At 37.4% G+C, this 53,194-nt stretch overlaps 2 protein-coding genes and 1 long non-coding RNA gene across 3 annotated transcripts; 2 read left to right on the forward strand and 1 right to left on the reverse strand.

Annotated features, from left to right (window-relative positions):
* Nucleotides 1–651: 651 nt before the first annotated feature.
* On the forward strand, nt 652–16,769 carry LOC116320073 (integrin alpha-M-like). Its single transcript, XM_031739584.2, has 30 exons — nt 652–688; nt 1,566–1,668; nt 1,818–1,921; nt 2,258–2,328; nt 2,789–2,903; nt 4,498–4,625; nt 4,738–4,883; nt 5,268–5,418; nt 5,920–6,070; nt 7,401–7,474; nt 7,606–7,726; nt 7,838–7,977; nt 8,123–8,269; nt 8,362–8,574; nt 8,656–8,789; nt 11,543–11,685; nt 11,781–11,935; nt 12,044–12,169; nt 12,380–12,453; nt 13,632–13,773; nt 13,863–13,961; nt 14,069–14,148; nt 14,233–14,319; nt 14,403–14,472; nt 14,566–14,664; nt 14,765–14,845; nt 14,966–15,076; nt 15,224–15,337; nt 15,416–15,526; nt 15,698–16,769. Exons 1-30 carry the CDS (start codon nt 652–654, stop codon nt 15,788–15,790), a joined length of 3,420 nt encoding a protein of 1,139 aa, XP_031595444.2. The 3' UTR covers nt 15,791–16,769.
* On the reverse strand, nt 12,128–13,429 carry LOC120441456. Its single transcript, XR_005614111.1, has 3 exons — nt 13,221–13,429; nt 12,361–12,444; nt 12,128–12,268 (listed from the first exon to the last, which is right to left on the reverse strand). It is a non-coding gene; the product is annotated as an uncharacterized LOC120441456 (long non-coding RNA).
* Nucleotides 16,770–25,574: 8,805 nt separating the features above from the next.
* LOC116320069 (integrin alpha-M-like) lies at nt 25,575–44,059 on the forward strand. The gene is made up of 30 exons (XM_039616595.1): nt 25,575–25,644; nt 26,858–26,960; nt 27,146–27,249; nt 27,681–27,751; nt 28,302–28,416; nt 30,102–30,229; nt 30,352–30,497; nt 30,777–30,927; nt 31,377–31,527; nt 31,748–31,821; nt 31,985–32,105; nt 32,234–32,373; nt 32,551–32,697; nt 32,787–32,999; nt 33,098–33,231; nt 33,854–33,996; nt 34,109–34,272; nt 34,383–34,508; nt 35,250–35,323; nt 40,497–40,638; nt 40,726–40,824; nt 40,949–41,028; nt 41,119–41,205; nt 41,430–41,499; nt 41,599–41,697; nt 41,817–41,897; nt 42,008–42,118; nt 42,282–42,395; nt 42,471–42,581; nt 42,723–44,059. The coding sequence occupies exons 1-30, from the start codon at nt 25,608–25,610 to the stop codon at nt 42,819–42,821; spliced, it is 3,435 nt and encodes a 1,144-aa protein (XP_039472529.1). The 5' UTR covers nt 25,575–25,607; the 3' UTR covers nt 42,822–44,059.
* Nucleotides 44,060–53,194: the final 9,135 nt, after the last annotated feature.

Here is a 53,194-nt window from a genome sequence, read left to right on the forward strand (position 1 = left end):
GTCCTGATTTCTCCCAGCTGTGCTCTCCTTCTGTGTCTCATTCCCCTCGTTACTTCCCAGTGTATTTAAACTCTGTGTTTCTCTGAGTCAGTGTCGCGTCGTCCCTCAAGCTGTGTGTTTCCTCGTGTGCCTCTCCGTCAAGTGTAAATTTATATTTCCCAGTTTTAGTTTGTATGCCTTTTTCCCTGCCAGCCAATAAAGCTGACTTTGAGTTTACACCTTGAGTCTGAGCGCCTGCATTTTGGGTCCTACTCCTGCCTGCCACACAGCGTTTCATGACATTTAGTTTCACATCTGCAAACAAAAACTCAATTTAGAAGTTTCTATTTGGCTATTTATTATTTTAAGTATTATTTATGATTACAGTGGTTTGATCTTGTTGCCCAGAATGAACTATCATCTGTTTATCAGTCTTTTTACTGTTCAGTTAAAAAATAAGTGGTTAAATGATAACATTTAAACAATACTACCGAGTGTTGTGCCAGTGTTATAACTCCTCCTACAAGTTCCTCTGAATGACTGTCTTAGTAATCACCTCATGACTTTCTGCATAATTTTTTTTTTTTTTTTTTTGGTTTCAATTCCTTCTCTGACTATTAACAGAAGTAATTTCACACTCATCTGTCATTTATTTTCTATGGGAGCAGTACAATGGGCTGGACAATTAGTGCTGCACTATTCTTGTCAGGTAAGAAAAGGTTTGTCCTTCTTATTTTTTCTTCTGTTCTCGAATTATCATTGTGTAGAAATAGTGGATATATGACAAGCATTTTAATACAAGCTGTGTTTGTAGTAAATATACACAGCACAGCAAAATTTTTCAATCAAAAAATATTTCTTTGTATTATTAATATCCAGCAGGGATTATAGATTAGTAAATGAAACCATATCATATAGAAAAAATAGACAAGTAGATGCTTTGGACAAAGTGATTATTAAAGTTAAATCTGAGCAAAAGAGTCTACATAAAGCTGTAGGTAATGACAAATTTGCTTTCTTTCTTCAATGGCTAAAAATGTATTTGTGAAGAAACCAAGTCTAAAACTAAATAAATCTAAATAAATTTAGATCATTAAGATGACATTGTTGAACACTGTAAACTGCAGTAAAATACAATAAACAAGCTCAACACTATGAGATCATATTAACTGTATTCCTCCAAAAAGAAGTCTTTGTTTAATAAAAATAAAAACATAATAGGACAGCAGGTAAAGCCTTGTATTGAACAAAGACTTTGCTATGTATGGTTGCAATGGTACAAGATTTTCACTGTACAGATCATCATTAATTCATCATCATTAATTAATGACATTTTCATATGAGAAAACATTTAAATTTTCACAGTGAAATCTAAACTATGAATTTTGAGAGAAAAATTGTTCTGAGCCACAGTGTTTAGAACTTTGAAATATCTGATTTTGGCGCTCTCTAGTGGTAATAAAAGTAAAATGGTAAAAAAAATGAAGGAAAGTAACTCATAGACTTTATGCATTTTTCTATATGTATATAATTAGATGTGATTTAAATGGCAATAGTGATGTTCTTCTTTCTTCTGTAATTCTCAGTGTTAAATGTTGCCCTTTGTTTCAATATTGATCCTGTGGCTTGGAAGACCCTGAGGAGCTCTGCTGCTGGTTTTGGCTACCAAGTGGTTCAAAGACAATCAGAGTAAGTCAGAATATGCATTGCTATCTCTGTTATGCCCCACAGCTGTAAGTTAACAAGTATACCATAGTTCTTAACAGAAATGATATGGACTTTGTTTCATTACAATTTGCTCTCTAGACTTACATCATTGTCTGGATTTATTTTCCTAGTTTGCTTGTCAGTGCACCACTTGAACAGTATTCAGAAAATGGAAGAGGAAGAATTTATAGGTGCACTACCACTTCTCAAAACTGTCAAAATATCCAACTTCAAGGTAAGAAACCATCCATTTTAAAATGGCACAATGTCCTAAAACTTTTTCAGGAAGAGTCCAATAACCAGGGACATGGTTATATAAAATCATCATTGTAATTATTCAAATATTCCAAACTTTTTAAAGATTTTAAATTATGTAAGAGTGAAATTAAATTCTGTTTTATAATCCTTACTGTGGAACCAGTAACATACAGGTTCAACAGTAAGGACAAATGAGGTTAAAATTGCCTGTTTTAATGTGTTGCTCTGCAGTTGTGAGTTTCACTCTTTTTTTCTTTCATTCACAAAGTGTTTTTCAGAAATGTTTAACAAATGCTGAATGCTTTCAATCCAGTGCCAGGCTCTGCAGTCAACATGTCTCTTGGTTTGACAATGAAAAGTGATCCCACAGCACAAAAGACTGTGGTGAGTTGGTAAACTCAAAGCTGTCTCTCCCTCCCTTTGTGTCAAATATATTCTTACAGTTAGAAGTGCATGAAGGTCATTCCATGAAAAATTAGTGTGCCTTCCACCTTTCCCCTACAGAATCAGCTGATAGTTTAGGTACAATATCTTCACCATATTTAATAAAGTAATGCAAATTTTAAATTTTATGTTTTAAGTTTTAATTTTTTTTCAATTAAAATAATTTAGTACGTAAAAATGGTTTTTAAAAAGAATTAAAAATAAACATTTTGAAAAACCCCTAATCCCAACTTTCTTCATACAAATTTGTTTAAAACCTGTATGGCTTCTTTAAATGGACTAAGTAAAAAACAAACAAACAAACAAGATTTGCTTGACCTTGTATGGAATTAACCATTATTTAAGGTGCAGGGAAATAATTATAATGTATGAATGACAGCTTGAGTTTGTCCCCCCTCAGGTGTGTGGTCCATCCATTCCAAAGGACTGCAGAAGTATCACCATGTACAATGGTGTGTGCTTTCAGTTGGACCATTCTAATAGATTTGGATCACCAATACCTTCTTCTCTTCAAGGTATTAGTAAATGGAGTTTGTGAAACCAAAATAATGGCAAAATTTGATAAATTCATCACACACTCTTTTTCACACACACACGCAAATGCACGCACACACACACACACACACACACACACACACACACACACACACACAAAATGAAATGGTACATTTTCAGCACAATTTACAGTTTTTTCTCAATCGAAATGGCACAATTCTCACAGAAGAAAAGTATTTCTCGCCACTCTTCATGCAGTTATCAAAACAGTTAGGGCATTTTTCATAAAACAGACTCACCTCAAACAATCAAGACCTTATTCTTACATTTTTCAGAACATGAATAGTCAGTCAATCCCTTCAACTCTACAATGAAAGGATAAAAACCTTTTACCACCCTTTAAAGACTGGGTTGTCAAAATACTGAGTTTTTTTTTTTCAAAACCTGACTTTGGAAAGAGTTCTGCAACAATGTAAGCCTTATGTAAAGAATTTTCAGAAAGAATAAAATAAATATACAGGATTTTTTAAACTTTACAACTAATGAAACGAAGAAAAGACAAAGAACAAAGTCATGCTACACATACTCAGCAACTAGTTTCTTTGGTACACTTGTTCCACTGCTCATTATAGTAGTCCAGTTATCTAACCAGCCTTTCTATGGGCAGAACTTTGTGCCATCAGAAACTGAATTTCAGCAGCAACTCAAAGCATTTTGGCATGTTAGTCAGCCTGCTATCTAGTGAGAAGCACTTTTCTTGGTGAAACTACCATGTTGATGTCAGAGAAGAATGGCCAGACTACTTCCAGCTGATAGGAAGGTAACATTAACTCAAATAGCCTGTTATTACAAACTTGATGTAATTACAAACTAACAACGCAGAAGACCATCTCTGAAAACAAAATATCTCAACTTGAAGCCATACTGGGACCCACACCTGTCAGCTAAGAACAGGAAACCGAGGCTACATTTTTCATGGGCTCAACAAAATTAGACAACAGAAGATTGAAAAACTGATTTAAAAATTGCATTAGGAGTAGTGAGAAAGACTTTTCTGCTGTGAGAATTAACCCAAAGCAATTGAGAAGAACTGTAGGGGTTAGTCAAAAACAGAAATGGAGTAAATAAAAATGAGGAAGCGCAGTCTGACAACAGGCTACATGTATGACTTGGATGAATTGATGACAGTAACTGCCATACCCTTAAATAACCAGATTGCTTACATCAAGTCTGGACATTGCATTTAAATAACTTCCACATAATAGAGTTTTGATGTAATTAAATTTAATTCAATTCAGTTCAGTGTGTTAGCACTGTTGCCTCACAGCAAATAGATCCTGGGTTTGAATTCACTGAGTGACTGGGGCACAAGTGCGCAGATATAAGCAAAAAAGATGAAGTAAAAAAGACTTTTTATATTTAACTTCAGTTATGATTACATTTAGTACTCACTAATGAAATGCACTTGGAAATCTTTCAAGAGGACATAAAAGTGAAGTTGGTCTAAACATGAGGTATTTAAAGTCCATTTACCAAAGCTCAAATGAGTGCAAGGAAAAATGTTAAAATTAACCCTTTAAAATTAATTTCAGTCTGAAATTAATCTCTTTCTAGAGTGTCCGTCACAAGTAGACATTGCCTTTCTGTTGGATGGTTCAGGCAGCGTATCTACTTTTGATTTTCAAACAATGAAGAAGTTTGTGAAAAATCTAATCCAGTCATTTTTTACAGTTGAAGCACAGGTGAGACACTCTACTACCTCTGTCAGTTAAATCAGAACACAAACATAAATTATTCTTAATTCAATTTAGCTTAATGAAGCCAGTGTTTTAAATATTTTTCTCTCTTTTGCAGTTTTCTGTTTCCCAGTTCTCTACATCACCCCAGGTTCATTTTTATTTTAAGGAATTTTCCTCATCCGGATCAGTGAAGGTTGACATTGATGGAATCAGACAGCTGGGAGGTTCTACTTACACGGCTAAGGCCATCAGACATGTTGTGTAAGAAATGTGACGATATTACTGAAAAAATAGGGTTATTTCATTGGAAAGACTTGACCTGTTATGATGAATTCTTTATCTGCAATGGGTCACACTAAATGCTGCGTAGACTTTGACCAATAGTGAGAATGTGTGAGGATTTCAAAGGAGAAATCTACAAACTTGTGTTTTGAAGGCTAAATTCATACTGACATTAGCTGAATTTAAGTATAAAATTCAAAATAAAGTATAAAAATCTCTGTAATGCTGAAAGATAAATCAAAATATGAATGCTTAAATACTAATGAAACATGCAACTATTACCACAAGATGCACTAATGGTTGATGGTTGAACGATGGTTTGTTAAAATTAGATTTTTTCATTTCTTATTTGGTTGTTGACAGAAACATTGTTTTCACACCACAAAGACGGTCGAGACAAAATGTAAAGAAGGTCTTGATAGTAATTACTGATGGAGAATCTAATGACCGGCATGATCTGGGAAATGCAGCACAGCTAGCAGAGAATAAAAACATTGTTCGATTTGTTATTGGGGTAAGTACCTCCAACATACTTGCAGAATGTTGAATTTTACACTGATAGTGTGCTTTGATCAGTTGCCATATTACAGTTACATGATGCTACAATATATCGAGACAAGTAATCCAGAAGATGCTTATCCATGGAAACCCATGCCATGAACTCATACCAGCTCAGCACTCAGTGACCCTACTCTGTAACTTTCTGTGGTCTCCCACATCAGGGCTCAGTTTGTGAGCATCCTAAATGCTCCTTTTTGGAATAATTTAGTTAATCATGTAATATTCACCAGGAATGAAATTTTATTTTAAACTGACTTGCAACAGTTGTATTCGATTACCGTGTCATGCCCACATTATCATGGATTTGTGTTATAATTAATGTTAGAATGTAAAATAACCATCTGTGAATGTTAGTATAAATGGGGATTTAAAAAGTTTATTGACTGTATTTTAATAAAGTCACCAAATTTTGCACTATGAAAACTGAAACATAAATTTTTTTAAACAATTGTAGGTGGGGAATGCATTTACTAAACCTGAAGCAAAAAAAGAACTGCACACCATTGCATCATCTCCCTCATCCAAACACGTGTTTCAAGTGGAGAATTTCAACGCACTTGAAATAATAAGACAGACTTTACAGGAAAAAATTTTCTCCATTGAAGGTACAAACACAAATTTATTGTTACAACTTTGTTAAAATTCCTGTAAATCTTTCAAGAATTAAAAATTGTATTAAATACTACTTTCTCACTTATTCACAAGATTATTATACACCAGACACCATTTCCCATGCAACAACAAAAAAAAGAAAAGATTGTTGTCTCTCTTCATCTATAACTGAGGTCATGATCTTGTTAGGCAACTTTGCAAAACAATACACTATGGAGACACTGAAACTATGAGACTGTATTAACAACTGCCAGATTTATCTGCCTCTGAAGCAGAAAGATGCTTTCTCTATTGAACTGCTTCTGGCATGTCAAGAAGATATAGAAACTTGGATGGCCTTAAACTTTTTAAAATGTAATGCAAGGCAAACTGAGGTGATTGTGTTTGGTGTTAGTGGACCTTGTGATTCTTCCTCTATTGATTTGGGAACATTGGCAGAGTATTTTAAACTTGTGATTACTAACTTTGGTTTTAAGATGGACAGTGATTTTAAATTGGACATTCAAGGCACATTCAACATGTCATTTAAGGTGCTTGGCAAAGGTAAGACCTATTTTATCCAGGCTGAAACAGTAGTCCATGCTTTCATTTAATCTTGTTTGGATTACTGTAATGCGCTGTATTTTGGAGTTAGTGTCTTCTCTCTCATCTGCAACTGGTTCAAAATGCCGCTGCATGACTTTTAACCAGAACTCACAACAGCACATAACTCCCATCCCGGCTTCACTCCATTGGCTGCCTGTATATCGTAGAGTTCATTTTAAAATTCTAATATTTGTCTTTAAACGCTTAAATTGCCCCACTTTACATCTCTGAGCTTCTTCATCCTTACTCAACCCCCAGGTTTCTCAGGTCAGCTGACAAGCTGCTCCTGGAGGCACCCAGGACCGAGAGGAAGCTCAGAGGGGACAGGGCCTTCTCTATTGCTTCTTGTAATCTCTGGAATAAACAGAAATGGAATAATCCTTTTTCCATTTTTAAAACTGTCTTAAAACCCATTTTTATTCCTTGGCTTTTGACACAGTTTGACGGTGATATTACTCCTTTCATTTATTCTAATGTGCGGATTCTATTGTTTTAATTTAATTTAATATGCGTATCATTTTTTGTTTGTCATGCTTGCTTATTGCATTTTCCTTCACGCTAAACATTACTTTACTATACATTAGTAAAATGAAGAATAAATTGAGAGGTACTTTCATTATAAATGGCGAAAAATCTTTTAAAATAATTACTTAAAACATAATGAAAGGATGAAATTTCAAAGTGGAATTTGTTGTATTTTGTCTGTCTTTTACACTCTTATTTATTTTTATGTTACAGGATCTCAAACCAGTGGGGCCACATTGAAAATGGAAATGTCTCAAGAGGGATTCAGTGCAGTTTATGTGCCTGAGGTAATTAAAACTACCTGAAATTCAACAGACAGTCTAGTTATAGAAAGAAAGATTCACATGTCCCTGTGTGGCAGGTCTTAAGGCCTTATGACTAAATTGTGTATAAAATGGATTTTCTGTCTGCACTGTAGGGAATTCAGATGTCTATTGTTGGTGCAAACCAGTGGAAGGGAGGCTACGTGCAATACACAACAGGAGGGGAAAAGCTGAAAACATATGAGGATGTGTCTTTGGAGCCTGACAGTTATCTTGGTAAGAATATTACAGTTTTAAATTTTGTTTATTTTGGCAAAATGAACAACATTTAAAAGCAGGAATAAGGAGTCTTGATTTATATTCCTCTTCTGAATACCTAAATTCTAGGTTACTCCATGGCAGTTGCAAAAGCCCAAAGTGGTTCACTGACAATTGTTGGTGCTCCAAGATATAAACACAGAGGAGCTGTGGTCGCTGTTAACAGACAAAACTTTAAAAACCAAAGGATTGAGCCCTTTTCATCACAGGTATGTATTTAGAACAAGGCAGATCAGAATATTCTCTGAACATTGTAAACTATTTATTCATAATTTATTTAAAATTGATCTAATTTTTTTTATTATTATATTCTTTTTTGTGATTATTTTCATCAATAATGTGTTCCTTACACAGTATCAGACTGGTGAATATTTCGGGGCAGAGGTGTGTGCCATGGACATAAATAATGATGACATCACTGATCTAATCTTCATATCAGCCCCAATGTACATGGAGCCTGATAGAGAGGGAAGAGTTTATGTTTGCAGATTAACTGGTTTGGTAAATTGCATTTTAAGTACTGCCACGGAATTAATCAGTTTATTTGTCGACTTTTTAATGCCCATAAAAAACACTCTGTTTCCTCCTTTCAGTTTGTGGAGTGTAATTTTGATGATCCATTAGTACTAAGAGGACATGCAGGTGTCAAAGGAAGGTTCGGCTCTTCTCTTGCTGTACTGCCTGATCTAAACTCAGATGGATTCAGGGATTTGGCAGTTGGAGCACCTTTGGAGAATGATGGTGAAGGCAGCATCTACATATTCCACAGTGAAGGAGGAGGAAGAATCAGTCCTACTTACTCACAGGTACACAACATGTCTAAACTCATCTATCATGTAACTATACAATCTGCAGCTTGATTAATTGAAACATTTCCATATGTACAGAGAATAACTGGCTCTGAGGTCCAATCAGGACTGAAGTTCTTTGGTTTATCAATCAGTGAGGCATCTTTTGACCAGAGTGGTGATGAACTGCCTGACTTAGTGGTGGGTTCAAAGGGCACAGTTGTCTTACTGAGGTAAGTCAAAGGTTGTCTAGTAATGTGTTGTTATTACTGTCTATGGCAATTCTACCATTTTTGTTAATGTGTAGCTTTAATGAAAGCTTTGGTCATCATTATAAGAACAGCACACATATTTTTATGTATTATAACATCAAGTTGATTATAAATGAGTCATAATTCATGATAAGAGATTTAAGATTTTTTAATGACATATGCAGAGTAAAACAGGTATTTATCAAATTATTTTTTGAAATTATGTTAAAACCTCGCTGATCATTAGAAGAATATTTTTTTCAGTTTACTTATGACTTGATTTAAAATGCCCTGGCAGGGCTCTAGACTAACTTTTTGCCACGGTTGCACTAGTGCGCCTAAATTTGTTTCTTAGGCGCACCAGCACAAAAGTTAGGAGCACCCAAATTTTCCAACCGCATTACTTAACACCTCAGTTTTACATGTGCAGTTTTTTGGGGGGAAAATTGCTGTCCATACAGACAATATTGATTTTTAAATGATTAACTAACAATCTCGTGCTTTGGCACTCTTTTGGCAATATTGTAGACAATGTTAAACTTAATCATCATCTCGGCCTCCTCTGACGACCTGTTTGCTGCTGCCTGCCGCTGAAAGGCAGTGGGGAGAGGGGACACTTGGGCAGTGCATTTATCACGACATATAATATGTTTTCTGGATACACTGTGCTTTTTCAGCATTCAAAGATTGATGGCTCCGTGTCAGAGCACTGGCTATGAATTTCAGACGGATCAGGCCTTAACTTAACAAAAAAGTTATCAATCGTTCATTTCATCTTTTCTTATTACCCACAGCTACATCCACTTCTGTTGGGCCTAGGCTACTCACTAGGGCTGGGTATCATCACTGATTTCTATAACCCATTCGATTCCGATTCACAAGGTCCCGATTCGATTCAATTCAATTTTGCCTCAGACAGTCAGAAATATTAGCGCTGTAAACAACAGTAGACTGGTGGGTAATAAGCGGATGAATAATGCAGAAAACAGAGATTTGAGATGGAAAACTGTTCTTGAAGTACACAGAGAGAGAGAGAGAGAGCTGTGCATGAAGTGTGATTTTTATTGTGGTGGAAGCAAAACAGCAAAAGTAAGAGTGAATTCATGACGATGTTTATCAAATGTGAAGCGTAGTTTGCTGCTTCTTTTGCTGCTGGTTCAGTGAATTTTGGTTGGAGAGAGACAAAACCTGCAGCTCAGAATCTAGCACAAAAAAAGACGTAAATGCAGCGTCCGTAAACGTTCTGATGCGTCGGGTACGCATCAGAATCAGTGAGCTGTCGGCTTTCAGCCCCGATGGTGTGTCCGTCTACGTGCCGTCGGGTGAGAAAGCCGAGAAAGAGAAAGTTGATTCTGATGCGTCGGGTCCGCGCTCTGTGTTTACGTCTTTGTGTGGAATCTGTTCACCTGCTCCCGTTTACTGTTTTGGTGGTTGTTGAAATAGTTTTGTGAGCTTTAACCTGAGATTCTGGCATTTCTGACAAAATACGTTTATATTTAAAAGTTGATTCAGGATTTAATGAATCGAAAATGCTTTATTCAAGCTACTCACCTCTATCTGCCTGCACTTTCAAACGTACCCACGCACTACATGAATATCTGGACCACGCCCAATCAGAGGCCCTGCCCCTGACTATCTCTGATTGGTTTAGACCACGACAGGGGCATAATGTTTGTCTGTTGTTGACCACACAGAGACTTTCAGAGTTGCAGAGACTTTTTTTTTTTGTTACTCGAACAGTTGGTCACACCGGTGCGACCTAAGATTTTTGTTTGTCGCACCATTGGAAAATTTGGTTGCACTCTAGAGCCCTGCCTGCTGATTAGAGAAGCAATAAATGTGGTTGGTTAAACACCTCGGATAACAGCCTGTGTGAGTTTGATTCAAATCTCAAAATGAAATGTGAAATGCATGCAATACCCAAAATGCTGAAGATTTCATAAAACATTATGTAATTCAACACTGCTAACATGATGAAATAGTTATCATTTAGTCCAACCTGCAAGCCGGTCTGTGAGTCATTGGGTACCGGGCCCCGAGAGTTGAGGCTCAGGTGTGAAATTTATGGTTTTCAAGGTTTTTATCATTAACTCGGTTTCTCTGGGTCTTTTCCTATGTTGTAGTTGTGTGTCTTATTTTGAAAGAAATGTTTACGCGTTACAATAGCGACTAAGGAGGATTAAGGGGCAGAAAGAAGAGGATGTTACTCTCAATGTTGTTGGCGCATTTCAGGAGGATGCTGCTAATAAGGTTACACAGTGAATTTGCGTTTATTATTATATTTACAAAATACCACAGTTTTTTTCTTGGTCATTTCATTTTATTTTGTTGTATTTATCCACAACACCTTAAAAGCCAGTTCATGAATATATTGTCTGACAGTAAAACGGTCCGTGGTGCAAAAAAGGTTGGGGACTGCTGATTTAGTCAACTCATGTATACTCTGAAGTTGCACCTTTGGCACACTGATGGGGCAAGAAAATCTGTACACCTACACCTAGACATTTCATTAAGTGATTTATGAGGAATGATTCCATAAAGCATTTCTGATCAAGTTAAAAAGCATATTCATATATAACTCAAAGCTTTTGAGGTTTGTAAACTGTGACATGTTTGTAGAACAAAGGAAAGTCTTGTTTTTAACTCAGGTCAGCACATACAATTTAAGGGCAGCTTTTAGTTTGGTACTATTTAAAGAGCCAAATCTTGTTTACTCGTGTTTTCCTACTTTCCAGATCAAGACCCATAGTGATGGTTGAACCGGAAGTGTCATTCAGCCCAAACCAAATCCCTACTCAGAATGTAGACTGCTCAAAACCACTGGAGAACACAGCTACAGTCTGCTTTACCATGAGCAGACTGTCTACAGTCAACACAGGTTCATCAGCTTTTTCTGTAACACAAAGTCACTGCCCGTTTATTTTTAGTGTTTGCACATTTGTAGAGTTTAAACCAAACTCTGATCTATTCCAGCTGAAGCGAGGATTAATTATACTTTAACACTGGATGCCATTCGCAAGCCTCCAAACAACCGAGCTTATGTCAGCAGGAAACAACAAGAACAGTCTGGATCAGTCATTGTTGACTTAAGAAAGAAAAAGTGTTCAACTGTAAAATTCCTTATTGAGGTAAAACCCAATAACAGCAACAGAAAAAATAATACAACCAGTAAAGTTCAATTTCCATTTAGTTTTTAAGAGTCCTACTACAAACCTAACATTGCTTTCTTCTTGCAGGCCTGTCCAGAAGATGCTCTCAATGCACTGTCCAATGAGCTTAAATTCATGCTTGATGGTTTGCCCTCAAACACAAATCTTAGGCCAAGTCTTGCGCCGCAGGCTCACACAGCAACCATTTATCCTGTAAGTGACCTTTATAGACACCTTATTAACTGAAGTGAAGAGATGGCTTTAGTTTGATCTTACTTACTTTAATATTCTTACCGTGCAATTGACCAATACCTTTTGGAGAGAAAAAATATAGTTAGAAAAAGTGACAGTGGCTTCACCTATATTGTGCTATTTAGTCTGAAAATAATATAAAAACTTCTTACATCATGCTTTCTTTCACAGTTGGAGTTTGAGATCAACTGTGGCACTGACAACAAATGTGTTGACAAGCTGAAAGTAGATTTTGGCTTCACCAGGTGAGGCACAGTTACAAAATTAGAGCTGTTATGTCAAAGAGTACAATAAAATTGATTACAGAGTACTACAGCGTGCACAGTTTATTAGTCTATATTATCTTGTCTTTCAAATTTCAGTTCCTGAAGATAAATAAACCTTGACGTGAACAGAAAAAGAAAAACTAGCTTTTCTTAGAACATGTTGTTAGTGGCATGTTTTATTTACTTCTCACTTAAATTTAAATAATACACCATCACTAATATTAGTAAAACTGATGAAACATTCAGTTGTTCTTTGGATTTTGTGCTAATAAGCAAATTGGCACATTAACTTAGTAAATTCCTATAATAAAAATGCCACCCCACATAACATAACCATTGTTACTGTAGCCTGGCTAAATTAACCAGCCCAGAACACAGATTATCTTTGGGGTTCTTTTAATCTGAATGATAAAGTAAGCGCTCAGAAGAAAATAAAAAAGGTTGTAAAAATAAAGAAATAAAATTGTTACAGACAGTTCCTATCCAGTAACAGCTTTGTGCACTGGTAACCTACTGCTACTGCAGGTTATTTCCCCAACTTTATCAGCGTCTGGAACTCAAGGATGTCTAGCGTCAATTTGTGACGATATAAAACCATACCGAAATACAACAAACTTAGCAGTGCAAAAATAACTGTAGTGGCTTCTCCTGCTACGATACAGAGCCAAGATTAAATAGTTAACAAGGTACATTTTCCCTGTTACCCACAGAAATATTCCAATACAAGTGTGAACTCAAATACATACAGTGCATTAATCCAGCAGGAAACGGAATACAGATCCCTCTGAGATGAACGGTGAAGTTGGTTGCAGCAACTCCTGGTGCCTTAACTGTTCCACACTTTGCATTTAAAACAGATCACGCAGTGAAAAACGGCATTGCACACCGACATAACACCAATGCAAGCTAGCACTTCTGTGAATGCCTCCGTAGATCCCCATCATCCCTTGCGCTCCGAGAGGTACCCCAAAAGAAACAGCGCCCTCCAGTGGCATGTCCCATAGTATTGACCTTCCACCTGGCTACATTACTATTCTAGCATTGAGCTCAAAGCTATACTACACTATATTACTGTGAGATTACTTAGTAGTAAGTTAAATGGTAGTAGTCTTGCCTTGTTACGCACTTTATTCTCGCCCCTCTTCATATGCTGACAGATCCTCAGAGGTTAAAGTCGGCATTGATGAGCTTTTGGATGTCACAGTCACAGTGGAGAACAGAGGTGAAAACTCCTACAACAGCCGTGTTATTCTCACGTACCCAGCTGGACTCTCCTACAGAAAGTTTACCATTCAGCAGGTAAGGCATCAGGATCAAGTCTGTATCAGTTCATCATTGATCTGCCGCTCTCCCAGTGCATCCAGCAGTCATTTTATTTTATAATAAAGGGAAGAATTGAGTGCAACTCTTTGGACAGTGAAGATGGTTTATCACGAGGAAGGACAGACTGTACTATCGACAAGCCAATTTTCAAGAGCAAAACAAAGGTTTGTTTCTTTATTTCATTGGTACAGAAAATCTTTTCTCATTTTTTGTCTGTAATTTTTTTATAGTTTAAAGACAAAGGGACTAATTCTCATATCTCTCAATTAAGGCGTCCTTCATTGTCTCCTATGGGATCGACACCACCAATCAACTTGAGAGGAAGATCTTTGTCACTGCAAATGCCACCAGGTACTCCTCCTTTAGTCCAGGTATTGCTTGTTTATGCCATAGCCCTACATAAACAATAAAACTAATTTCAACTCTCCTTTTCAGTGGAAATCAGGAGCATGCGCCTACAAGTGAACTCTACATAAAGAAATGGATTGATGTGAAATACAGCATTTTTATGACATTTGAAAGGTACATGTTTTTTTTATTTGACATAAAAGAAATCACTATATAAATCATAATATTTATATAATGTTTTAAATATGTCTGTTTAGCTCCCTCAGCTACAACAATTTCACATTTGGCACAAAGAATTTGCAGAAACCACTCCAACAATCAATCAAGGTAAAATATAACTTCCATCTGTTTCTTTAAAAGTTCACTGTGTGATTTAGACGTAACTATAATGCTTGGTTGCCCTTTTCTTTATCCGTTTAGGTTACAAATGACATCAGAGCACTTCATTTTACTGTAGTCATCAGGGTTCCAGTGAAGCTTGGTGAAAAAGACATTTGGGTGGATTTGAGCAGCCTACAGGTAATATATATTTCTGAAGATTTACTCCAAAAATGGCTAAGGAAGGATGCATGTGTTAAATTAGGAGCAATGAAACTTCAGTATATCAAATGTATTTCAGATTTCAGACTGTCAAAGTGGAAATGATGAAGCACCAAGTGTCAAAGATTTTGTTCCAAAGATACAAAAGGATAAAGTGGTGGTAAGTATGTTTCTGCACTTTAGCTACTTACCTGTTTAAACTGAACCATGTTATAGATTCTTAAAGTAACATTTAAGTGGATGAGAGACTTGTTTTATTCAATTTTTAATTTACCCGCAGGACTGCTCTGTAGCCATGTGCAGAGTGTTCAAGTGCAGCACATTTATGGGAAGACTGCAGAGTAGGACATACGAAATCTCTGCCAACCTCAGTTCAGGATGGATAGAGCAGGTAATTGATGGGAAGTCCATGTTAAATGTTTCATTAATAGTTTTCCCAGCTGTTCCTGAGGAAATGTTATAAATCTTTAGATAAAATTATTTCCCTGTTAAATCAAACAACACCTGATTCAGGCTCAGCTCATCCCATTTTTCTTAGATTGGACTTCAATCTGCCAAATTCCTCTTGACCAGTACAGTCAGTCTGGAGTATGACAAAAACCAGTACATCTACCTTTCAACAGAGTCTAAAGACAATCCTCCTATTCGCAGGGTGAGTACACATTACTTTCTCTTGTTTGAGTCATAAAGAGCTTGAATGTCATTCACATTCTGCTACCTCATCTTTCAGATTGAGGCAGAGGTAGAAGTGTATCCTGAGCCAGATTCTACAAAGGCGATCGTTGGAGGATCCCTGGGAGGGTTGGCTTTTCTCGCTTTACTCACTGCTGGCCTGTATAAGGTAAACTTTTTAATTAATTCCACAGTTTTAAAACTTTTTTTATAGAACATGTCCAGTGAAGAAATAGTTTAAAAGTCATTATATTCACTCATGTCACTTATTTTCAGTCATGTTTGTTACAACAATTGTTACATTTTTGTATGTTTTTTTTTTTTTTTTTTGCACTCCTAGGCTGGGTTTTTCAAGAGTAAATACAAACAGATGATAAATGAAAATCCAGAAGATGGTCCAGGGACTGATGCCAGTGCACCCCTAGCAGAATAATAAAGATCATATTTGTAGTTGCGTGTTTGTGGGAACCGTTTGTGAAAGCAGCAACTCGGTGCTTTTCAGGGATATTAGCGTCACTACGGTAAACCCAGACAAGATGCCACATGCAAAAAAAAAAAAGCAAAACAGTGACAAGAACCCAAATACACGATAAAATGTTTGTTTTCTGTATGTCTATATGTCTCTAGAGCTCCATCACACTCACTCATTTTCTCTGCTCTCAACCATTCCTTTGTCTTTACTTACCGAATACTGCTGGGGTATCCAACTCCAGACCTCGAGGGCCGGTGTCCTGCAGGTTTTAGATGTGTCCTTGATCCAACACAGCTGATTCAAATGGCTGAATGACCTCCTCAACATGTCCTGAAGTTCTCCACAGGCCTGGTAATGAACTAATCATGTGATTCAGGTGTGTTGACCCAGGGTGATATCTAAAACCAGCAGGACACCAACCCTCGAGGCCTGGAGTTGCCCACCCCTGGAATACTGTAACGACCCTAACTCACAGAAAAACACTGCTTTCAGGAAGAGTTAGAATTCTTTCTATTGAGCAAATGATTCAAGAGTTACGGGAGTTACAGATGTTAAAAAAAAACATTGCAAAACACCTGCCCGACGCCAGTGACAGGTTAGGCTTTAGAGGGTTAAACAAATTGTATCTGAAATCACTCTCTCCCTTACAATCAAGGTAAATTTCACATTGTACCTTCCAAAAATATTGGTGACTTTGTCTTTGCAAAGTTATATTATATTTCATTAGTTGTCTTAAACTTCCTCTGCAATGAAACTTTGTTTCAATTCCAGCAAACATTGTAAAATAACTTTCATGTACCTTAACTCAATAGATATGTTTAAAAGCACTTAACTTGCTTAAAAAACTAAACCTGTTTAATGTGACTTGGTAAATTTAAGAATAAATCACAACATGTAGAATTTTTAAGCTTTCTGCTTTTAATTTGCATTTTAAAAATCATTTCGTTTATTATTTGCAATATGTGAATAGAATATTCATAAGCATAAGCATACAGTCCCTTGCAAGTGCTGATATTAAGTTTTCCTTCAGTTTGACTTTAGTATTAACAATTCTTTTAATACATATGAATGGAGGCTTATGAAGAGTGTTGACAGCTGTCAGTTGTACATTTCAGTCCAATAACTACATCAAACAAATCACAAACAATAACCAAGAAGAATATGTTATTACCCAAAAGTCATTGAGCTGTATTTTTCACAGAAATGCTCTTTTTTAAAAATAAAGAATTCAGCTCTGTGTGTGGAATATTGCAATACCTGGAATTTGTTAGCAACGTGTATAACAAGTAGGTAAATTAGCTTGGTTCTATTGAAACAGAGCATAACCTCTCCCGAGTAAGAGTGAGTCAACCTAATAAATGAAAAGTCAAACTGCACATTGCATGCCTTTCATTTTCCCTCTGATGTTGATTAAATATGATTTTTGTCCTTTGACTGTATTGTATTTGTCATGATCCTAGGTCCGTGTGACCCAGCGTTTTGTGTTTTTCTATTTAGTGTGATTTTAGTTCTGTTCTTCTTCTGTTAGTGTTTACTCTGTTCGGCCCGTGTGTGTCCTTGTATGTGTAGTTCCTGTTTTATTGTGACATTTATGTGTCTTATGTCAGTGTGTCCTGTTTCTGACGTTCCCCACCTCGTCAGCTGTGATGTCTTCCAGGTGTGTTCCCCTCCTGTTTCCCTTCCCTGATTCCTGGCGTGTGTATTTATAGTGTGTGCCACCTCCCAGTCCTCGTCCATGACTGGTTCGCTCTGTGTTATTTCCCTCCATTTTCCAAAAAGCAGGTTGTATTCTGGCCGCATTACTCTCCTGCAAGGTACCTTCGCCAATGTTCTGGCTTTGTGTTTAGTTTTAGTTTTCCCAGTTTAGAGTTTGTACAGTTCTGTTTCTCGCCACCCTTTTTGTTGTACTTCACCTGTGGTTAATAAAGCTCACCCCTCCACTTAAGCAGTCTGCATCTTGGGTCCGTTACTAATCCACACATGGCCTGCCTCGGCACCCCGTGACAGTATTGTATATTGTGTACATCGGTCCCACAAAATTGGAATTCGGTGAACTGGAATACTAATAACATCTAAAAGCATCTATTTTAAAAGCATCTTTATATATTAAAACAAAAAAATCAGCTAAAAATTTTTTTTGTAAAATGTTGTGTATAGTAGAGAAGTAGTAAACTTATCCCTCTCAGTCTTTAGTACTTTCTTTAAATATATGCTGTTTCTAGCTCCAAGGCCATGAAGAAGGCAGGCATAGCCCCTCATAAGTATGCTTAAATTCTGGTGACTCTGGAGGTATAGAGTAAGTATTCGATTGCAGCAGCTATTCTATAGTTTTCCAAGTTTGGTAAGAACAAAGGACAGTCCTGATGCCCTCTTGTATGTCACAGACATTTGTGTTTTGTGAGTGTATAACATTCTCACTGCGTACTCATCAGTGAATCCTTGGATATAAGCAGGAAGTATGCAAGTAAATACGGCACCTCAATTATGTCTCAGACTGTGTATCAAATCAAAAGTGACTGAACATTGGCCAAAATGTCCTTAAGATGGATGTCTCAGAGTCAAGTAAAGTCAGTATGTCAGTACTGACACGGCCACTGAATAGAAATATTGATTCATCCACCAAGGACAGGTATAAGGTAGTCCCTGAAGTGGAAGTTACCTTGGCACACTGATGCATTCCAGGTAGGTGTCTCTTTGTTCTGTATTCCATCCACTGATGAGAGGCTTTTTAATTTCCAGACTGTGCATCCATAAACCAAAGCTTGAAGTTAGTGCTTCTTAGCATTGTCTTTGTACTGTACCTCACTGATAACTTCTGCAGTAGGTCCAGGAAATCCACTTAGAGTCAACCTTTTACAGCTTACGTCTGTCTCTCAAGATTACTATGCAGAAACATCACTGCACATTTTAGTCAGTCAAAGGACTGAAAAAGAGAAAGTTTAAAAAGAATTGATACATATAAATTCATTTCAATTTTATTTATATAGCATGAATTCAAAACAACAGTTGCCTCAAGCACATGATATTGTAAAGTAAGGACCCCACAGTAATACAGAGAAAACCACAACAATCAGATCACCCCTTATGAGCAAGCATTTCTTTAAGAGTGGGGAATGGAAGAACTGCCTTATTCTTTATACCTTTAGCATATCAGTTATTTTCATCCACATTTGGTGGAGAAAAAGGGAGGAGGAGAAAATGAAATACAGTTGAAAACAAAATTATTAGCCCACCTATGAATTTTAATGTTTTTGTTAAAAAAATTCCCAATTGCTTTCATAAGGGATTTTAAACATAGCATTCCCCATCATACTTTATTATTAGGCCCCTGAAAAAACTGACATTTATATTTAGCCAAAACTACTGATGTGCAATGATGTGCTTTGTAATGCTCAAATCTTTTAAATTCAAGTTAAGACTAGGTGTGGTCTCTTGTGTTCTGGGGGATTCTGGATGTCTGGAGTTTTACGATCTCCTCCATACCTGTGTCATGCCCTGGAGGATGGGGCAGCTCTCCCCACACCCTTTTCGTGTTCAGATCATTACATGAAGGAACCTTTTAAAAAAACAGTTCTGTTTCTCCATGCTCACAGGTGTACTTCACCTGGGTGATCACACACACACTTACACTGCATCCCGTTTTTGGCTCCTCGGCACCCCGTGACAGCACACTATGTGCATCGATCCCACAAAATTGGAATTCGTGAACTGCACAATAATGTTTAACATTTAGTATTTACTGCCATATTCCCAGCTATATCGTTGGGATGTTGTTTATTCTATTACTCTCAGTTTTCTTCTTTCTTGTTTTATTTTGTTTCTTTCTCAACAGGTGATCCAGGTGATCGATATATGTATTTTTTGTCTGCTTGCTCTGTTGGTTTTGTAGTTTTAGCCCTTTTTCCCCTGTCCCTCTTCTCAGCTGTTTTGTTTTTCCCATCTTTCTTTCTCCCAGTTTCTTTCTCCCAGTAAAGTGTGTCCCGTATTCAGCAAATGAAAATAAAATAAACAATAAACATTGGTGAAAATGTCAGTCAAATGGACCATTACGTAAAGGCTGGGATGACACGTCACTGTAGAAATTTGATAAAGGACAGGTAAAGGTAGTCCCTTGGGAAGTTACTTTCTTTGCCTTTAGACAATTTGTTCTGATGGCAAAAGAGGCTTTTTAATTTCAGACTGCCATAAACCAAAGCTTGACAGTGCTTCTTAGCATTGTCTTTGTAAAAATAACTTCTGCAGTAGGTCCAGGAAATCCACTTAGAGTCATCTTCCACAGCTTACACACTCTCAGTATAAAAACCTCAGTTATGGTCTGTGTTGTAACTTGAGAGAATATCATGCCCACAATTAACAAAATTAGTTTAGACTTGAGAAAAAAAATGTTGATGATGAAGCAACATATCTAATATAGGCCTATTTGACCAACTCACACTGCATGCATAATATAAAATTAGCAAATTATAAGATTTGATGACTTACAGGAACTGGATGAAAGTGCAAAGGAAGTCAGGCAAAATTACCCTTTTTATTTTTAGGCTTCTTGTAAGGAGGATGCTTTAAAGGATGATCTGCTGATTTCGTCAAACAAGCATGAAATGAAAACCATGCATATTCTTTTATATGCATACTATAAACTGGAAATTGATTCTCTACAATCATTCATTTATTTCTTATGTACAATTGAAAGTGACAAAAATGGAGTATCCTCTGAGTAAAACCATCTATCAATTTATTTTCACAACAGTTAACAAGAACTGAAGTTAGCTGGTTAGTTATTTTTTTAAGGATATTGATTTATGATTAAAAAATAACTTCATATTCTTTTAGCAACTAAAACTGCTAATTGAGTGTTTATTTTTAAAAAAGTGACAAAAATGGACTGGTGAGTCATCATCATAGGATCCAGGACTGGATCAGCCCCCGCCCCCCAAAAAACAAAACAAAAAAACCTGACAATACTGTCAGTATTGTAGCTCAGCCTACACAGGACTTCCTCTGATCATACGTATATGTGTAAATGTATGGGATCAGTCTATCCCTGTTAATGAGGTACATACCACTTGGACTGGCAGTACTATTACTGAAAATACAGTCACTTGAGCCAGCTGTCTAGTTAATCTCAAATTCCCTTTTGTCTAAAACATTTTCAAAGAGTAGTTGTTGTTGAGTCTGCGCTTCCACAGACCCTGCTAGTTTAGAGACTTATTCCTGATGAAGAACGAAAACAAGACAGAACATCTTCAACCGGTCTTTTACTCGCTAATGAGGAAAGGCTAGTTCAGAACCAGGCTGTGGAGCTTAACGCTCCTCACCTGTCTCCAGCCCAACTCCTTCAAAGTGTAGCCCTCCTCGTAGCTTTTTATTCCCATGACAGTTATAGTTTACACAACACAACACAAGCACCTCCCACCGTAAAACCCCCCAATGGTTCTAAAAGACAAGGCACTATGTGTGTATGTGTGTGCACATGTATGCATGTCTATGCATGTGCAAGAACATGTGTGTGTGTGTGTGTGTCATGGGGGTGCGTTTGTGTGACCTCCTGCTCACCAAAAGGATCATAAAAGCAGAAAGCTTACAACACAAGATAAGATGTGCCTAATAAAACCTCGCCCACCACCAGAGTGGCTGGAGAGGTGGTCAAAGACGAAGGAATGTCTTTGATCATGCTGCTTGAACTAAACTTTACAAATTTAAGAAACACAATGACAACATTCAACAATTTGACTCCAACAGTTGTAAAATGGCTAACTGATCTTCTGCAGAGGAGTGGTTTATTTGTTTTATTCAGGATTCACAATTGATGGCAGTACAGAAATACAGTACAAGCAGCTGCATGACCTTCAGCTTTCAGGTTCTGCAGCACCTTGTTTGGATTTGTAAGACAGACACTCTCTCTACTTTTAAGACTAGGCATAACACTTTATTTTTTGATCCAACATAGTTTTAGAGATAAATCGGGTAACCCCGAGCCTGGGCTTCCCATGATGCAATTTATTTTTATTCAGGCACCTATTTTTAGTATATGCATTTATACACCACAGATAATCATTAGTTGTTATAAATCTTTGACCCTCTTCCACAGATTGGCTTTCTTCCAGTCTCACTCCCCTCACACAGGCTTAGTGAGGGGCAGCCATCTGCCAGATGGTTAATTAATTGAAATATTTAATACATTAATTAGCTTTGAGAAGTAACTGTATAACTTCTGCATTTTTATCTTTCTCTGTCAGCAGAATTATTACCTCACTTCATTTGTCTAATAAAATTGACTGGATAGTTTGGTGCATATTGGGGAATGGCTGCTATCTCAGCATTGTAAGATGTGAAAAATATACTTTAAGGCTTCCTCTTCCTATTCGTGTTTGTTCCCTTTTCACGTAAATGGCCTTCTCCCCATTCAAACCAGCATTTCTATAAGTTAACATTTATTTTCACAAACAACTAGTCACAAAGCATTGTCCACAAAACAAAATAAATCAGCAAATTAAATGTCATAACAAAGACAAGCTCAAAGGCAAATTAATTAAATTAATAAAAGTATTGGAGGAGAAAGAATGCTGAGTTGCATCCAAAGAACACAATACCTACTGTGAAGCATGCGGGTGGATTTCTGCCAAGGGACCAGGACGACTGATCTGTGTAAAACAAAGAATGAATGGGGCCATGTATCGTGAGATTTTGAGTGAAAACCTCCTCCCATCAGCAAGGGCATTGAAGATGAAACATGGCTGGGTCTTTCAGCATGACAATGATCCCAAACAAACCACCCGGGTAATGAAGGAGTGGCTTCGTAAGAAGCATTTCAAGGTCCTGGAGTGGCCTAGCCAGTTTCCCTGGTTAAACAATAAGATTTTCAGTTGGGTTTTACAGTAGTCCACAGAGTCAGCTAAATGTAATTGTCGTGTGAGAATGTTCCAAAGTTGTGGTGCCACAGACTGAAAAGCTTTGTCTCCCTTCGTGTTTAATCTCATACATGGAACAATCAACAGATTCTAAGCCTGTGACTCATAGCCAAGTCTATGAGTAGCAGTGTGCTTGGTAAAAAGCTGTTTAGTGTGCTGTATGTGAGAGCAAGAATTACAATGAATGTGAGAGTGAATGAATAGTGGAATTGTAAAGCGCTTTGAGGGTCTCGAAAAGTGCTATATAAATGCAATCCATTATTATTATTATTATTATTATTATTATTGAAAACGTAACGAATGTGTAACAAATATAGAATCGGATGCGTGTGACAAGTGTCACCTGGCAGTTTGCTGCCTTCTGCCAGGTGATTGGCAGAGGAGCTCTGAAAAGGTAGTGGGTGTGTGGGGTGAGTTCAGCGCTCTTCTGTGGGAAATTCCAGAGGTGGTTAACTCACTCTGGTGCAAGTGGGTATATTGTTCGGTAAGAGACTTTTGCCATTTTGTTAAGATATATTATTATTTTAGGTGCCCATTTTTAATGTGTGTTGTTGGACTTTTTTTAGTTTGACCAGGAGTTTTAATGGAGGAATTGATCAAACTCTTTTTTGTTTTGTTTATTTGTTTGTGCCACTTCCCTTTAAAACCCAGATTCCAGGTCATGCATAACAGTAATTCCCAGCCCATCCCTGCCCACAGGTAAAGTGATTGCAGTGTCTCTAAACGGGGTGTGACGGTTTGCAGTGTAGTGTTATTTGTTCACACCTTTGGTTTGGTAGGTCTCATGTGCAGCTGGGGGTATTAGTAGGATGTGTTGTAAATCCTGTCTGGGAATAAACAGAAAAATGTATGTTTAATTGAATTGACTGTAAGATTCATTTGTTAAAAGTTCATTTGTTATTTCAAGGATTTATTCTAAGGTTCCTAGGTTGTTAGATTAAGTTTATTAGATTCCCCCTTGTGTCTCTGTGTTTATTTAATTGCAAGTTCTTGTGCCTTGCTTCCCCTTGTGTTTTTTTCCATGTTTCCCCTGCTCGTCACGTGTGTGCTCTCCATGCTCCTGTTTTCTCTCTCCCCCTCCAGTCTGCGTCTCTGTGTGCTTCCTGTTTTACTTTGATAGTCTCCTGTCAGTGTATGTCATGTTGTGCATGATCCTGCCCTGTCTCGTTATGATTATTTGTGTCAGCTGTGTTCTCCGTGTCCTCCCATGTCCCTCGTTATCTTTCTGTGTATTTATGTCACGTCCTCCCTCATGTTGGTGTTTAAGACAAGATTACTGACACAAAGCTAATCACTAAACCAGGTTAAACAGTGGACTAGGGTGAAGCCAGCCAGTTTAAACTGCAATTAGATATTGTCATTTTTTGGTGGTCTGGGAACAGACACAGTCTCTAAGGGGGTGGGGTTTTGGGAGGATGGCAGAAGGAGAGACTGGTCCCAATTCTGGATAGCCACATTTTGGGGGAGGGGAGGGGTCCATATTTGGAATTAGGAAATAAGATCATAAAAACCATATGTTATGTAGTGAGTAAAAGACACCAAGTAACCAATAAGGGCCTCTGTACTACCCATGCACGCCTAAAGCTCTTGCAGGAATGAGCCCAGAATAAATGGGACAGGAGGGTCAAGATCAGCCAGGGTACATTAAAGTTTATTATTTTAAAAGAAAATACAAATGTCATATATATAAAATTAACATACCTCCAGCTGACTACTATGTTTGCTGCACAACTTGAATGTGGTCTTCTAAAATCACTACTAAAAAGATGAAATACAATAAAAATCAAATACATTTCAACAAACTTAAAAAAAAAAACACTAAAAAAAAAACAGCCTGTACTTTGAACTTCTGCTGTAGAGATTTACAACGACAGTTTGTGTAGCAGACAATGGAAACTTCTCAGGCTCTTCAACTTCTCATATAACCATCGTCCACAGCCACTTGTCAGTGCAAATGAGAGAAGACGAGCACCTGCTGCTACTTCCTCTTTTATACCCTCCCTTGGGTCCCCTGGGTCCTAAAGTCTTCCCCATTACAGTTATGCTTAACTTGTTTGAATAATATTCAAAACTAAACTTGGCTTTAAATTAGAAAGAAAAAAAAATAGAAAAAAGACTTCAAAGAAAAACAATGGGACATTGTGATGTTTTCTGATAATGATTGACCTCATAAATCATTTCACAATGTTCTTACCTATAGTTAATTTAAAAAATATTGTTAATGGTACTTAATATATGCACTACTGAACCTGTATTTACTTAGTATTTGATTGATACCAAAATCAACCACATCAACCATCAAATTCAATATTGCTCACCAACACTTCCCAGTTCCAGTGGCAATGATACCCTTACCTCCTTCAAGTAGGAGGGGGCAAGTCTTTCTGACTGAAAGTCATGGCTTCATATTTTGGAGGTGCTGTAATTCATTTTTCTTAATTTCTTTTACAAGAAGAGGCTTTTTTAATCATACTGTGGTCAGTGGGAAAGATATTGTAATCTGGTCAAATGTGGGGTTTTTTTGGCTATTGAGTATTCTAATTATTATTCATGATTACAGTAAATTCATCTTGTGGCTCCAAAAGTAATAAACTTCTAATCTTGTTTATTATATCTGTTTCTATTGTTTAATTAAAACCAAGTTGATGATTTTCTAGATAAAATGTAAATGACATCGCCACAGTGTTGTGTAGCATCAAAGAGACAGTGTTGTTAGTACTGCAGCTACTCCTACATAAGTTCCTCTAACTCACTGTCTTAGCTTTGAGAGGTAGCTGTTTGAGTTCTGCATTTTTGATTTCAGCTCACATTATTAGCAGAAGTCGGTTCATGTTCATCTATCATTACCCTCGTTCCTTGGGAGCGACAAAATGGACTGGATAATTAGTGCTACATTATTCTTGTCAGGTAAGACAAATTGGTGCCTTCAGATTTAATCTATCACTTTCTAATTATTAATGTCTTCAAACAGTAGAAATATGACTGGCATTTTAATGAAAACCGTGTTTCTGGTAAATACAGCAGAGACACATTTTAAATTTTTAAAATTTAAATTTTAAAAAAGTACAGTGAGTAGTATTAACCTTTTCATGTATGAATCAATGGTAACTTTATTGTCCCTAACGGGAAATTGATTTGCAGTATGTCCGTACAAACAAACAAACAGACAACCAATGACAATAATGACAATCAGGATTTTTTTTAATTATTTTTATGTTTAGGCATTTAGGCTTTATTTTACTTTATCAATACTAAGATGTTTTTCTGTTATAGAAGTGTACTGAGTGAAAAAGTATTTCATAAGTCGTCATCATAAATAAATAAATTCTTGATTATTAACAAATGATTAAACTTGATTAAAACAAGATGAAATAATCCAAAATAATCATTGTATATTTATACAGTCATTATATATACCTGCCTGTTTTGTTGAGGTCTACAGAAAATGTGAGGGTTACTTACTGTATGGTATTCTGACACTGCACCCAACTTTCCTACTGTGGTTATATTTGATATTTAGTGTAAATAGCATATGCAAGAGTGAATAAATGATGAAGGGAAACTATGAGAGTCTTTTATTTAACTCTTGTTTACGCCATAACAAGAAACAGAAGTTGAGTCTCATGTCTTATGCTGATGAGGTATAAATATTAAATATTTTTAGATTATGGAAACTACAAAATGAAGCTGCTGCTGTTGTTGTTGAATACTGCGGCATGAAGAAAAACAGGAAATTTAAAAAAAAGTTAGCATTATACAGTGTCATACTGACTGCTTTTAACATCTAAAACTAAGAAAGACTTTAACAGAAATAAATAACTTATACTGAACAAAGACTTTGTTATGTATGGTTGCAGTGGTATGAGATATTCACTGTACAGTAATCATATCAGAAAATGTTTAAGTTTCCGTATTGATATGTGACTTTGGCGCTTCCTAGTGTTAATGAAGGAAACCTACAGTTAAGAAAAGAATTAAACCAACTCATTGACTGAATTAGTTGTTTCTTACTTTTATACTGCATATAAACAATTATAATTAGAGATGCTATAATGACATTATCATTCTTTACAGTGGCTCTAAATAAGATTATTGATGTTCTTCCTTCTTTGATTCTTAGTGTTAAATGCTGCACTTTGTTTCAATATTGATCCTGTGGCTTGGAAGACCCTCAGTAACTCTGCTGCTGGTTTTGGCTACCAGGTGGTTCAAAGACAATCAGAGTAAGTCAGAACAAGGATTATTATGTTGAATGTTAACCAACAAGATTGTTTAAGATTACTGCTGTTATTTGAACTACCACCTCTGTTATGCCCCACAGCAATAAATACACAAGCATACAATACTTTGGAATGGAACCAAAGTTTGTTCTCTAGACTAACATCATTGTCTGCATTTATTTTCCTAGTTTGCTCATCAGTGCTCCACTGGAACAGTATTCACAAAATGGAAGGGGAGAAATATTTAGGTGCAGCACCTCTGCCCAAAACTGCCAAAATATACAATTGCAAGGTAGGTAACCACTAATTTCTAAACATCTTCATGGGATGTTCTACTGTATAACTCTTGCAGTAAGTATTTTGTGATCAATAATGTTTTGTACAGGTCCTGGCACAGCCTTAAAATTTTATATTCACTCACCAATTGACTTAGTAAACCAATAAAAAAAAATCAAATTTTCCAGTTTTAAAATGAAGTAATACTGAAATTGATTTCTGTTTTTCATCCCTTCTTGTTGAAAATGTGCCAGACAAAGCAATGTTAACACTATCGTGTTTATCTCTTGTTTACAATATAGAGTTAATGCAGCTTTGATAGTTATCATGGCAAATAGGGAAGTGTTTTATTATTATTTATTTTTATCTTATGATGCTTTTAAGTTGGTAGTTTCACTTGTTTTATTCCTTTATGATTGTTTTAAATATTGAATGCTTTCACTGCAGCACCAGGTTTTGCAGTCAACATGTCCCTTGGTTTGACAATGAAAAGTGATCCCACAGCACAAAACACTGTGGTGAGTTGACAAACTGCAGATCATAGTCCTCTCTCTTTTTTGTCTCAGATCTTCTTATAATGAGAAAATTCAGGTCATTTCATGACAAATCTGTGTGCCTCCCAGCTGCCCCCCACAGAATCACTTGATGTTTTGGGTACAATAACTTAACCATATTTAATGAAATCATGAAAATGTTTACCTTTATACTTTTGAAAATGTTTCCCCAAATTAGAACTACTCACATAAGACACAGGACAAACACATGGATGTATAATGTATTGAGGAAATAAAGGGGATCTTCAATGGTGGAAAAATAATTGTGTTTAAAAAAAAAAAGGATTAAAAGGACACATTTCAATACTTCAATACTTTGAGGACCTCTAACATGGAACATTTTATGGTAATGAGGTAAAATTGGCATGGTTTCTTTAAATAGACTAAGTATAAAAAAAATCTGCAGATTTTAAGAGGTCATGATTTTTTTTTAAATTTACATTTTTTGTGATGTTTGATCATATATGGAAAGAACCAATGACATGAATAATAACTTGACTTTGTCTCCTCTCAGGTGTGTGGTCCAACCATTCCAAAGGACTGCAAAAGTATCACCATGTACAATGGTGTGTGCTTTCAGATAGACCCTTCTAATACATTTGGACCACCTGTACCTTCTTCCCTTGAAGGTAACAGTAAATTTAATTTGTAATTTTGTTTGTTTGAAGCTTTGATGTAAAAGTTTTTTTTTCCTCATAAGTCTTATTTCAATCTGTTTAATAAATAATAATACATAAAAAGAGCTTTTCTGGGGTCATTAGCCCTTATGCAGAGGTGGCAAAAGTAAAATTACAGAAGCAACTTCCGTACTCGAGTAAAAAGTACAGGTTCTGAAATGTACTCAAAGTAAGAAAGTAAAAGTTGCTCCTTGAAGGACAACTTTACCCTCTTTTTTATGCAAAGATAATGGAACACTGTGCTATATTACTATAATAATAAAAATAACATTTGTACATGAGAGTACAAATGTTATTATGTCGGACACAATCAGTGAAAGAGAATAAGAATCTAAGATTTGTTGTAGTGGCTCAGCAGGAATTCCCTACACTGACACTATTCTAGTTTTTTACTGTCTTTATACCAGACAGTATAAAGTTGGTATAATGGTTGAATTCAGTGACTAAATCTAAGCTAAAATGCAAATGAATCTAATACACTTGATGTAATCTAAGTCTGACCATGAGCTCCACAGCCACTGTGTATCAGTCCAACACAGGGCTATACTGTCAGTTCACCACAGTACAACAAGCTAGCCTCTTTATGCTTCATAAAACTACCCAGTGTTTTAATACAACATTTGAAAAAACACAAAGTAAGAATATAGTTGGTTTTACAGGATGTTTTGCAATATGAAAATACATAATTAATCAAAACACAAGTGTCAGCTGAGCAGTCCTTATGTTTAACTGTAACCTCTCGTCTTCATCTCCTGAGTCCATCTTTGAGTTAATTTATGTCACCTTATAAATATACTGTGATACTGTTAAATCTAAAGTAACAAACCTGCTTTGAAAATGTTAGGAGCAGAAAGTATAGATTTTTGTGTAAAAATTTAGATAGCAAGAGTAAAAAGTTGTCAGAAAAATAAATGCTCAATTAAAGTTAGTAAGATACCTGAAAATTCTACTTAAGTACTTTTATGAAATATTTGTACTTCATTGCTTTCCACCTCTCCCCTTATGTCATCAACACTCAACAACAATCAAAAGTTGTAGCTGTCTCCACCATTTTTCGTCTCCCTGCAGGCCAACTGAAATCAGCTGATTGTGGCCATGCTGCCCATGATTGTAACACAAATGTGCATTATCTTGTAGATAAATGAAGAAGCTTTGTAACACATGCAACAACATAACTGTAACTGTAGTGTGAATATTGAATTTAGTAATCAGATTAGTTACAAAATTTAGCATGTGTTATATTAATGGAATACTAAACAATTTAATGTACACTACATGTACAAAATGTGCAAATGTACAAAATCATTCTCAAGTACCTAAAAATAAATTAAAACATTAAAGCTAAGAATAAAATACTGACATCAAGTTTAGTAAAATTCCTATAAGTATTTTTATATCAAACTCTTAATTTGAATGTGTGAATATAATTTTAAATATGATTGCATTTAGTACTCACAAAGTGAATACCCTCTCAATTTTTTTAAGAGGACATTAAAGAGAGGTTTGTCTAAGTATGTCGTATTTATACTGCATTTACTGAAAAGCTCAGAATCCTTTTGTTTGCATGTTTAAAGTGTGAGGGGGAAAATGATCAAATCCATAAAAATAATTTCATTTTAAATCCATGTCTTTGATAGTGTGCCCGCCGCAAGTAGACATTGCCTTTCTGTTGGATGGTTCAGGAAGTGTATCTAGTGGAGACTTTCGGAAAATGAAGAAGTTTGTGAAAGATCTAATCCAGTCATTTCTCTCAATTGATGCACAGGTGAGACACTGTAGGGCCTCTGTCAAGGACAGACACAGAATATTTGCTTTCTTATTTCTATTTAGCTTCACAATTCTCATATGTTTTAAATATTATTTCTTCCTTTTTTTTTTTTGTTGCAGTTTTCTGTTTCCCAGTTCTCAGGTTCACCGCAGGTTCATTTCTATTTTAAGAAATTTTCCTCATCTGGATCAATTGAGACTGACATTGATGGAATATCTCAGCAAAGGGGAGCCACTTACACTGCTAAGGCCATCAGACATCTTGTGTAAGGGGTGTCATGATATTACTGAAGCACTAAAATTAACTCATTCTCAAGACTGTTCAGATGATTTCTTTCTGTGAATCTGACCACATTAAGTACTGTGTGGACTGACTAATGCCAGATCTTCAAAAGAGATAATGTACATAGACGTGTCCTTTGAAGGCTAAATTACAATACCAGCAGAGCTGCATCAAGAATGAGACCTGGTGAAATACTAATAACATCTGCAATTTACCCCATGAGCACAAGATGGTTTGTGTTGAATTTCTTTTTTTTGGACAGGGAAAATGTTTTCACATCACACGGAAGGTCCAGACCGAATGTGAAGAAGGTCTTGATAGTAATTACTGATGGAGAATCTAATGACAGGAGTGATCTGGGAGGTTCAGTGCAGCTTGCAAAGAATAAAAACATTGTTCGATTTGCTATTGGTGTAAGTCCTTCCATCATTTCAACTTGCAGAATGTGGAGTTGCACACTGATAATGTGTTTTGGTCAGTTGTCAGACTAAGGTTACTTGATGCTATGCTAATTGGAGAAAAGTAATAGCTCAGTTGTCAGTGACCCCACTGTGTAATTTTATGTAGTCTGCTACTTAATTGCTAAGTTGCTTCAAAATGTTCCATTTTGAAATAATACAGTCAGTCATGGATAATATAGAAGGGAAAAAAGTGACTCATTATTGTACAAATTATTTGAAATACTGTGGAAAATGCAATTATTGCCAGTTTGGGAAGCTTTTTAGAGCATGAGAGAAATGTTAATGTGGACTGGGTTCTAAGTTCATAATATAATGCCTCTCTATAAATTTCATTATAAGGGGGTGAAAAGTTTAATAACTATATTTTATGAACTCAAGTACATTTTTCCAAACAACCCTAGGTGGGAAACGCATTTACTCAGTACGCAGCAAAACAAGAACTGGACACCATTGCATCGTCTCCTTCAGACAAACATGTGTTTCAAGTGAAGAACTTCAATGCACTTGAAATAATAAGACAGAATCTGCAGGAAAAAATTTTTTCAGTTGAAGGTACAAACAAATTTATTATTATGATTTGGAAAAATTCCTGTGATTGCTACAACAATTAAAATTTATTACATATTAAATGCTCCATTGAGCTGCTCCCTCATCAATATGATTATTATGATTATTATTGCTACTTGAAACATAATCAAAGAATGAACTTGTGAAGTGAAGTGGAGTTTTATTATATTTGTTTTATCTTTTATCATCTCACTTATTTTGACAGGATCTCAAACCAGTGGAGAGACACTGAAAATGGAAATGTCTCAAGAGGGATTCAGTGCAGTTTATGTGCCTGAGGTAATTAAAACTACCTGAAACTCACCAGACAGTCTAGTCATAGAAAGAGAGATTCACATGTGCCCGTGTGCCACTTTTTATGATCTAAAAGCAAACATACAGTTAAACAGTTAAATCAGTTTAATAAATTATATATAAATTGTATTTTCTGTCTACACTGTAGGGAATTCAGATGTCTATTGTTGGTGCAAACCAGTGGAAGGGAGGCTACGTCCAATACACAACAGGAGGCCAGAAGCTGAAAACATATGAGGATGTGTCTTTGGAGCCTGACAGTTATCTTGGTAAGAATATTACAGCTTTAACAGTCTAACTCATACACATGTATTCAGGCATACTTTTGCAAAATGGACAAAATTTAAAAGGAGGAGGAGTCTTAAACTGTCTTTCTCTTTGACTTGCTAAATTCTAGGTTACTCCATGGCAATTGCTAAAACCCAAACTGGTTCACTGACAATTGTTGGTGCTCCAAGATATAAACACAGAGGAGTTGTGGTCGCTGTTAACAGACAAAGCTTTGAAACCCAAAAGATTGAGCCCTTTTCATCACAGGTATGTATCTAAACCTAGACATATCTGAATGTTCTCTGAAAATTGTGAACTATATATAAATTATTTTCTCAAATTAACATCTTTACGAAACTTAAAGACGTTAAGTCACTTTCTTTCCAAGCTCTTTAGATTTCCTTTATGTGATTCTTTTCATTTAATAATTCGTTCCTTACACAGTATCAGACTGGTGAATATTTCGGGGCAGAGGTGTGTGCCATGGACATAAATAATGATGACATCACTGATCTAATCTTCATATCAGCCCCAATGTACATGGAGCCTGATAGAGAGGGAAGAGTTTATGTTTGCAGATTAACTGATTTGGTAAATCAGTTTTATCTACAGCAATGAAATTAATGAATTAGTTTGTCTATATTTTAATGACCATAAAATATTCACTCTCCTCCTTTCAGTTTGTGGAGTGTAATTTTGATGATCCGTTAGTACTAAGAGGACAGGCAGCTGTCAAAGGAAGGTTCGGCTCTTCTCTTGCTGTACTGCCTGATCTAAACTCAGATGGATTCAGGGATTTGGCAGTTGGAGCACCTTTGGAGAATAATGGTGAAGGCAGCATCTACATATTCCACGGTGAAGGAGGAGGAAGAATCAGTCCTACTTACTCACAGGTACACAACATCAAAGAACTCGCAAATATTATTAAATGCATCTATTATGCAAAGCCACACTATGCAGAGTGATTAATAAAATATGTCCATGTACACAGAGAATTACTGGCTCTGAGGTCCAGTCAGGACTGAAGTTCTTCGGTCTATCGATCAGTCAGTCGTCTTTTGACCAGAGTGGTGATCAACTGCCTGACTTAGCGGTGGGTTCAAAGGGCACAGTTGTTTTACTGAGGTAAGTCCAAGATAGTCCAGTCAGTAATGTTGTCTATCATATTTCTACCATTTTTATTAATGTGAAACCCTAATGATTGCATTTGTGTGCAAAAGTTTTGGTCAGTTTGAAAAGTCCTTATTATATGAATAGTGCATTTGTTTTATATAACCATGGAAGTATTCATAATAAGAGATTTAGGACTTTTAATTGAATACATATATAGGGTAAAACAGGTATCTATCAAATCATATTACTGGAGGTTTATTTTAGGTTTATTTTATTTTATGTTTAAAGCCTTACTGCTCATTAGTAAAATACTTTTGTTCCCACTTATCTTACCACCAGATGAGAAATGCTCTGCTGACTGAAGCAGCAATAAATTAGCACTAGGCTTCATTACTTCAAAGCAATGATCTCTGTGCAGAAATGGAAATGCCTGCAGTATCCAGATTTTATAAAACAGTATGTAGTTCAGGCGTTTCTGATCATATCTGACCTTTGAGAGCTAATGTTTTTGATAGAACTAGATTACACAAGTCTTTTCTTAATTCAGGTCAGAACACCAGATTTGAAAAACAATTGTTAATTTGGTACTACTTAAAACCCAAATGTGGTTCTCCTTTGTTTTCCTACATTCCAGATCAAGACCCATAGTAATGGTGAAAGCTGAGGTGTCATTCAGCCCAGTCCAAATCCCTACACAGAATGTAGACTGCTCAAAACCATTGGAGAACACAGCTAACATCTGCTTTACTATGAGTTCAATATCTACAGTCAACACAGGTTCATTATTTTCTTCAATTTTCTAAACCAGAAAGCCAAATGCATCAGTTATTTTTATTTATTTATTTTTTTGTTGTTGTATACATTTCTAACATCAAACTTTGATTTCCAGAGTTTGATGCTCAAGCAAGCATTCATTATACTTTAACACCGGATGCCACTCGCAAACCTCCAAACAACCGAGCTTATGTCAGTGGGAAACAACGAGAGGAGTCCAGCTCAGTTACAGTTGAATTAATTGGCAAACTGTGCTCAACCGTCACATTCTTCATTGAGGTAAAACCAAATAACAACAGTAAAAAACTAATACAACTAATAAAGTTCAGTTTCTATTTTTCATTTAAGAATCCTCTAACATGGATCCTACTACTGCCCTCTTCTTGCAGGCCTGTCCAGAGGATGCACTCAATGCACTTTCCAATGAGCTGAAATTTACATTTGATGGTTTACCCTCAACCACACAACTCAGACCAAGTCTCGCCCCACAGGCTCAAACAACAACCATTTATCCTGTAAGTAACCCTGGAAAAAAAAACACAATGACATTTTAACTGGGCAGCTTAGCCTTAGCTTAGCCTTTATGAAGTGAACACAAAACAACTAACCAATACCTCTGGAGAGCCTTGTACTGCAGTTGTGCCTCTAAATCCAAATTAATTATAAATGGCCTGTATTTGTATAGCGCTTTACTTAATCCCTATGGACACTTTTCACTACATTCAGTCATCCACCCATTCACACACTGGTGATGGTAAGCTACATTGTAGCCACAGCTGCCCTGGGGCGCACTGACAGAGGAGAGGCTGCCGGACACTGGCGCCACCGGGCCCTCTGACCACCACCAGTAGGCAACAGGTGAAGTGTCTTGCCCAGGGACACAACGAATGAGACTGTCGGAGCCGGGGCTCGAACCAGCAACCTTCTGATTACAAGACAAACTGCCAACTCTTGAGCCACGATCGCCCCCACAGTGCTGCACATAAAACGAAGAAGATCTTGACCATAGAAGAAGCCTCAGTTGTTAAAAACCTGATTAAACAGAATTAATCTGTTTGTCCTGTTTTGTCCATTTTCACACCAAGATCATGCCCCCTGGATCCTTAACATAAGGATGTCAATGCTACTGCTAATGACTACATTAGCAGTACTTTTATCATGTCATGAAATTATGAGCTATCTCTGTGATATCATTTCTTTCAACCTATAAAAAGTTTAATTTAGTCTGTAAATATAAATTTTGCCCTTTTCCACAGTTAGAGTTTGAGATCAACTGTGGCTCTGACAACAAATGTGTTGACCACCTGAAAGTGGATTTCAACTTTACCAGGTGAGGCTCAGTTACAAAATGTATGCTTTGCTTGTATGTCTGCTATCATCATAAACATCCCATGTCTTAAAAAAAAAAAAAAAAAAAAAAAAAAAAAAAAAATGCACGCTAAAACTGACTGCAGAGGAAACCAATTGTATTATTTATTCTATATTAACTAGTCTTTCAAATTTCAATTATTTGCAATAAATAAACCTGAGATTAAAAATGGATTTTAAAAAAAAACATCTTCAAATTTGTTTTTAGTTGCATGTTTTATTTTTTCCTCACTTATTTTCCATAATAGGCCATCACTAATACAAGCACAACTGATGATACCATCAGTTATGCTTTGCATTTTGTGCTCATCAGCAAATGTTAGCATTGTTACGTTCTTTGTCTAGGCGTGTATGAACGCAACAAGGAGTTGGCCCACTCACACACCACCCAAGTAAATACACAAACAACAATGTCTTCTAAAATGCTAAGCAGCCATTTATTTTCTTCAGCAGTGAGCAGTGCCAAAAATAACAAACAAAACTCCCTACTGGTCCCTGGGCTTTCCTACACAAAATAAAACCAACCAAAAGACCATCCACTTACCTAACTTTCTAACCAAAAAACAGGAGAAAACTTAATCAACAAAAATGGCTTCTCACACCTACTAGGCTGCTGCAGTGAAGAATATGTACAAGGTGAACAAAATACCCGATTGCTACTTGACGAGACTATTTACAAAACTAAAATACTAACACCAGACACACGAGTGGAACATGGTGGATACACAGACGGACCAGCCCTACAAAGGCAGAGGACGCGACTTAAATACACACAGAGAAACACAGGGAGATTACACACAGGTGGGGAACACAGCTGGGAATAATCAACAAGACGAGACAGAGGTAAAACTGAACACACTCACATGAGACGCAGACCTTCACAATAAAACAGGAAACGAGAACACTACACCAAGACGCAGACCTGACACTGGGAGACAGACAGAATGACACATGGACCCTGAACTAAACTAAACGTGAGATACAACCGAGAACAATATCCTTAAACTTGACATAAAACAAAACACTGACAACATTAAAACATAACTCAGGAAATTATATTAGGGATATTAGCATGAGAGTAGTGTTAATTATATCTGATCTATCTATCTATACAGGGAGTGCAGAATTATTAGGCAAAAGAGTATTTTGTCCACATCATCCTCTTCATGCATGTTGTCTTACTCCAAGCTGCATAGGCTCGAAAGCCTACTACCAATTAAGCATATTAGGTGATGTGCATCTCTGTAATGAGAAGGGGTGTGGTCTAATGACATCAACACCCTATATCAGGTGTACATAATTATTAGGCAACTTCCTGATGGATCCTGTCTTATGTCTGGAAGATGATATCAGGAAGGCGCAAGTTAATACAGAGGTGGTGGTTGCTGTCTTCTTTGATGTAGAAAAGGCATATGATATGCTTTGGAGAGATGGTCTACTAATTAAGCTACATGAAGCAGGGATAGGAGGAAATATGTTTAATTGGGTGTTAGACTTTTTATGTGACAGAACAATTCAAGTTAAAATAGGGTCGCATGTTTCTGAGCCGTGTGTGATAGAAAATGGAACTCCTCAGGGAAGTGTAGTTAGTCCAACGGTTTTCTCACTTATGATCAATGATATTTATAAAGATGTGTCTGATAGTTATGGTAAATCACTTTTTGCTGACGATGGAGCATTATGGGTGAGGGGGAGGAATGTTGACCATCTCGTCAGGAAACTTCAAGAGGATAGGTAAAGTAGAAAAGTGGGGTGTAGAATGGGGTTTAAATTTTCTGTTGAGAAAACTAAAGTAATGTTTTTCACAAATAAGAAAAATGGGGAAATAAACGGTTATACTTGTATGGGAAAGAGTTAGAAAGGGTGGATTGTTTTCGTTTTTGGGTGTGGTTTTTGACAAGAGATTAACTTGGAAACATCACATAGAGCACGTTGTGGGGAAAAGTAAAAAGGTACTTAATATTTTGAGGTGTTTAGCGGGACTGACATGGGGTGCTAATTTTGCTGCACTTAAGAGTATTTATCTCACGCTGATTCGATCAAGATTGGATTATGGGTGTGTGGTATATGGATCAGCGGCTAAGACTTCCTTGAAGAAGCTGGATGTAATTCAAGCTCGAGCACTGAGACTTTGCTTAGGGGCAGTTAAAACAACACCGATATGTGCTCTGCAAGTGGAATCGGGAGAAATGCCGCTGTATATTAGAAGGCAACAGCTGTTGGTTAATTATTGGATAAATTTGAAAGGTCATGACGAAAACCATCCTGTTAAGAAAGTGTTAGGGACTTGTTGGGAAAGAGGAAAGGTTTTAAAAATAGTTTTGGGTGGGTTGGGGATGATAGAGCACGAACTTTAAAGTGTATGACAAAGACTTCCATCAGACAGTGTTGTGGCCTTTACGACCCATATGGACATTGAAATATATTGACGTAGACAGATCGTTAACGGACACTAAAAAAAAAAAAAGGAAAGTGACCACGGATATTTGTCAAACATTCTATAACAGATTGGAGAGTAACTACAGTGACTTTGTACAGGTGTATACAGATGGGTCAAAAGATCCTAAAACTGAAGCAACTAGTGTAGCAGTGGTAATTCGGAGTTAAATATTAAGTTGGCGAAAAGAACATCAACTCGTCTGGGTGTATATGCCGTTGAATTGTATGCCATACTGCTGGCTCTAGAATGGGTGGAAGACAGCAGAGTCTCCAAAGTACTGATATGCAGTGATTCATTGTCCGCATTATTAAGTATTGAACAAGGATACACAACTACCCATCAGCAAATTCTGTATGACATTCTTTTTGCTCATCATAGACTGTCTGACCAAAATAAACATGTGGTAATAATGTGGACTCCGGCTCATGTGGGTATTTTGGGTAATGAAAGCGCAGATAGGTTGGCCAAAACAGCTGTTAAAAGAGTCGACATAGATGTACAGATACCATTGTCAAAATCTGAAGGAAAAGTATAGTTTGGACAGAAAGTAAGAACTTCTGGCAAATGGCATGGGATACTGACACAAAAGGAGACATTTGTATAGGGTACAACACACAATAGAAGCAAAGAGGAGTAGCGGATTAAAGAGACAAGAGGAGGTTGTTATTAGTAAGAGACAAATGGTACTCTTTTTAGGATAGGTTCCGACTTTGTGTGAGTAGAATACTGGGCCACTGCTTTTTAAATGGTACTCTTTAGGATAGGTAAACATCCGACTGGTGTGGAAAAGATGACAAGTTGATATGGAGACGGTTGAGCATGTACTCCTTAGTTGTAGGAAGTATGCAAGGCACAGGAGGGAGGGTGATGGGGTGAAATGAGTGGTGGAAGGAACTTACGTTTGAACAAGTGGTTAATGAGTTAAGTCATGGTGAAGGGAAAGTGGTGGTTTTTCGTTTTTTGAGAAATACTGGTCTCATCAAGAGGATCTAAGGATTCAGGAGTGACGGACGATTAACAGCCAGGAGATGGCAGTAATGCAACAGTTTTGGATGCAAGCTGCCGTTAAACTTGACTGAAGAAGAAGAAGAAGTAGGCAACTTCCTTTCCTTTGGCAAAATGGGTCAAAAGAAGGACTTGACAGGCTCAGAAAAGTCAAAAATAGTGAGATATCTTGCAGAGGGATGCAGCAGTCTTAAAATTGCAAAGCTTCTGAAGCGTGATCATCGAACAATCAAGCGTTTCATTCAAAATAGTCAACAGGGTCGCAAGAAGCGTGTGGAAAACCAAGGCGCAAAATAACTGCCCATGAACTGAGAAAAGTCAAGCGTGCAGCTGCCAAGATGCCACTTGCCACCAGTTTGGCCATATTTCAGAGCTGCAACATCACTGGAGTGCCCAAAAGCACAAGGTGTGCAATACTCAGAGACATGGCCGAGGTAAGAAAGGCTGAAAGACGACCACCACTGAACAAGACACACAAGCTGAAACGTCAAGACTGGGCCAAGAAATATCTCAAGACTGATTTTTCTAAGGTTTTATGGACTGATGAAATGAGAGTGAGTCTTGATGGGCCAGATGGATGGGCCCGTGGCTGGATTGGTAAGGGCAGAGAGCTCCAGTCCCACTCAGACGCCAGCAAGGTGGAGGTGGAGTACTGGTTTGGGCTGGTATCATCAAAGATGAGCTTGTGGGGCCTTTTCAGGTTGAGGATGGAGTCAAGCTCAACTCCCAGTCCTACTGCCAGTTTCTGGAAGACACCTTCTTCAAGCAGTGGTACAGGAAGAAGTCTGCATCCTTCAAGAAAAACATGATTTTCATGCAGGACAATGCTCCATCACACGCGTCCAAGTACTCCACAGCGTGGCTGGCAAGAAAGGGTATAAAAGAAGAAAAACTAATGACATGGCCTCCTTGTTCACCTGATCTGAACCCCATTGAGAACCTGTGGTCCATCATCAAATGTGAGATTTACAAGGAGGGAAAACAGTACACCTCTCTGAACAGTGTCTGGGAGGCTGTGGTTGCTGCTGCACGCAATGTTGATGGTGAACAGATCAAAACACTGACAGAATCCATGGATGGCAGGCTTTTGAGTGTCCTTGCAAAGAAAGGTGGCTATATTGGTCGCTGATTTGTTTTTGTTTTGTTTTTGAATGTCAGAAATGTATATTTGTGAATGTGGAGATGTTATATTGGTTTCACTGGTAAAATAAATAATTGAAATGGGTATATATTTGTTTTTGTTAAGTTGCCTAATAATTATGCACAGTAATAGTCACCTGCACACACAGATATCCCCCTAAAATAGCTAAAACTAAAAACAAACTAAAAATTACTTCCAAAAACATTCAGCTTTGATATTAATGAGTTTTTTGGGTTCATTGAGAACATGGTTGTTGTTCAATAATAAAATTATTCCTCAAAAATACAACTTTCCTAATAATTCTGCACTCCCTGTATTGATTATATCTCACGCTGGAGAGATCATATCTCTCGGCTGGTCTGGGAACGCCTTCGTGTTCCCCCTGACAAGCAGGAGGAGGTGGTGGAGGGGAGGGAAGTCTGGGGTTCTCTGCTTGGGCTGCTGCTGCCCCCGCTACCTGGCCCCTGATAAGCGGAAGAAGATGGATGGATGGATGGAATAGCCTTAATTTCTTCCCTTTTATTCTTCTGCTTCCTCATACTCTTACAGATCTTCAGTGGTTAAAGTGGGCATTGATGAGCTTTTGCATGTCACAGTCACAGTGGAGAACAGAGGAGAAAACTCCTACAACAGTCGTGTTATTCTCACGTACCCAGCTGGACTCTCCTACAGGAAGTTCACCATTCAGCAGGTAATGCGTCAGCAACAAATCTGTATTAGTCACCACTGATCTGCTGCTCTCCCATTGTATCTACCAGTCATTTTGTTCTTAATAAAGGGAAGAATTGAGTGCAACTCCTTGGACAGTGAAGATGGTTTATCACGAGGAAGGACAGACTGCACAATTGACAAGCCAATTTTCAAGAGCAAAACTAAGGTTTCATTTCTGTTTTATTTATTTATTTATTTTTGTGCAGAACATCTTTCTCGTTTCTTTTTTCCATCAGTTTTGCACAGCTTAAAGACAGAGGATTCATTCTAATCTCTTTCATCCAATTAAGGCTTTCTTCATTGTCTCCTATGGGATTGACACAAACAGTCAACTTGAGAGGGAGATCTTTGTTACTGCAAATGCCACCAGGTACTGTTGTATGGTTCCTTTGGTCCAGGTACCCCTCATTTATGCCATATCCTACAGTACAGTACAAATAATATGAATTATTCTTTTTAGTGGAAATCAGGAGCATGCCACTACAAGTGACCTCTACAGAAAGAAATCGATTGATGTGAAATACAGCATTTTTATGACATTTGAAAGGTAAGTGTTCTTCCACTTGAAATAAAAAAATAAAATAAAAAAATGTGTGTGTGTTTGTGTATATATGTGTGTATGTATATATGTGTGTATGTATGTGTATATATGTATGTATGTATGTGTGTGTGTGTGTGTGTGTGTGTGTGTGTGTGTGTGTGTGTGTGTGTGTGTGTAACATTTAGAAATGAACAAAATATTTACTTATATCATATTTATTTAATATTTAGCTCCCTCAGCTACAACAATTTCACATTTGGGATGAATGATTTGCAGAAACCAGTCCAACAATCAGTCAAGGTCAACTATAATTTCTGCATATACTGGTATTTTTAAAAGCTAACTATATTATTTAGACATAACTATAATACTTGGTTATACTTTTGCTTTCCCGTTTAGGTTACAAATGATATCAGAGCACTTAATTTCACTGTGGTGATCAGGGTTCCTGTAAAGCTTGGTGAAAAAGACATTTGGGTGAATTTGAGCAGCCTACAGGTAATATATATATATGTCAGAAGATTTTTCTACTAACTCCAAAAATGGCTTTGGTATGGATGGACCAAATGTGACAAAATTGAGACCAGTGAAGCTCAAATAAATCAAATGTGTTTCAGATTTCAGACTGTCAAAGTAAAAATGACGAAGCACCAAGTGTCAAAGATTTTGTTCCAAAGATACAAAAGGATAAAGTGGTGGTAAGCTTTGCATTTAAGCTGTCTACGTTCAACCTAACTGTAGATTAAAAATTCACATTACACTGGATCACAGCTTATGTTGCATTCGGTCTTCTTTAAATCACCCACAGGACTGCTCTGTAGCCATGTGCAGGGTGTTCAAGTGCAACACATTCATGGGAAGACTGCAGAGTAGGACATATGAAATCTCTGCCAACCTCAGTTCAGGATGGATAGAGCAGGTAATTGATGGGAAGTCTGGGTTAAATGCTTTATTAATATATTTTGCAACTTTTTCTGAATATGCACCAGCAATATGGTTAAATCTTTAGACAGAATTTTCCTTATATTAAACGATCCCTAATTTAGGTTCAACACATTCCATTTTTATTTATTTTTTCTTAGATTGGACTTCAGTCTGCCAAATTCCTTTTGATCAGCACAGCCAGTCTGGAGTATGACAAAAACCAGTACATCTACTTTTCAACAGGGTCTGATAACAATTCTCCTGTTCGCAAGGTGAGTACATATTTAACTTGTTCCAGTTACTTAGGATCTTACATGTCATCCACATTCTGTCACCTCATCTCTCAGATTGAGGCAGAAGTAGAAGTGTATCCTCCACCAGATTTCACCAAAGCGATCGTTGGAGGATCCCTGGGAGGGTTGGCTTTTCTGGCTTTACTCACTGCTGGCCTGTATAAGGTGAAAGACTCTTTTTACACTTTTTCAATTAATTGCACAGCTTTAAAATGTTTTTGGCGACCATGTCCAGTTAAAAATTTTTTTTAGAGATTACTATATTACTATATACATTACTGATTTTGTTTTTCCTTGCATTCCTAGGCTGGATTTTTCAAGAGTAAATACAAACAGATGATAAGTGAAAAACCACAAGAGGTACCAGTTCCAGAGATGGATGCAGGAGCACCCCTAACAGAATAATAAAGATCACATTGGTAGTTGCATCTATATGAAAGCTATAGACCCTCCTGATATTTTTAGGAGTGAACATGGTGTGTAGAAATGTCGATACTAGAAGATCTGATTCATGAAAGAAAAACCAGCTGGCTGTCTAAAATCACTCCCTCAATTGTTTATTATTACACTATATTGCCAAAAGTATTGACTGATCTGCCTTCACACACATATGAACTTGAGTGAAATGCCATTCTTAATCCATTGAGTTTTATATGATGTTGATCAACCCTCTGCAGCTATAACAGCTTAAATCTTCTGGGAAGACTTTCTATAAGGTTTAGAAGTGTGTTAGGGGAATTTTTGACCATTCTTCCAGAAGAGCATTTCTGAGGTCAGACATGAATGCTGGAAGAGAAGGCCTAGCTTGCAGTCTGTTCTCTAATTCATCCATCATAGATCAGGACTCTGTGCAGTCAAGTTCTCCCACGACAAACTCAAACTGTCTTTATGGACATTGCATTGTGCACTGGTGTGCAGTTATGTTGGAACAGGATGGGGTCATCCTCAAACTGTTCCAACAAAGTTGGGAAGCATGAAATTGTCCAGAATTTCTTGGTATGCTAAAGCATTAAGAGTTCCTTTCACTGGAACTAAGAGGCTCAGGACAACTCATAAAAAACAACCCCACACCAAAATCCCCCCTCTACCAAACTTTACACTTGGCCCAATGCAGTCAGACAGGTACTGTTCACCTGGTGACCACCAATCCATCGGATTACTGGATGGACAATCCTGACTTGTCACTCAAGAGAACACATCTCCATTCTCTAGAATCCAGTGGTGGTGTGCTCTATACCATTGGAGCTGATGCTTTGCATTGCACTTGGCAGTGTAAGACTAAACAGAAAAATACAATTGCCAATCCACTGCTTAAATCCCAGACATGCACATGAAGGCAAAGCATTACAAGCAGACAAAAAGTCTGTGTACTTAAATAAATCACACAAGACTAAATATAGTGAACTACTTGAGCAGATGTAATGATTTTGACCAGGTTCTTTGAAGTATTATGGTAGGAACTTTGTCCTTGTAAAGTGACTTTATTATTATTTGAAGACTCTTAACTGCTTCTCTACAATGAGACCCTTTTTTGTGTTTAAATTTCTGCAAACATATTTTTTTAAAGAATTTGTTGTATGGTGAAAAAAAGCTTCTTTTTTTTACCATTATGTACTGTAACATGTATGAAATTCAATATATACTTACAAGCACTTGCCTAAAATAACAAAGAAAAAAATTGTGAAATGTGACTTGCTTTATTCAGGAATAAATAACAGCACATGTAATTATTCAGCTTTGTGTTGCGAATCTGTATATTCACATTATAATCTTATTGCTTTAAATTCCCTATAAAATTGCTAATATGAAGTTTTTCCTCAGTTTGACCTGAGTATCAGCAGCTCTTTTAATACATATAAGTAGAAGCTCATTAAGAGTGTTCACAGCTGTCGGTCCATTGTTAATTTCAAAACCAGTTTTTTGAAAAAAAGAAAATATATTGGTATCTGAATTTCTGTATTGTTATTGGCAATCTAGTAAACCTGTATTTACTTGGTAACATACTAATGCCAGAATTTGTAGTATCACACAATAGCATAAACTGTGATTTGTGTTTGATTTGCAACAGTGTAGCATTTTGCAGTTTACAGTTTTCATTTTTTTTTTAAAAAATGTTATGTTAGATTTTTTTGATGTTGTGTTCGAGTTTTATCACCATTTTTCATGGGAAGATTTCTGAATATAATTATTGTTGCGTCCCTCCGACAGAAGACAAAGACGATCAGTATTCTGTTTAGCGGCTGTTTATTATGAAAAGTAACACAGGCTACTCTGTGTTACTTAACGCCAAAACAACCGTAAAAACGCTCTCTCCGGAATCAGAACAAAACCCCCACTTTCTCTCTTCACCAACTCGCGTTCCTTTCCCCGCACACACCAACAACAACACTCTCTAACACCCACCCCCAAACATTCTCAGCCAACCACACGCATGCTCTCCTACAGACTCTCTGTCATAGGTAGCTGATGTGATTGACACGCCCAACGGCCTCTAGACTATTACACATTCAGGGACACTCAGTAAATCACATTGCTGCCGGTGTGGAGCAACTATGCCACAAAACATTGATAACACAACAGTCGAACTAACTTGTAACCCAGTGCTTTACAATATGTTTCGGCGGCTTAAACAAGAGAAACATACGATCTTTACTTTACAATATAAAACACCTTATGATTGTTGTGATTTGGCACTACATAAATAAAATTTAATTCAATTATGTTCAATGTGAGTTTATGACTGTCTGATATAGATCACTGGTATTTATTTTATATTTTTTGAACTAACATCTTTGTCATATGCATGCCTGCCTATTTGTTCTTTGTTCTTTGCTATTTGTTCCAACATGATCAATAAACTTAATATAGCTTCTTTTTCAAATCATAGAAGTTAAAGTCAGAGATCCTCTGAGACAATTCAACGTCTCTAGTGTCTCACTCATCCCATCACCCCTTACACACACTCTCTGAGCCCAAGGTCAGCATTAGCACAAACCTGCCACTCCATACAGAATCTCAGTGAGAGATCAGATGTTAGAATAATTTCATTCATTAGGTTGTATTTTCTTATTCATCATATTGATTAGACTTGTAGATTATATTCTGATTGGAATTAAGGATGATTATCAAAACCACATATAGGTAAACTCTGTTTTAACACTCTAGAGGAAGAGAAGTAATTGCAGACACATGAAGACAATACACAAAGACAGAAACCTGAAGCATGAAACAGAAGAAGGAACAATTAGGCAAACACTGTGCAGTACAGGTGACTGCTCTGTTTGCATTCACGTTCACTTTGTGCACGTGAGACATTCAGTGCATCTCTTGATCTCTTCAGTACATTCAGTAATGTCACCTGCAGAAACATTCTGACTGTTCTAAAGTGGTCGCATGTACTGTACAGGTAACCTGGGAATCCACATTGACAACAGAATTGGAAGAAGATTGAAAGAAGAATGTCATGGTCTAGGTGAGTGGCTGTGTGTCTCTGCCTACAGGTGGAGCCTCAGCAACCCGTCTAAATACACACACCTGTTGCTAATCCCCGTGGCTGTATTTAAGTCCAGCGCTCTCAATAACTCTTCGCCAGATTGTCTGTTAACCCTCTTTAGGCCAGGCCACTAAGTGCAGTTCTTGTTGAGTTATAGTAATCTTGTTTTATTGACTGTGTGTCTGTGATTTCGTACTTTTGGATCATCTTTCCACCCCACTCACCTGGACGCTGGTCTCTCACACCTTGTACAGCCACCATCCCCAGCAATCTGGTCCTCCACCTGCCTGCCTCCCTGCATTCACCCACCGGACTCTTTTTGGACCCACATCAATGAGCACTCACCCAGACCTCACCATCTGCCTTGCCCCCATGTCACAACCTGCCTGCGGACAAAACTTACTGGCCATCTCACCAGTGAACCTACTGACGTTTCCTTCTCTCTGTTTCAGTAATTCTGTTCACCGGCCCCGAACCACGACCCCTTTGCCCATTTCCTGTTCATAGTTGCAAGCACCTGATTTCCTGCTATAGTTTATTGTTCATGTTCAGTATTCCAAGTGTCAAGTTTCTGTATATGAAAGCTTTCACGTCTAGCCGCCTCAACAAAGAAACTGTTGTTACGTGCGTGTGTTGGTGGTTTATTTGTTTCTTAATGTGTGTATGCAAATTCACCTGTGCAGGGGCTCGGCTGTGATTGGTGGACCTACGGCCTGATGTAACTGGTTCCTGCTGTGGACGTGAACTATTGAAGAGCTGCCTGTTCAGACTTCCCGTACACTTGCCTCAGGTCCAGACGGAGCAGCCTGCCATAGCTACTCGTTAAAAAGTCGGGCATGTGTGTGAAGTGCTAGGGGTGAGCTTGATTATTTTGGGAAGCCTCCTTTTCTCCTGTGTTTTAGACCAGGGAGGTCAGACTGTGTCAGTTTTCAACAGGTCAGAGGGGAACCGAAGCCTAGGTTGAGTTTTGTTTGTTGTGTTGGCCTTAGCTCACCCCGAAATTATACACTCCCACTACCGTGAGTGCCATTGTTGTGAATAAATTATCGTTTAAAGTCTGATGCTGTGGCTGTGTCTGTTTGGGCATGGGAAGTCGCGGGACACCCCGCTCTTGTTACGGTCATTTCGAGCCGGGTTGGAACACTGTATACAACAAGGGGACAAGCAGGTTGTATTTACTGAGAAAGCTTAGATCCTTCAATACACGCAGCAAAATGATGGAGATTTTCTGTCACCGTGGCAAGCACAGTGTAGATTGTGTGTCTTGCTGGTGGAGCAGTATCAGAGCTGCTGACACCAACACAACAAATAAACACCATCATCCATCATGGGCAATCCTGACCATCCTGGATCAGTGCCACAAGGACATATACAGGGAAACTGTCATACCTTATGCAGTTATTCTCTGTAATCTGTGTCCTCAGTAAACATTTTTCCTTATTACCATTGAAAGTGATAAACACAGGTTTTTATCTTAGTAAAGCTTAAAGAATGTAGTTATTATTGTTAATTTTTAAAGTAATACGTTCTTGAAATACTGATTGAAAATTAAGCAATGCTTTCATGATATATTGTGTCTTTGTCATGGTAGTGATCTGTGACTGAGTGAAAGTTTGTCATTATGCTGATCATTTTTAAATACTCTGTGATTTTTACAGTCATGGTTATTTTTACGTCATGTATTAAGTACAGTGGCTTGCAAAAGTATTCAATTTTATTGGAATTCCACATGAAAGACCAATACAAAGTGGTGTACACTTGAGAAGTGGAACGAAAATCATACATGATTCCAAACATTTTTTACAAATAAATAACTGCAAAGTTGGGTGTGCGTAATTATTCAGCCCCCTGAGTCAATACTTTGTAGAACCACCTTTTGCTGCAGTTACAGCTGCCAGTCTTTTAGGGTATGTCTCTACCAGCTTTGCACATCTACAGACTGAAATCCTTGCCCATTCTTCTTTGCAAAACAGCTCCAGCTCAGTCAGATTAGATGGACAGCGTTTGTGAACAGCAGTTTTCAGATCTTGCCACAGATTCTCGATTGGATTTAGATCTGGACTTTGACTGGGCCATTCTAACACATGGATATGTTTGGTTTTAAACCATTCCATTGTTGCCCTGGCTTTATGTTTAGGGTCGTTGTCCTGCTGGAAGGTGAACCTCCGCCCCAGTCTCAAGTCTTTGCAGACTCCAAGAGGTTTTCTTCCAAGATTGCCCTGTATTTGGCTCCATCCATCTTCCCATCAACTCTGACCAGCTTCCTGTCCCTGCTGAAGAGAAGCACCCCCAGAGCATGATGCTGCCACCACCATATTTGACAGTGGGGATGGTGTGTTCAGAGTGATGTGCAGTGTTAGTTTTCCGCCACACACAGCGTTTTGCGTTTTGGCCAAAAAGTTCCATTTTGGTCTCATCTGACCAGAGCACCTTCTTCCACATGTTTGCTGTGTCCCCCACATGGCTTGTGGCAAACTGCAAATGGGACTTCTTATGGTTTTCTTTTAACAATGGCTTTCTTCTTGCCACTCTTCCATAAAGGCCAACTTTGTGCAGTGCACGACTAATAGTTGTCCTATGGACAGATTCCCCACCTGAGCTGTAGATCTCTGCATCTCGTCCAGAGTCACCATGGGCCTCTTGGCTGCATTTCTGATCAGCGCTCTCCTTGTTCGGCCTGTGAGTTTAGGTGGAGGGCCTTGTCTTGGTAGGTTTACAGTTGTGCCATACTCCTTCCATTTCTCAATGATGGCTTGAACAGTGCTCCGTGGGATGTTCAAGGCTTGGGAAATCTTATTGTAGCCTAAGCCTGCTTTAAATTTCTCAATAACTTTATCCCTGACCTGTCTGGTGTGTTCTTTGGACTTCATGGTGTTGTTGCTCCCAATATTCTCTTAGACAACCTCTGAGGCCGTCACAGAGCAGCTGTATTTGTACTGACATTAGATTACACACAGGTGCACTCTATTTAGTCATTAGCACTCATCAGGCAATGTCTATGGGCAACTGACTGCACTCAGACCAAAGGGGGCTGAATAATTACACACACCCCACTTTGCAGTTATTTATTTGTAAAAAATGTTTGGAATCATGTATGATTTTCATTCCACTTCTCAAGTGTACACCACTTTGTATTGGTCTTTCACATGGAATTCCAATAAAATTGATTCATGTTTGTGGCTGTAATGTGACAAAATGTGGAAAAGTTCAAGGGGGCCGAATACTTTTGCAAGCCACTGTATGTTTCGGTTAGTCCTGAGCTCTTTGCTATTTTTCAGTTTCTCCGCCTCGGTTTCTAATCTTCAGGACCTGAAAACTCTTCAAATTAAACTGTCTCAGCAGGATGATACAACTTCTATCAAACACTTAAATCTCATACAGGCACCGAATGACAACACCCAGAATTTATTTCTGTGTTACTCAAATTGGGTCAACTACTAAGCCTTTAGCAAAAGACTCCACATTCACACAGTCAGGTTGAACTACACTTTGCATCTGTTTCAGTTTCTCTCACTCAGATAGCTCGTAGCATAAAAAAGACTTTAAAAAAAAGTGAAACTTCGCGCCTCTGATACGCTCACAACATCAGGTGTAAGGTTGTGGTGGCAAAAGTGCACTTCGTCAGTGGTTTGTGAAATAGAGGGTGACTTCCTGACAAGAGGTTGTAGTGTGAAAAAATGAGCATGCACAGATGTGAAAGGGAAAAAACACATATAGTCAACTAGTTAGTCATCGACAAGCAATGTAGAGTTCACAAATTTAATATTTTTAAATGTTAAAAGTAATATTGAATAATACATTTCTTAATCTTTCAATTTTTTTTATTAAATGTTTCTAACAGAAATTGGGTGAGTGCAGAGTGAGGGGAAAAATAAAAATGTAATTTTCAGCTTTCGTTTTCATCAAGAGGCTTATCTGATAGATAACAAAAATGTTTTTGACATTTTTCTTATATCAGTACGAATAGAAAAGCTGACGTTTTTTAAATTAGCGTCTTTGTTTGTATATAAACTGTTAAGGGAAACATTTGTTTTTCAATTTAAAGTGATAAAATGTTTTTGAGTAAATCCAATTTCAGCATTATAACTCCTCCTACGCAAGAGCTCTCTAAATGACTGTCTTAGCTTTGAGCTGTCACCCTGCGCATTCTGCAGTTTGTTTTTAACACCTCCTCTGACTTCTTCTTCTTTCTGCAGAAGAAATACCTCACTCTTCTGCCCAATTTTTAAAAAATGATGTAGTTTTAATGGATGTAACACAATGAAATCCATTATTAGTGCTTCATCATTCTTGTAAAACAAAATAAATCCGTGCTTTCTGATCAATCTGATGAATGTCTGGTATGACCTGAAACCTGTCTTCTAAATACACAGAGCACACTGACATTTTCGATCAAAAAATACAGTACAAAATCAGCAGGGATCACCGATTAGTAGGTCAACCCATATAATCTAAAAATACCTTTGATGTAATTTCCTTATTTGCATTTTGTCCTCTTCAATGAATGAAGTTCAACACAGCCAGGTGTTTTTTGATTATCTCAGCTGGAGATAATAGGATATCATTGTAGTGGTTTTCAACTTTCTCTGTTGGCTTTCTGCTTCAGGCTCTGTGCACACTCACAGTTAACGGGTCGTATGACTCTTCTTCTGCAAAAAGTGATCCCTATGAGTGCCACATACTCCAGTCAGAGACAACAACATGTCCACTGTAATTTTGCTAACACTTATAAATTCTGCCAACTTTTTCCTTTCAAATGCCTCTAGGGCTGAGTTTCTGTGTGTTCTCTTGTACTCTTGTACTTTTAAGCCAACAGACACCAGGTGGCACCCCTCTCTCCCAGCTCACTGACCTACCAGTGACAGCTCTCTTCCTCTTACTGGAGCACATTCTCCATACACACAGATCAGATGACGAGGATAACGTGGTGATTAAAAATCTATTAATAACACAAAATAAAATAGTAAAATAATGACAATGTGACACACAGTTTGCACATAATTCAGCAGTTTTAATAGGGTACGGCCTAAAGACTTACAGATAAATTGTGGTTTACTTATACACAAATTCTAAACCAAATTAAAATATATAATCTGTATTATACTTAAAACATGCTGTAAATAAACAAATCAGTGAAAATGTGAAGATTTTAAATTGCAACTCTGAACACAACCTGCTCCAAGTGAGGTTGTGTTCAGCATAGGGAACTGTAACCCTGAGCCAGCTCCCACTTCTAGAAGCAGAGTAAAGTCAGTCGTAAAATGTATATATTAGGTATTACATTATTACACAGTTTTAGAAAATGAGACATTAGAATTGCATGAAATTGAACTCACACTAATCTGAAGAGGTGAGTGTGAGTTTAAACATTGACCAATCATTTTTCCATCATTAAATCATTTTGTTCCACTTATCTGGGGCCTAGTCGCAGGGGGAGGAGCCTAAGAAGGAAAGCCAAGATCTCCATCTTGGCCACCTCCTCCAGCTTTTCTGGGGGGAAAAGCTGTTCCCAGGCCAGCTGATAGATATTTACTTTTATTTGTTTTATTTAACCAGGAAATATAAACAGATTTCTTGGCTTCCTGACAAGAGGTTGTAGTGTGAAAAAATATATTCAATTATTGCAAGAGGTGCAGTCATAAATTGAATAAATTAATAGAACATACATATGCATATCAAAATACTACACATATACAAATTAAGAACAGGCAAAGAATAAAGTAAAAACACAGAACCAATCAAAATATAAAATTCAGTGTCAAAAGTGAATACAAAATATTACTTAAAATATAAAAAGTAAATAAAATATAGTAAATGTAACTGTCTAAAGCCAGAAACAAGGGTAATATACACGAGTGAGTGTCAGAACCATGGTCTAGGATGAGACCCCAAACATCCACGAGTACATCAGGAAGATGGCCTCAGGTGTGTACCTTCGACAGATAGAGGAAGTGGCTGGCATCCAGAAATTGTACAAGTGGCTGGACAAAGCTGAACTGAAAGATAGAACCAAGGCACTATGGCAGCACAGGAACAAGCTCTCAGCACAAGATCCATAGAGGCAGGGGTCTACCACATCAGGCAAGACCCCAGGTTCAGGCTGCATAAAGATGCTCCCGAGACAATCCAGCACATAACAGCAGGCTGCATAGCATACAAAAACATCTGTGCCGAGTATGGCCTGAAAGTCCTGAGGTCAAAATGCAAGACACCCCCTTGGGTGATGACCAAGCTAAGATCCTGTGGGACTTATAGATACAGACGGACAAAATGGTCATGTTTAACATGTTTAACAGTATTTGGTAGTAGCATTCAATATTACATGAAGACCATTTTGCAAGTCTGTGTTTTCAAATAGGGTAAAACGCCAAGCTTAGCAAAGGTTATACATTCACACAGTCAGGCATGCTGTAATCTGCATCTGTTTCAATTTATCACACTCAGTTCATAAGAAATCACAGAGAGACTTGAAAAAAAGTGAAACTTTGCGCCTCAGATGTGTTCGATCATTGGGCGTTAGGTTATGTTGACAAAAGTGCACTTTACTGGTGGTGGACTTGCAGACAAAGAGGGTGACTTCCTGAGAAAGGTCATAATCTGAACTAGTAAGCATGTACAGATATGAAAAGGTGTCAAAAGTAGCAGAGTCAACTGGTTAGTCATCTAGCAGCCAGGCAGGGTTCTGACATTATTTTTAGATGCTCAAAGTATTACTGAATACTGTTTCTTAATCCTAAACTGGAACATACAATGAGTGAGCTATGGCGACACATTTAAAGTAAATGGCTTTAATTTTGACTTAATGTGCACATTCGGTATCTGCATAGAACTTCTACTTTCATGTACCTTTTTCACCCATAGACATGAAGTACCCACATATTGAATCCAGGGATATTCAACCAACTCATGCTACGTGCATCTTTGTTTTTTGTTTTTTTTAAAAGGGAAATTATCAGATTTTATGACTCAGAAACTGAATGAGGGTGCAGAGCAGGTCAGGCTTTGTATACATACAACTGAAACTATATTCACAATAACGAATAGATAGAAGGTTTCATTTGGTCATTTATGTTATGGTTGGACAGGCTTGGCTTTTGTTCCTGCTTTTTTCTCCGTCTACTTTGTCTCCTTCTGTCATGTTCATGGTATTTGAGGATCAAATCCCATGAGCTGACTGGATGACAAGTGCCATTGTTCTCTACGTTGCCACTCTGTTGGTAACTAGGGCTTGCTTCTTGCTACTAAAACTTTGTGCTTTCTGAACAGTGTTCGTCCATTAACTCTC

This window comes from Oreochromis aureus, linkage group 8 (genome assembly GCF_013358895.1).
Source record: "Oreochromis aureus strain Israel breed Guangdong linkage group 8, ZZ_aureus, whole genome shotgun sequence".
NCBI classification, from domain to species: domain Eukaryota; kingdom Metazoa; phylum Chordata; class Actinopteri; order Cichliformes; family Cichlidae; genus Oreochromis; species Oreochromis aureus.

What these genes read in the sequence shown, in the direction of transcription:
- LOC116320073 (XM_031739584.2), top strand. Translation starts at nt 652, where the DNA reads ATGGGCTGGACAATTAGTGCTGCACTATTCTTGTCAG. An exon ending in GTGGTTCAAAGACAATCAGA is followed by an intron (nt 1,669 to 1,817) that starts GTAAGTCAGAAT and finishes TTATTTTCCTAG; the next exon opens with TTTGCTTGTCAGTGCACCAC. An exon ending in TCACTGCTGGCCTGTATAAG is followed by an intron (nt 15,527 to 15,697) that starts GTAAACTTTTTA and finishes TTGCACTCCTAG; the next exon opens with GCTGGGTTTTTCAAGAGTAA.
- LOC116320069 (XM_039616595.1), top strand. Translation starts at nt 25,608, where the DNA reads ATGGACTGGATAATTAGTGCTACATTATTCTTGTCAG. An exon ending in GTGGATTTCAACTTTACCAG is followed by an intron (nt 35,324 to 40,496) that starts GTGAGGCTCAGT and finishes ATACTCTTACAG; the next exon opens with ATCTTCAGTGGTTAAAGTGG. An exon ending in GTTCAGGATGGATAGAGCAG is followed by an intron (nt 42,119 to 42,281) that starts GTAATTGATGGG and finishes ATTTTTTCTTAG; the next exon opens with ATTGGACTTCAGTCTGCCAA.